The sequence below is a fragment of the Nelumbo lutea genome, chromosome 1, assembly GCF_056320005.1.
Source record: "Nelumbo lutea isolate HS-2025 chromosome 1, American lotus-T2T, whole genome shotgun sequence".
NCBI classification, from domain to species: domain Eukaryota; kingdom Viridiplantae; phylum Streptophyta; class Magnoliopsida; order Proteales; family Nelumbonaceae; genus Nelumbo; species Nelumbo lutea.
The window spans coordinates 107735033-107807121 of record NC_142684.1 but is presented as its reverse complement, the minus strand read 5'-3'; the positions used below and the strand labels follow the sequence as shown (position 1 = coordinate 107807121).

General features: G+C 38.9%; 1 protein-coding gene and 2 long non-coding RNA genes across 6 annotated transcripts; 1 reads left to right on the top strand and 2 right to left on the bottom strand.

Moving 5' to 3' along the window:
* Positions 1-5534: 5534 nt before the first annotated feature.
* LOC148876671 (uncharacterized) lies at positions 5535-14907 on the bottom strand. 4 transcript variants are annotated; one of them, XR_016104212.1, is made up of 6 exons: positions 14184-14907; positions 9678-9785; positions 9449-9539; positions 9063-9141; positions 7192-7285; positions 5535-6955 (listed from the first exon to the last, which is right to left on the bottom strand). It is a non-coding gene; the product is annotated as an uncharacterized LOC148876671 (long non-coding RNA). The 4 variants fall into 4 exon arrangements; XR_016104213.1 differs by having other exon boundaries at positions 5535-6960; positions 14184-14902; XR_016104214.1 differs by having other exon boundaries at positions 5535-6885; positions 14184-14902.
* Positions 14908-29197: 14290 nt separating this feature from the next.
* Positions 29198-31406, top strand: LOC148876670 (RING-H2 finger protein ATL52-like). The gene has a single exon (XM_088960684.1). It carries the CDS (start codon positions 29638-29640, stop codon positions 30865-30867), a length of 1230 nt encoding a protein of 409 aa, XP_088816810.1. The 5' UTR covers positions 29198-29637; the 3' UTR covers positions 30868-31406.
* A 1541-nt stretch (positions 31407-32947) lies between these two features.
* Positions 32948-37068, bottom strand: LOC148876669 (uncharacterized). The gene is made up of 3 exons (XR_016104148.1): positions 36429-37068; positions 34140-34270; positions 32948-33190 (listed from the first exon to the last, which is right to left on the bottom strand). It is a non-coding gene; the product is annotated as an uncharacterized LOC148876669 (long non-coding RNA).
* Between the last annotated feature and the right edge of the window lie 35021 nt (positions 37069-72089).

The following is a 72089-nucleotide window of genomic DNA, read 5'->3' as shown; positions in this document are numbered from 1 at the left end:
GTAAGAAAATTAATGTTGTCCCAGAAAAATAATGATACTTCTCAAAGGCACAGATTATTCCGTACCAGATGTACTGTCAAGGGAAAATTATTTAATTTAATTATTGATAGTGGCAGTCAGGAAAATACTATTTGCAGGGATGTCATCCAACAATTACAGTTGGTTCCTGAAAAACACCCCAACCCATACACAATTGGGTGGATCAAGGAAGGAGGCGGCGTACGAGTAGAAGAATGCTGCAAGGTACCTTTTTCTATTGGTAAGTACCATGATGAAGTATATTGTGATATTGTAGATATGGATGCTTGCCATATTTTGTTAAGGAGGCCTTGGCAGTTTGATACAAATGCAAGGCACATGGGTAGGAAGAATACCTACCAACTTGAAAAAGAAAGTGCATGTTATACTTTGTTACCCATAGCTGAAAAACATATTACAACTGCTCCAAAAAACCATGAGAAGAATTTCCTTACCATCACCCATCATCATGCTGAATTTGTTAAAGAATGTAAGGATACTCATGAAATACATTTGCTAGTAGTCAAAAGAGAAGATGTTAATGATGAAAATAAAATTCCAGCAGAAGTACAGGGACTACTGGATGAATTCAATGATGTAGTTCTAGAGGAGTTACCAAATGAACTCCCTCCCATGAGAGATATATAACACCATATTGATTTTGTTCCAAGTGCTAGTTTACTTAACCTCCCACATTATAGGATGAGTCATAAGGAGAATGAAATCTTACGGGAAAAGGTAAAAGAATTATTGAAAAATGGACGCATTCAAATCAGCACGTGCAGTACCTACCTTATTAACACCTAAAAATGATGACAGTTGGAGAATGTGTGTCGACAACAGGGCCATTAACAAGATCACCATTGGGTACAAATTTCCTATTCCCAGGTTGGACAACATGCTGGACCAGCTTAATGGAGTTGTGGTTTTCTCAAAGATTGATCTCTAGAGTGGTTATCATCAGATCAGGATCTGTCCCAAAGATGAATGGAAGATAACCTTCAAGACTAGGGATGACTTGTTCGAGTGGTTAGTCATGCCCTTTGGACTAACGAATGCACCCAACACTTTCATGAGACTGATGAACCAGGTATTGCGCCCCTGAAGACATGGGAACACTATTTAATTGCAAAAGAATTTGTTCTCTATATTGACCACCAGGCCCTAAAATATCTTAGTGGGCAAAAGCACTTAAGAAGTGATTTACATGCTAGATGGTTTGCTTTCCTAGACAAGTTCCAATATAAAATTGTGTATAAGACAGGACAACAAAATAAAGTGGTTGATGTACTTAGTAGGCATGTAGCTCTCATCAAGACCCTCAGTGTTGAGATTGTGGGTTTTGAGTGCCTAAAAGACTTATATGCCCAGGATGAAGACTTCCAAAAGGTATGGGAGAAATGTGTGAATAAGCAGCCAGTAGAAGACTTCTTTATTTATGATGGGTTCCTTATGAAAGGAAAATAACTATATATCCCTTGCACCTCCCTCCGCGAAAAGATCATCAGGGATTTGCATGAAGGGGGATTAGCAGGACACTTGGGAAGGGATAAAATAGTAGAAGCAGTTAAGGGGCGATATTATTGGCCGAAATTAAGAAAGGATGTGTCTACCATTGTAAGCAGATGTTATGTTTGTCAGACAACTAAGGGACAAACCCAAAACATAGGTCTCTACATGCCCCTACCCGTCCCTATCGCTATTTGGGAAGACCTGTTCATAGATTTTGTGCTAGGCTTGCCAAATACCCAAAGAAACATGGACTCCATCTTCGTGGTGGTTGATAGATTTTCAAAAATGGCTCACTTCCTTCCATGCAAGAAAACAGCAGATGCATCCGCAACATCCAAATTGTTTTTCAAGGAGATTGTCCATTTGCATGGGGTACCCAAGACCATCACATCAGATCGTGACACACGGTTACTCAGTCACTTTTGGATGACCCTGTGGAGGATGTTTAATTCATCACTTAACTTCAACAGCACAGCCCATCCACAGACAGATGGACAGACAGAAGTGGTAAACCGGACCTTAGGGAATTTAATTCGAAGCATATGTTGGGAGAGGCCAAAACAGTGGAACTTCGCCATAGCCCAAGCCGAGTTCACCTATAACAATGCAGTGCACAGTTCTACAGGCAAATCCCCATTCTCTATCGTATACATGAAGGTCCCTAGCCATGCACTGGATTTGGTGAAGCTACCCAAAGTACCTAGCGCTAGTATCACAGCAGAGCAAATGGCAGAACAAATCCAGTCCGTCCAAGAGGCCGTGAAGCAGAAGATAGAGCAATCCAACGCCAAGTACAAGATGGCCGCAGACAAGCACCGTCGACCTCAAGCGTTTGATGTAGGTGATGAGGTTATGGTCTTCTTAAGGAAGGAAAGGTTTCCCGTAGGTACCTACAACAAGTTGAAGCCTCGAAAGTATAGTCCATACAAGATCGTGAAGAAGATTAATGATAATGCCTATATCGTGGACCTACCAGATCATATGGGTATACCCAAGACCTTTAACGTTGCTGACCTTTACCGGTACCTGCTAGAGATAACACTTGCCTACCCTAGTCACGACTCGGGGGCGAGTTCTCTCCAAGTGGGGGAGAATGATGGAGGCCCATCCCAAGGCCCATCTCACCCCTAGGGGCGGCAGCTCCTAGGATAAGGACAAGAGTCCAAGATAAGTCAAGAAATGATGGTCTTCTTAAGGAATGAAAGGTTTCCTGTAGGTACCTATAACAAGTTGAAGCCTCGGAAGTATTGTCCATACAAGATCGTGAAGAAGATTAATGATAATGTCTATATAGTGGACCTACCAGATCATATGGGTATATCCAAGACCTTCAACGTTGCCGACCTTCACCGGTACCTGCTAGAGATATCACTTGCCTACCCTAGTCACGACTCGGGGTCGAGTTCTCTCCAAGTGGGGGAGAATGATGGAGGCCCATCCCAAGGCCCATCTCACCCCTAGGGGCGGCAGCTCCTAGGATAAGGACAAGAGTCCAAGATAAGTCAAGAAAGGATAATTCAAGACTTAATCCAAAACTCCAAGACTTATCAAGAATCCAAGATTATTAAGACTCTTTCAAGATTAGCAAGAATTCAAGACTCCAACCAAGATCCAACAAAGACTCCAAGAAGCATAAAAAAATCCAAGACTCCCAGATTCATGCATAAGGAGAGCCAGGGAGATCAGACGGTGGAAGATCAAGCCCAAGAGGATCAAGATCAAGATCAAGATTCATGTTCTTTCCTAGTTCTTTTACAATTTCTAAATGTATTATAAATACTGCTATTTTTCCAGAATTAATCATCAATTCATACTTCATATTTTTAGAATTTCTTCAAGTTCTCTTCTTCCTATTTTTGCCACATTTTCCCTCTCCTAAAGAATTCGGTGTTCTTCGCTAGAAGCTAGCGATCACCCGGTGCTTGCATAGCCAGTCCAGTTTCTCATTGCTTCCACGCTGCATCATGTGTTGTGGCCATACGAACTGCCTCTCCCTCTCTTCTTCTTCTTCTTCTTCACTTTTATTTCTTGCTCAACAAAAGCATAAATCTAGTCGGTCAGACCATAAGGTATATTCAAATTTATTTGAAAAACTCAATATAAATTTAAGTCAATTTATGAAAGCTTAGAATATATTTAAGTCTTTTATGCATTTATAAACATGGATTGGATATTATATTTAATCCAAAGGCGTAATCCATTAGGTTATGGGCCATCATTTACATTTTTATCTCTTTTCAACGTGGGATTCTTCACTTACATATCCTAATAATCTCTCCCTTGTGTGTGATTTTTCCACATTAGGCATCCCGTGAATTCCAATGAATCTAGGATAAGAGCTTATTTTTATCTCTAGAATGCAATTTAATTGTCATGTAGTCATGTTTGACTTTCCAGTCATGGTAGTTGTTAATAAATACATGAAAATAATGATTATAATATGGAAAATATTCATATATATTTCAAAATAAAAAGTAATACAATAAGGCCAACTACTTAATCATGTTTTTTTTTTTATATATACAAAAATTTGAGGAGTTATTCTCAATGAGCGGTTGAATGTTGTGGTCTCTATGTATTTGCAAGTTTCACTTACAGAAGATCCAGACTCTTCGGGGGTCGATTTGGTGTAAAATGAATGAGATTTTGGACCTTCCTGAGGGAGTGGAGGTATAACCTTTTTTCTTTTTTGTTTTTTATTTGAAAGTCATATGAAATGATGCACAAACAAATGATCCATACCAGCTCTTCTTTATTTTTTGGTAGTTAAATGGTCCATACTCTTCAATCCTACATATGGAGCGGTTTTTGCATCAATCTATTCATTAGTTTTTTATTTTTCTCGGTCCAAAGGGCTATATTAGGGTTGGGTTAGCCTCAATTCAGTCCAAAAATTCATTCTATTCCCTGTATTAACTCCCATCCTCTCTCATTAAATCATTATTTATTATATATTAAATAAACAAGATTTGTGGACTTTTTTTATTAAAACACCTTTATTTGTGAATTTGGTTCTTCTCTAATTGTACAGGCAAAAATATAATTTAAACTATTACTTTTCATTTCATTCAATTCTCTTTCAGTGTTTCGGTTCTCTGTTTTATTTTGGTGTTTTTAGAAATTTATGCCAACTGTGCAAGTGTTTCATGAGTGTTCTCACCCAATGTACAATTATCTTTGGCAGCTAGTTTGGTCTTTTTTACTAAACAAATATCATTATCTTTTCATGTTTCAGACATGATCAATTTATTTCAATTTCTTTCACTGCTTGTATTCTCTGGATTTCAACTGCAAACATTACCTATCAAAATTTGCCTTTTAAGTTACAAAGAAAGTACTTTGTATCTGTGCGTAGCCCTGGATTAATAAATGTATGTGTGTATGTATTCAATCTATCTTTATGCATATACGTATACATGTCAACAATTTTAAATTTAAGGTAAATTTGACTTAAAAAACTTAAGGTTCAAAAACATGATAATAATGTCTTTTTACAAATAAATAATACTAAAATTAAATAGACGCCAGCACTTGAGTTTAGCAAACAAGAACATTAATTTGGCAAAAGTAAATAACTCGGGCCAATACACAAGAACTGGGATCTCCCTGTAACTACAAATTTACGTCTTTTATTCTCATTCGAAAAACTGTCAATTTATAACTGTTCAAAAATTATCCATAAATTATAAATAGTTGACCTGAACAGATATAAATCTATGTACATATTTTCTAGTATATATCGTGATAATATTTTATTTATTATTTTAATAAGATGAGGATAGCGTATCAATGACTTGTAGTATAGCGCGTAAGGATAAATGGTGCCTGTCATAAATATTTCTTCGTTTTACTTTTGTGCGTAGATAGCAAAAAGTTGACTTAGCAAGGTTTTGTTGGAGTCCGCGTTCTGTGCACCCATGGGAGCATTGGACGCGTGAACCCACCGATAAGGAATTATTACGTGGCATTTTGAATTTTAGTTTTAGTTAATGGGCTTTCTACCGTTAGTAATTGGAATCTGGTTGAACCGAATACAAAAGGACAAAAATACATTAAATCCATTCAAATTCCCTCTTCCTCCTCTCCTCCGTCGAGCCCTAACTCAGAAACATCCCACATCCTACCGCTGCTTCCCCAGTTCGCTCATTCTCCCAAGTACAAACCCATCCTTTCTCTCTGCAGAGAAAGGACTCAGTTGTTTTATACACCGATTTGATGTTCTGTACTGGGGCTGCAAGGTTGAGCTGCGTAAGCGGCACTCCTTTTGGTCGGCTCATGGTGCCGGAGGTGTGGAGAAAAAGGGTTACGTTGGACGGCTCGTTGAGTGAGTCAAAAACGATCCAAAACTCTTCCCTACCGCACAGTGCCAAGCTAGGCCGTACAACGCATCGAATTCCTGCAAAATCGATCATCCACCACTGCTAACGCTAAGCTAATTAAAGGAAGGCTCCACTTGAGCTTTAAGTTCCTTCATTTATTCTCTTTCGTCGTCCGAGATCTTAAATCCCTAAAGTTGGGATGGTTCTCCGGCGATCCCGTGAAACTGTATTAGTTCGATCATAACATCTCCGGGGATGGTCAAACAACATGTGGAATTGTGGACAGTCAACTAAAGAGGAATAAAGACAATTTTCTTCTGGGGCTTCGTTCAAGAGTTTAAAATCGTTAATTGGACCACCAGATGGGTTCCTTCTTCAGAGCGAGAGCTATGGGAGTGGGGTTGTGTCACGGGCTGTTCGAGGGGGCATCCATCAGAGCCCTGGTCAGTCGGAACTCTCGCTCTTGCATGGCCGCCAGTGTGGGGTTGGCTTATTGAAATTTACTGCAACATGGTCCAGAATCAGGAAGCAGTTACTGAATCAGCAGAACAAATATTGAAATGAAATGAATCCCCAGTGTGGGGTCATCTCGATCATTGGACGAAAGATGAGATAGGTGGAGAGAAGAAATGGCTGATATCTAAATGGAACAGTCATGCACCAAATCCTTTGGCTGTTAATGCCAGCTACTAGCAGGTCTAGAGATTGTAACATGTGGGCTTGCTGATTTCCTGTGAAATTGGACCCAAGAGTCTAGGGCCCATTTACTGATGTATGAAGTTATGATAGTATAAGGATAAGTATTGAGTCCATTTACTGATGTATGAAGTTATGATAGTACAAGGATAAGTATGAGTCCAGCATCACTTGTCAGACTGACCATATTCAGACGACTGAGATTCTGGCATTGAACAAATGGATACCACACTCTCACAGCCCCACCTCAGGATTAAGCTTGAAGAGATAATGCTTATTCAGTTATGTACTTATGTCAGGATTCAATTTCAAGGACAAGAAAAGACTCCAAAAATATGCACTGCCACAGATCAGATAAGAGTAAGACCGACTTCTATGAGGCAATTTCAAGGAAACAAGAGATTGAGGACCTGCGCTGACTCAACACGCAAGGATGACAATCAATAACAGTAAGATATAAAAGGATTCGATTATGATACTGGAAAAACTTGTAACCAATGAACTGGTATCATAAAAATGGTAACAATCAAATAGTATTCATCAAAATTCATGGGGTGTTGATTGGTCAAACCCCTTCGATATCATGTCTTTTCCAGCAGCATAGATTTCCCCAATATAGAAAGGAAACAAGAAATTGAGGACAAACCTGATAGTCAATATCCATCTTTCCCATCTTTGGTTGCATACGTTCACGTTGCTTCTGCTTCAACTTCTTACTGTCCTCTTTTTTCAATAAAAGCCTATAAAAAATACCATAAAACTAGGAAACAGATTAGCATACTAAAATGAAAATACAAGATATTTCCATCAGCAAGGCTAAGCTGAAAAATATCAAATTCCAATTTTCTCAAAATCAAAAGGAAATCTTAAAATTTAAAAATTTAAACCCTTCCTATGCACCATATCCAGTCTAATAATTCAAAAATAGCACGAAACCAACTTTTTTCACGGAGGATGAAATAAATTCTCCTATTTTTGGTAGAAATAAATTCTTCTATTCTTCACAATCAAAACCTTGGAATTAAAATTCATTGTTTTTAAATATTTAAGCTAAAGTTATAGTGCAGCAAAGAAATCTAAAATAACAAGCCCATTGAGTTTTTTTCTTTTTTTTGGAGTAGCATAAAGCACAAGATAACAAGACACTAAATTAGGGAGGCAGGATAATTGGTTTCAGGATGAATAGGCAGCTCAGGTGGGAATCAAGATCAACTAATATACCAGGTGATATCTAGCAAGAGAATTAGCAACTAGCATACCAGGCAGTTGTTGTATTTCTTTCTTTTTCATTGTTGAAGCAGCTTTCACCGATTAAAAAAATGTTACTAAGCTTTTGTATTTTGTTTTTCTCGTCTTTGTATGATAGTCAGCTATGAAGTGTATGTTGGTGCTACCCACCACTAGTTGGGGGTGTTTCTTGTATTCCTTTGCTATAATCATAACTAGCAAATACCATCTTGCTATTGAGAAAAGAAATTAATTTAGAAACTAAAAATAACCTACATTCACATCATAAACATATAAACTAGTTGTACTCTCTAACATAAATAACATAAATACTAATTGGGGAAGGATCTAGTATTTTTGCATTATAACTAAAAACCTTTTTAATAATACCATACATCTTTTGACATTTAAAAGACAGAGAAGAGGAGGGAGGCTTGCTATCAATGGTTTTCGAATTCGATTTTATAACTTACAACCAAAACAACTTGGCCCATAAAATTAAAAGCATGATCTTCCTAAATCAAAATAAATGGCCCACAAAAACAAGCACTTCATCTCTCTCTCTCTCTCTCTCTCTTTTGTTTTTTTTTTAAGATATCTCCTTTTGATGACTTCAAATGAGGTTAAAACTCATACACTTGCCATAAGTGTTAAATCATCAAATGCCAGCTAGTGTCACCAAAAGCACCGACTCAAGCAGTCAAGGTAAAATCATTTTCCCATGTTCACTACTTCCTTTTTCTCCAGATTTCTGAATATAACTTTATAAAATTGCTGGAAAGAATATTATGTACAAAGTGATAAATTAAATATACTTAACATTCCTAATATCAGAAAGCAACACATTAACTGCCTTCCCCATTCTCAGTTACCCAAATCCTCCATTGTAGTTCTCAAAGACAAGTGCCGTTTGCTAAAAACATTTTCCCATGTTTGCAGGCCGCTAATAACAATTGCATTGCATCAAAGTAATCCTAAACCATTCCAAAACCCTTCAACATCTCCGAGCCTCTAAAAGACAAAAGAGTACAAACTTAGCTACAGGTCTGTGCTATATTGGTACTTAGAACCATAAAACAAAATTTCCAGTTTAGAAGGAAACCAACTAAGATTTCTATCACTATAATGTACTTAGCAATTTCCCTTTTTATTCTTTTTGGCCTTTTAGAAAATAATATGGATGTAAATAAGATTGAATTAAATTCAATATAACACGAGTTGAAATAACCTAAAGAAGTAAAAACAAGAGTGCTTGCAAATTAGACTGTATGTTAATAATTTGCAACATACTTGTCTTATTTTTTTCAATTCTTGTTGCAGTAATGAAATCAGGAAGTTGGAAAGGCTGCTTTTCAATACCACGCTTTCCCTGCAGGGCAAATAACAAATACATGAAATAGCTTAAAACAACTTAAAAGATATCATTTCTAGCATTAATGCAAAATGTGTCTACAAACAAGAATTTTAAAGCCCTTTTAACAGCCCAGGTTATCTGCAGTGTCAAAAAGGAAAAGATTCAGTCCAAGAATTATTCACAACAAAGACAACACTCGTGCAGAATTGCATAGGAAAACCATAGTTCCCCAGCCAGTCAATTCTTCTACTGCACGTGGAACAAGCTATCTAACCAAGGCATTTTATTTTGTATGCACAAGTAGCATCACACCCCCACCCACCCTAGAAAATATTTAAAAAAAGAAACCATTCAGGGGTCTCCCTCTGCAAAGACCACCAAGTCCTGGCTCCATGATTGTTACAGCCGCTCCCCTGCAAGAACCACATATATATATATAAGAGAAGTGAAACCATATCGACTTTATCTTCCCTCACCCTCTTCCACAACCCCTTATATTGTATTCCTATCAAGATGCGTGCAAATCTTGCTTGCAACAATGCAAAACTCACCTGTAAGAATTTCCTCTTTTGGCACCAATGCCTTGGCACAGGAACGGTATTCCAGTATGATTTCAAATGCACAAGCAACGTTGGATCTGCAGCTGTTGCATCCCATACCTAAATAAAAGCAGTCCATCAATGATGAATTAAAAGGTTGATAGTACCAATATGAAATGCAAGAGAATATGCAACAGATGCTAAAGAACTTCAAGAAGGGATTTGATATGAAATTGTTTTAGTGCATTAAAAGGTAATACCATGGTCTTTTGCCAATTGAGAACAACTTTGAGAGGTTATTTTAGCAGAGGTTCCTCTGTATCCATTTTTTGGCTCTTCAATCTAACTGGTGCATCCCCAAAACAGTGATGAGCTGCTAATTGGGTGAAATACTAATGGATTAAACAAGAAGGCAATAATAGCACAGGGCTCCAGACCCTCAATAATTATGTTGGCATATGGACTGAACATATTGCATGGATCTTTAACAATAAATAACCCAATAGGATGAAGTGTTAAGGGAATAGGGACAAAATTTCAGGGTTGGCCATCAGTACAGAAGGCCATCAGGACCACTCTTCATGCTTTATACTCTTTGTGAAAAGATGACTCTTGTCACTGTAACCGATAAGGATATGGGGTTCTACATTTCATTATATGGCCGTTCACTGCATATAGCAGGTAGGTACACCTTTAGGCTTAAGTTTTGGCTCATTTTGGGTTGAACTTCAAGCAGTGTTTCAGGGGGGAGATGGAATTCAGTAACTCTGTCGGCTGTAGGTTTAAGGGAGGAAAGAGGAAAAGAACCCAGCTTTGAAGGATCACAGTTCACATCTGAGTTACATGAACATCTTCCAGAACATCCTGGCCACTTAACACGGAATTTGGTTTATTTGATTGTTCTGGCCAACAAGTAGATACACCCTTTAATTGAGATAGGAATGCTCTCATTGAGTAACCTGTGTGAGAATCCTAAATTGCTATAGTAGTGTTCATCATATTCATGAGGATGAGCTTGAAAAATCAGACAACAGAAGAAGAAACTTTGAGCTTTTCCCACTAATTTGAAGCCAATCGATGATGATGAATATGGTGTATTATGTATTGGATCAAAACAAAAACAAATGAAGAATCAATCAACTACTTTTTTCTACAGTTGAGTCAATGATGAGTGATAAACATGATAAATATATGGGGGCTACCTTTCCCAAAATATATAACAACATTAGTTAGATTCATATCAACAACATTATCATATGTGCACAGAAACCTGTCATACCATTCCCAAAAGTAGGCAATGGGGACTACCTTTCCCAAAATATATAATAGCTGTTATCAAACGACCCCTTACCACACTCAAATATCTCATGAAGAGGGCTATGATGGCAATTTCCTTTGGTCTTATCTGGATACTGTTTGATGCAGATGCTTTCTAATTTGGGTTTTTTCATTGGGGGAAACCTTGGGAATCCACTCTCTGATGCTGCTATTAAAGGCCTAAGTTCATCTTTTTTGGAGCCATTTGATTCTTTTTATTTGATTTTCCATTTTTTCTTTCCATCTATGCCATTATAGTTTACTTTTTTTCCTTCTTCATCTGTTGCTAAATCCAATTAAACAGTGTTATCTCTTTCAACTCCTTTATTCCTTTCATTGACTTCTTAGCATTGTGATCCTAAAAAATTGCTTATTTTCCATGATGTGTCTAGGTTTGTACTTGGTATCAATTATAATATATTCTGCAGTATATATTATTAATCTTGATATCCACCATTACATGCTTCAGGTTGCAGTTGTGGAGGTTAGCAGCTATCAAATGGAAATTCCCCATAAGCATTTCTGCCCTTCAGTAAGTAGGTTAGGGTGTTTGACTGTGATGGTTAGAGAATCTACTCTTCTATCCACCTTCATAATATTAAGGGCCCCATTCAGGTTGCTGTGGTTTTAAACCTCAAACCAGATCATCTAGAGAGGCACAAGACAATGAGGAATTATGCAATGACCAACCTGATTCAATCTGATCCAACCCAACCTGATTATGAAAGAGTATGCTATAATTCCAAGAAATACTGAGGTTTCAATTCTTCCTGTGTAAGTTGCTCATCAAAAATAAAATTTGTGGAATATACATTGCTGTAAGAAGAGGATGTAGTAGTTCAGTGATAAGAAGGGATAAGTTAAATTGAAATGTTATGTAGTATGATTGAGTATTTTTGGCATATGCAAACTGAAAGGCGATTCCAAGAAGGTGTGTACAGTAATTAGATGTCCATAGGAACTGGACATATTTGAGTTGTTCTGTTCTCATGCTGGGATTATTTTCCATCAGGAATAGAAAAATAGAAAATTGTGCACAAAATTAGAATAGAAGCTACTTTGCCTGTAAAAAAAACTAACGGCTATTTGATGTGGATGCATCCCACATGGGCAATGCTATCCCTCCCCATTTATTTAATGTGTGTTTTGTGAATTTAGAATTTTTCACGGGATTTTGTCCTGCTTTTCTGAGTTTCTCTGTCTCTTGTGCTAGAAGGCAAAAATTCCTATTTGGAGGTTTGGAATATAGGTATTATAGGTATTCCATGCCGTTATACTTCCCCATTGCAAGGTTTATCCAGATTTGCAGACGTGAAGTATGCAATGGGATGCAGTGATGTAGCTTGTAAAGATGAGAATTTTGACTTTAGGAAAGATGAAGGCAGCAAAGAATGCAGATGCTACAGTGGTGATTGTGGGTCTAGATTTGTCAGTTGAAGCAGAGGGTTTGGATCAAGTTGATTTGCTTCTTCCTGGTTATCAAACTCAGTTGATTAATCAAGTTGCTGAAGTTTCTAAAGGACCCGTTATTCTTGTGGTCATGTCTGCCGGAGGTGTTGATATTTCTTTTGCCAAGAGCAACCAAATATTAAAGCAATTCTCTGGGCTGAGTATCCTGGTGAGGAAGGTGGTTCAGCCATTGCAGATGTTATATTTGGAAAATATAACCCAGGCAATTAAATCATCAAATCATTTGGTTTAGTAAAAATTCGGTTTTAATGAAATTAATTTATGCTTACAGGTGGCAAATTACCAGTTACATGGTATGAAGCAAACTATGTGGACAAGCTGCCAATGACATCAATGCCATTTAGGCCAGTTGATAGTTTGGGCTGTCCTAGAAGAACATACAAGTTCTTCAATGGCTCTACAGTCTTTCCCTTTGGATATGGCTTGAGTTATACTCAGTTTACTTATAACATTGCTTCATCTAAAAGGTCTCTGGACATTTAACTTGAACAAGTATCAGCATTGTCGTTCTCTATTTTATGAGGATGATGCATATAAGCCTCTATGCCCAGCAGTCTTGGAATTTGATATCAAGATTGAAGTGCAGAACAGTGGAAGTAGAGATGGAAATGATGTACTGATCGTGTATTCCAAACCTCCAAATGGTGTAGTTGGTGCTCCTTCTAAGCAGGTGATTGGATTTGAGAGGGTGTTTGTGCCCAAAGGAGAGAGCAAGAAAGTGAAGTTTGCTTTTAATGCTTGCAAAAGTTTGATGCTGGTGGATAGTAACAGTGTTGTTCATAGATCAGGACTCTCTTAGGATCTGGGGAGTCAAATACTCTTTCCTGTACCCCTGTCCCTGTTGCTACCCATATGTGGTCATCAGAGGTTTTATGACTATTGGAGCATGCATACAATAAATAAATAAATTATTCCCCGTATATAAACCATGTACAAGCTCAAAAAGAAATAATGCATGGGCAGCAGCCAGTGAGAATCAAAACAACCATTGATAATTAGATAAAATGAACAATAAAAGATTAAAAAATTAATCAATTAAACCCACAAAACAACAAGGAACTTCCATTATCAAAATGCCTTTTGCACATGTCTATTTTGGAGGTTCAAATGTTAGAAGTATCAACAACATGAGAAGGGTGAAGCTGTTGCAACATTTTAAATCTTCAAGAGTCCAACTTTTAATCGACTGCCGCTAAAAACAATATATTTCTAGCGGAAAAGAAAGAACTTAGTGGCAACTACTTGAATGTTCGTGCAGGAAACTTGGGAATAAGGCCACTCAAATTATTGTAAGACAAGTCCCTGTGGTATGGCCAAACCCAGAAACCTTCTTCAGATACAAATGCCACTTATAGAATTTAACTAATTATCAATAGAACAAAAAAAAAACAGTTTATACAAAGAAAAACATGCAAAAAAACATAAGCATTTTTTCCAACCATTTTTATTTTAAAAAATGCAATATATATCAAATTCGTTCTGATTTTAAAATAGAACCTATTTTTTGATCAGATCCAATTCAAAAATCTGATAGAAAGATATATGAATCCGACAAAATAGGATCAAATTGAATTCAAATTCGAAAGAGCAGATCTCAGAGTTCAATGACGTTACTTATCGAAGAGAGTGAAAGCCTCATTGAACTCAGAGATCTGCTCTTTGGTGAGCTGCTCGACCATTTATTTTTTCAAACAATGAAAAAACCTAAAAAACAGAGAAAGGGATTTTTACCTGAATCAGATGCCGCCGATGTGTGACTGAGATAGAGAGCGAGAGATTGAGATGTGCGACTGTGTATGAGATAGATTGAGATAGAGAGCGTGAATCGACTGAGATAGAGAACTCAAGAGAGAGAGAGCATGAGAAAGAGAGAGCACGAGAGAGAGAGAGAGAGAGAGAGATGAGATAGAGAGCGTGAATCGACTGAGATAGAGAACTCAAGAGAGAGAGAGCATGAGAAAGAGAGAGCACGAGAGAGAGAGAGAGAGAGAGAGATTGAGATAGAGAGCGAACGAGAGCGAGAGAATGACTGAGATAGAGATCTCGGGAGGGAGAGAGAGAGAGGGAGAGAGAGAGAGAGAGAGAGAGAGAGAGAGAGACTACTGGAAGAGGAGAGAAACAGAGAGGGCGGGAAAGAAATGCGTGGGGGAGGAAAAGGTCACCCCGCGCCTTTTTCTCTTTTCTAGCGGCAGTCGGTGGGTCTTTAATGGCACTTTTATTCGACTGCCGCTAAAAACAATATATTTCTAGCGGCAGTCAACCTACTGTCACCTTAAAAACTGCCTCTAGAGGTCATATTTTTTGTAATGATGCCGTGATGGATGGACCATACCCTCTTACTCCTCTGTTTCGCAGTTCCAATTCCATTCCTCGTTGCTACGTCCTCAATGAACGAGAGAGAGAGAGAGAATTGGCATCAGAAATATTTGAAGTTTGGACATTTGACTGTCACGACGGAGGATTAAGGAGCCGGCTCTTTGCATATAAACCATTGATTATAAAATTATGCACTGCAAAACATGGCGATATGGCCGGTTCAACCAGCCGAACGATCAGTAACGGAAAAATTTTCGGTTAATTCGCGGTTACATGGATATGGATGAGATAACGTGTCCGTCTATCATTCGAGGGTGCACTCGTCCAGTGCACAGAACGCGGCCTCGTTTTGATGACCCATTTCGTTTCTTAATTTGCTTTGTAGAAACGCGGATACAATTAAATTGTATTTAACCCCCCAGATGAAAGTTTTTAAAATTACAAACAAGGTTTTTTTTTTTCCAAAATTTTAGATATTTTATTAATAAAATTATCATTTTTATACTTGTATTTGTCTTGATAGAAGCAATGTCTAAAACCTATGTACGTGTCTCTCAGCAGGCAGTGTCATACCCTTCTAATTGTTATACTTAATTATTTGTACCTCATTTTCTTCATAATGTAATTTCTGCTGATAAGTATTCTGAAAGTTAATTAAAGGATTTATTCAAATCAATTATTCTGTGAATCACCGGCGTTTAAACTACTACAGAGAACCCAATGACAGAGACCCCGCACCTATTCTTTTTCAACGTCGGCAACGAAGGCATGAGATTTCAAATAAACAAATAAATTAAAGGCGGTGTCTATGATGTATCTATTGCACCATGCAGAAAAAGGATGAAAATGATTGAACCTGTGAAACGTGAGCTAATAAACTATAAGTAGATTTTAGTGTAATTGGTTAATATTTGGATTTAAATTGCAGCGAATATTAATAAATACATCGTGTTTGAACTCATATATACGTACATATAATTAAGTGGTGGGAAAACATCTAAGAGTTCTGATTTGGTCACCTACCCATAAATCATATTGACGATCAAGTTCACTCATTTTTAAGCCTGTTTTCTCTTGCATATTTGGGCCCATTCATCGTTTGGTAGATTATGAAATTTGAGAATTTTGTTTTGGATCATTTATTAATACATCCCCATAATTGTGTGGTAGATCGATCTGAAAATCAAACAATGGTTCATTTTAAAAGTTTTATAGGGGTAATTTCAGAATAAAACAGCATAGGCCCATGCCCTTGAACATTTTAAAATTTCAATATAATGTGGTCAAATTACAATTTTCTGATAGTAATATAAACGATTCTTGATAAAAGATTGAGTAAATTGATTGCAAATTATAAGAGTTCTAGTAAAACATAAACTATAAGATAGGATTTAATAAATATATAAAACTATAGAAATATTTTAGTAAATGACCCTTTTGTTTTTGTAATAAACAAAAATTATAGGGTGGCACGTGGCTAACAACAATAGATTCTTTTGAAAATCGAAAGAAAAGATTATTTGGCTGATCTTTTAGTTAGGTTAAGGATTTAAATTTGCCACGTGGTTAGGTCTTTCCTTCCAGACCAATAACCTTAAGATTGGCTTGAGTGAGTTATAACGTCATTGTCATGTAAACATTATTGTATTTACAAGCAACTGTGAGTCGTAATTAATGTTTTCAATAATATAATACAATCTTTTTGTACTGTTGGCAAAAGAACTTAAAGTGTATTTACAAGAGAGTATTTTGGCTGGAGCTCTGATAACCTGTCACTCAAATTCTCGTCCAGATCACATCTCGTGTCTCAGGCTTGTTTGAGGGATGATAAAGATAGTCTGCTAAGCCAAGTCATATTTCCATTTTCATTTTCCCAGCTCGGGCTGCATATGGATCGGATTCTCCATTCCGTTTCAATGAAATTAAGATCTGATTTTTCTTTAAATCGGATTTAAATATCTGTTTAGTTAAAGTTGGATCAACTTGGATTTCAAAATATCATGCATTTAGTAATTAGATAGAATTTGGATGTTGATGGACTTCATTCATTAAAATCCTATTATATTATCTGGTGTAGCGTGATCCGGTCACTCCTAAATTGCGCTCACGTGGCTCCTAGGAGGTACCTGAGATGAGAAAGAAGAAGAATCTTCTGGAAGTTTACCCGGCAGAGATACTCCAATGCTTAAGTTAGTACTATGAAGGAGAAGCAAGAAGGAGACGAAGGCTAAGAGTGCAAATAGTGCGTTCTCACTATTTTTTAGAGATTAGGGATCTCAAGAAGAAATTTCTCTTCTGCCCTGAGAGTTTTTATAGGGACACTCACATTAGGTCGGGCATAACCGCCACTGGGCTCCTGCCACAGCCGTTACCTGCCAGGGCTGCATAGGTGGCCGTTGTGGCGTACGCCTCGCCCAAGTGAGTGACACGTTTCCAAGGTGGCAGGCACACCTTTATATGTTGAGAGACATGGATGCAGACTGTCAAAAGGACTGGGACTGTGCTGTCAGTAGAGGATATGGCGTAGTTTGACCGGTACGGTCTGTCAGTCGGAAGCTTCATGAAGAGTGCTAGTGCGGCTCGTTCGCGAGCTAGTTTGTGGTGAGCTTGGAACACTCCAGGATTACCCTTAGTGGAATTGGTCCTCAGAATGACTTGTTTGCTAGGGAGCTCGGGCGAGCTAATAACTTTAGCTCGCTACAGTTGCCTTGGAGTATCTCTTCAAAGATAGCACGGGGAGCTCGGTGTTCGCGTCACAGCGGACTCCTCCCATCGTGAGCTATAACGTAGCGGACTGCTTCATGGGCCCGTCACTTGGTCGCACCGGGCTTCAACGCTGGGCTGTCGCTCATGCCAAGTCAGCGTCTACGTGTCACCGTTTCATAGGTTGGGTCAAATCATCCTTCATCAATTGCCCCCTACTCCTCAAGCTAAGAGTACTGCCTTAGCATGGGGAGTTTATGAAGTGCGATGGACTGATTTAACCGAAATTCAAACTTGATTGACTGCCCTCATTAAATGCATTTACGGGAATCAAGAGATTTTTTGACTTTCCTAACTTTTCGGATTCCGAAAACGTGCTGAGGTGGCTTTTAACTCCGAACGTCGTGCGGCTGTGACTACCTTAATTATGGAAGACGTGCCGCCAATCGCCTTTGATTTTCAGAAAGCGTGCGGTCAGGGTGCCCACGGGCCATTGGATCTGCTTTGATCCGGGCCGTCAATTTGAAAGGGTGGAGACTATAAATAGGGGCCCCCCTCGGGCCTCATTTTCTCCCATGCCATCTTGCTGTCTTTGGATTCTGAGGTCGCGCACTTCACCTAGTCTACCCGAATTCCTCAGTTTGCTTCGTTCCGTCTCCTTTGGTGAGTCCCAATTGCTGTCAGCCATGTCTGGGTACCCATACCACACCTATCACAGGGGCGATAGCCAGGATGATGATGCTCCCTCAAGCTCGGGGGGAGCCTGGGAGCAGATCCCGGAGGCTCGGGAGGCCTCCAGCGACATAGCATCTACTTCAAGGGGGAGGGAGCCTGATACCTTTGGCCCTTCCTTGATGGCAACGGAGAGACTCAGGTCTCTGATCTGCTACTTTCACCTCCCTGGGGACCTGGTTTACAGCCTCCCTACTGGCAACTTCCCTTGGGAGCATGATCCCAATGACATAGTAATCTTTTAGGAATATCTCGAGGTTGGCTTGCGTCTCCCCCTGCACCCCTTGATAGCGGAGGTGTTAAATCACTTTAACATCACCATTGACCAGCTTCATCCCAATGCCATTCGAAACATGGTTGGGATTATATCCTTGTTTTACGAGTACTGCCTTCCTTTGGACCTTGATATTTTTGTCTCTATCCTTTGTATAAAGAACGCTGCTCCTGGGGTTCCTCCGGAGAGGTGCTTTTATTACCTTTCTCCCCGTCACGGCTATAAGCTCTTATACGAGCTGCCAAATAAGATTCTCGCCTGGAAGCGGGATTACTTTGTGGTCCGTAACCCTGAGGGGTGGCCCTTCCCAACTGCTTGGAGGGGGGCCATCCAGGACCCCAGGGCCGAGCTGGACCCTGAAATTCAAAAAATGATGCTGTCCTGGGCGTCGGTAGGCTTCCTTTGCTCGGACTACTTGGCCGAGGAGAAGCTCGCACAGGCCGGCTTGAGCCCGGCTAGGTTGCCTTTTTAAGTCACGTAGTGCCTTGTAACAATATCGTGTACACATGTATTTTGTTTCTTATCGGACTAATATCTTGTGGTTTTTTGGCAGCCATCATGTTTAGTGCCGATTCGCACTGCCTTCTCTCGAATAGCCAGAGGCGCCATGCGAAGAGGATGCGCCCCGACCAGACCCCCCTTCAGGAAGTACTGAGTTCGAGTCTGCCGAGCTGGTTTTACCCTCTCCTCCGCCCGAGACTTCGCGCCCCCACCTAAGGGGACTAGTGGGATTAACCTCGGGGGGGACGAGCTCTCTCAGCTGTGAGAGGCTCCCTGTAATCCCCTCCAGTCACGCCCTTACCCTCGGTTCTCAGTAGGGAAATGGGAAGGGGTAAATGATTATCTTGTGGCTCGCCAGAGGAGCCGGAAGGTGCTTACTAAAGATGAGGTCGCTCAGTGGGGGAATATGGAGCTTGGGGACCTCTTCGCGTTTGCCTCTGCCCATTGCATGGTGATAAGTGACCCCTTTCCCTTTTCCTCTCCGCTGTCCTCTGATCTTCTCTTCCGTCGGCAAGTGAATTCCGCCATCCATGCCATGGCTCTCCAGACGCACATCCATCGCGTCGACGCCCTCGACCAGCAGGCTGCTAACAAGAAGCTCTAGGGCGAGCTTGACCGGATCCGAGGCAAGCTCCATCACACCCGCAAGGGGAGCGAGTCTTAGGAGCTGCTCGTCCACGACCAAGAGGCTCAAATCGCCCGGCTTTCTGAAGAGAGCATGCGTTACAGGGAGGAATCGTCGAGGATGGCGGTGGAGAGGGAGCTCCTCAGGCAGTAGGTGCTAGACTTGGAGTCCACTCTTCTAAATTAGACCCGAAACTTTGATCAAATGGTGGAGGCTGAGCGAGAGAAAGCAGTCTGGGATTTTAAAGACTCCCAGGAATTCCACGACCTCCAGGTGGACTATGGTTCGAGTTCGTACCGCTCTGGGTTTAAGCTTTTCCGGTGGCTGGTTCAGAAGAAGTTCTCCGAACTCAACCTCGATGGCATTACTATGAAGGGTCTGTCTCTTGAGACGGCAGACCAAGCGGATGAAGAGGAGCCTGACTCCCCAGAGGATGAGGAGGCGGATCCTTGAGGTGGTGTTTCTCTGGACTTTTGGTGGCTTCCGGGTGCCATAAACCCAGTCTTTCACAAGTCTTTGGTTGGGCGGTTGTGCCCCGTGATAGTTAGACTTTCCCGAGCTGTTTAGCTCGGTTTTTGCACTGTTATTTTTCTTCTTCTTTTTTTCTTTTTTCTTTTTTTTTTTAAGTGATAATGAAAGTTCTTTCTTTCTTCTTCCAAGTATGATGGGCTCTTTGTATCTTTGCTAAGGCAATCTCGATACCTAAGCTATTAGAACTATTTACCTGAAGTAAGGCATCTCCATGGTGCACGACAAGTCAATTACCATGTGTACCCGAACTATTTGTCCGTCGATTGTTCTTTAGTTTGATCGTTGTACTAGGACAAGCTACATTTGGTGGGGTTTAAGTCGAGCTGCTTACACTCCTCACCTTGACAATCTAACATGGAGATGACTGGGTCTGATTGCGCCGAGATCGTGTCAGCTCGACATTCTTTGCCCTAGGCTCTGGGGGTGACTTATAGTCTACTTTTGAGGTTTGCCTGTGCCTCAAAGGTGACCGGGTCTTATTGCGCCGAGATTGTGTTAGCTCGGCATTTTTGCCCTTAGGCTTTGGGAGTGGCTCGTGGCCTACTTGGTTGTTATAGGTAGTATTGTCTTAAGTTGACAATATTCCATGCCCGAGGTACTTGTTTCCCTTCGAGGGTCTCGAGCTCGTATATTCCTTCATCGAGCACTCGTTTCACTCAGTAGGGACCTTCCCAGTTGGACCCGAGCTTGCCAACGCTAGGCTCAGGTACCATAACTTTAAGAAGGACTAGGTCGCCAATGCGGAGGTTCCGCCTCTTGACCCTAGCGTTATAGTACCGAGCTACTCTTTGTTGGTAGGTTGCAGTCCTGATGTACGCGAGTCCCTTACTTCGTTGAGTAGATCGAGGTTGGTATGTAGCTCATCTTCGTTCGTTTGATCACTATATGCTTCTAGCGGCAGCGTAGGTACTTCGATCTCTGCAGGGATTACTGCTTCGGTGCCGTAGGTGAGATTGAAGGGTGTTTCTCCCGTGGTGGTCTTCTCTGTGGTCCGGTATGCCCATAGAACACTAGGTAGTTCATCTGCCCACAATCCTTTAGCTCAGTCCAACCGTGCCTTTAATCCACGGAGGATGACTCTGTTCATGACTTCTGCCTAGCCGTTTGCTTGAGGGTGTGCAACTAAAGTAAAGTTCTATCGGATTCCCATGTCTTGGCACCAGCCTTGAAATTTGATGTCTTCGAACTATTTGCCATTGTTGGAAATCAATACTCGAGGTAATCCAAAGCGGCACATGATGTTTTTCCAAAAGAAGTTTTGAACATTTCGGGCTGTGATCGTTACGAGGTTCGACTTCTACCCACTTGGTAAAGTAGTCCACTACTACTACTAAGAACTTCCTTCCACCCATTGCTGGTGGGAATGGCCCAAGTATATCGATGCCCCACTGTGCAAAGGGCCATGGCTGGTGAGATACTTGAGGTCGGCAGTGGGTTGGTGGTGAATATTGGCATGTCTCTAACATTTGTCACATTTTTTGACGAGTTCAATGGCATCTGCCTTCATTGTTGGCCAATAATACCCTTGTCGAAGTGCCTTTTGGACGAGGGCCTGCCACCCAAGTGTCCGCTGCACAGACCCTCATGAGTGTCGCAGAGTACGAGCTCGGCTTCGGTATGTCACAAGCAACGCATCTGCCTTCATTGGTTGCCTGGCGCTACACCCTTCTAGCTGCATTGTGATCTGCAGGGAGGGTTCCGTGTAGCAAGAAGCTTGCGAGTAGTTCAATCTAGCTTGGCTCTGCTTGGACGACGGGAGCGACCTCCTCTGCCCCCCTGAGAATGCTAGGCCGAGGCAGGTCCTATATGTACACGGTTCTCATGGTGATGTCATTGGTGCTGGCTAACCTGGATAGGGCTTTGGCCTCAACGTTCTCCGACCTAGGGATTTGTCTGATGAAGTGTGATTGGAAGTTGAGCAGGGCCTCTTTGACTTTGGCTAAGTAGGCGACCATAGTAGGCTCGCGAGCTTCGTACTCGCCAGTGACCTGGTTGACCACGAGCTGGGAGTCGCTGCAGATAACGATGTGTTTGGCTTTGACTTCTTTGGCTAAGGCTAGTTCGGCTATCAACGCCTCGTATTCTGCTTCATTGTTAGATGCCGCGAACTCGAAGCATAGCGCATACTCTAGTTTCATGCCACTTGGGCCGTGTAGAACTATTCCGGCTCTGCTACCCTGTTGGTTCGAAGAGCCGTCTACATGAAGGATCCAGGGCTCCTCATCCCAGCTCACCCTTGGCCTAGCTAGGAGAGATGCCACACTAGTTGCTACCTCACGGGGCTCGGACTGAACTGACCTGGGAGCCTCGGGCTCACCCGAACCGGGGACCTCATGCTCAACCAGTCTAGGAACTTCGGAGCTACATGTGCACTCAGTGATGAAATTTGCTAAGGCTTGAGCCTTAATGGCAGTTCGCAACTTGTACTAGAGGTCATACTCGCTGAGCTCAACCGACCAGAGACCTCGGGCTTAAGTAAAACTTGCCTTAGAGGTTTGTCGATGAGGACAATAATATTGTGAGCTTGGAAGTACGAGCGGAGCTTCTTTGGATATGAAGCGGCTCAGGGTGGCTATACGACCATTCAACCTCTGAGCCTCCTTCAACTTCCGGGGTGGTCTCATATCTAATATGGCCTTAATCTTGTCCGAGTTGGCCTCAATGCCGCGCCGGTTAACGATGCATCCTAGGAACTTACCCAAGGTCACACCGAATACACACTTGTTTGGGTTCAATCTCATATTAAACTTACATAGAATTTCAAAAACAGAATGCAAATCTTGTATTAATTCATGCGAGAGTTGGGTTTTGATGACCATGTCGTCTACGTAACATTCTACTTTTCTGCCAATTAACGGCACAAACAATTTATTTACAAGCCTTTGAAAGGTTGCCCCTGCGTTTTTCAACCCGAAGGGCATAACCTTGTAACAGTACAAATCGAACTCCGTGATGAAGGCAATCTTTTCTTCGTCCGTCGGGTCCATCTTGATTTGGTTATAGCCCGAATAGGCATCCAAGAAACTTAGCAACTCATGCCTTGAGGTCGCATCCACCAAGCGGTCAATTCTGGGGAGTGGGAAACAGTCTTTTGGGCAAGCCCGGTTCAGGTCGGTATAGTCGACACACATGCGCCACTTGCCATTAGCCTTCTTTACCAGGACGGGGTTGGCTACCTAGCTCGGGTAATGGACTTCTCTTATGAAGTCAGCTGCGAGGAACTTCTCGACCTCCTTGTTGATCGCTTTCCACCGCTCTGGGGCTTGGTTGTGTTTCTTCTGTCTAACGGGCCTAACTATAGGATCAATATTCAGTTTGTTAGTTATGAGGTCAGGGTCTATACCCTGCATCTCTGCCGCAGACCATGCAAAAATATCTAAATTTTGAAGTAAGAAACTTACTAGTTCAGATCGTAGAGGTTCTTGGACGGAAGCGCCGATCTGAAGCGTCCGAGCTGGGTCTGCTGCTGAGGTCGGAACTGTGATTGTTTCTTCTATGGGTGCGGCTCATTCTTCGCCTTGCTCCATAGGCCGCTCCAGTTCGAGGTCGTCGGTCACCTTGGCCTTTCCCTTCAGGGCGGCGACATAGCACTTGCAGGACTCGAGTTGGTCGCCCCGCGCTACCCCCACATCGAAGTCTGTAGGGAACTTCATTGCCAAATGGTAAGTGGAGACCACCGCCCATAGGATATGGGTGATTGGCCGGCCTATTATGGCATTGTATGGGGAGGGGGTCATGACCATTAGGAAGTCATGGTCGAGTCTAACTATGCAAGGCCATGTGCCGACTTCCACAGGTACTATTATTTTCCCAAGGGGCCAGACTCCTTTTCCGTTGATGCCCACCAAAGGAGTGTCTGTCGGTTTCAAGTCACTTGTCTGCAACTGAAGTTGGTCGAACGCAACTTTGAAGAGGATATTAGCCGAGCTGCCCGAGTCGACGAGTACGCGTCTGACCTCAAAGTCGTTGATCCTCAACTTTATCACAAGTGTGTCATCGTGCGGGTAGTGGACCCCCCGCGCATCATCTTCTGTGAAGAAAATTGGCTCTCCTGTCCCCGACCGCTTCGGAGGGTTCCGTTCTTCCTGGGAGGCTTCGCGAACTGACGTTCGAGCTACTGCTGAAGTGCAACCCGCGACAATCGAACCTCCCACTATAATGTGGATGGTGCCCCGGACCGGCCTCTCTTCCGGAGGCTGCCTCTGTGACTGCTCGGTCGGCCTATTGCTAGACTCGGGAGCATCATTACCATGCTCCCCTTGCCGACCTGTTTTATTTTTATTACTACTATTATGCACAAAATTTCTTAAATACCCGTGACGGATGAGCTCTTCAATCTTGTCGCGGAGGTTTTTACAACTTTCAGTGCTAAGACCGTGATCTCTGTGAAAACTACAATACAAATTCTTATTTCTCTCATTGGGGTTCCCCTTCAAACGAGGTGGCCACTTCACATACGGAGTGTCCTTGGTCGCCATCAGGATTTTGGCCTACTTCGTGTTCAATGGGGTGTAATCAGTTCGGTCCGCTGCTGGAGCTCGGAATAACTGTCCCGGCTTTGCCCCCTGAGATACATCTTTTTTCTTTTAGCTATCCCCTTGACTGGAAGGCTCTCCTTCCCTTTTCCTCTTTTCGGGTGCTCCTTCGCCCTTTTGGTTGATCTCTTCCTCGGTGGCTATGAACCTGTCCGCGAGCTTAAGGAACTTGGTTATGGTCGTTGGTTGATTGACGACCATGTGCCATTTAAATTCCTTATGCGTCATGCCTTTCTTGGCTGCTGTGAGGCGCACGATGGGGCCTAGGCGCGGTATCTACATACAAGCGTTGTTGAACCGCTTGATGTAGCCCCGGATGGACTCTCCCTCTCTTTGTACTATGTTGAGGAGACTCTCTTCAGTTCTCGGACACCGCTTGTTGGTGACGAAATGGGACGTGAAGGCTTGTGCGAACTGCGCCCAACTTCTTATCGACCTAGGTGCCAAGTTCCGGTACCATGTGCGGGCTGCTCCTCTAAAAGTGGTAAAGAAGGCCACACACATGCACGACTCGTTAGCTCTCGCCAGGTGCATCTGCGATTGGAAGGCATCTACGTGATCATTTGGGTCGAATGACCCGTCGCACTTGTCAAGAGGGGGGAGCTTGAAATCTTTAGGCATTGGGACTGCCAAGAGCTCGGGAGATAGGGGGGATTGAATTGAGAGAATGGGAGCCTTGACCTCATCCGAGCTTGCTTCTCCTTTGCCTCCAAGCTCAAACAGGTCGCGGGCTTGGCATTAGTACTGCTCGCCTTTGTGTTGTCTGGTATGGTGTGTGTAGGAAGTAATTCGGGTCGCTGGTGATGACCGCAGACAGAAGGGTCCTACTTAGAGCCAGTGGCTAGAATCTCGAACCGATTCTCCAAGAATGGGGCCTCAGGGTTGGAGGGCTGAGATGATGTGGGCTTGGCGAGCTAGGGTCCTCCTGACCTGACCTCCCGTGGTGAGTCCGAAGTGGCCGGCTTTTCTTGTCTGCTGCGAGTGGAGGCCTGGCTCCTTGGAGGTTCCGAGGGGCCTTTCCTTGGTGAGGAAGGTGCTCTTGACGATGGGACCTAGCCTGCTGAGAGGCTAGGTGCCGAGGAGGGAGTTGCGATTGCTGAAGCTAAGGTTGCGGTAGTTGGGGAAATTGCTGCTGATATTGGTACTAAGAAACCTGGTGTAGCACGTGCTATTGGTAGATTTGGAACTGTTGAAACTGTTGCATTTGAGCCTGCATGGCTTGCATGCACTGCACCAAGTCTTACAGCTGGTTCGGGCTGGCCACTGGGGGCACAACTGAGGGTTCAGTGAAGGTTGTTCCGACTGCGGTAGGGAGTGAAGCAACGACGGGTGCCGCTGGAAGAGGCACGTCCAAACTGGGGATCCCGCCCATTGAGAGGGGGACGGTGAACTGTCCAATACATACAGTAGGAAGCTAGAGTTGCTCCCTGTAGTTATCCATCTCCGTGCTTTGTCCGATGTTGCTAGAGAAAGCCATGAGTGTTGAGTTTCTGGAGGGTAAAGAAACGTGAAAGTTTGGAGAAAGACTTTTCGAAGCGTTTCCCACAGATAGTGCCAAATGATGTAGCGTGATCCGGTCACTCCTAGATGGCGCTCGCGTGGCTCCTGGAAGATACCTGAGATGAGAAAGAAGAAGAATCTCCGGGGAGTTTACCCGGCGGAGATACTCCGATGCTTAAGTTAGTACTATGAAGGAGAAGCAAGAAGGAGACGAAGGCTAAGAGTGCAGATAGCGCGTTCTCACTATTTTTTAGAGATTAGGGATCTCAAGAAGAAGTTTCTCTTCTGCCCTGAGGGCTTTTATAGGGACACTTACATTAGGTCGGGCATAACCGCCACTGGGCTCCTGCCACAGTCGTTACCTTCTAGGGCTGCGCAGGTGGCCGTTGTGGTGTACGCCTCGCCCGGGTGAGTGACACGTTTCCAAAGTGGCAAGCACGCCTTTGCTTGCTGAGAGATGTGGATGCAGACTGTCAAAAGGACTGGGACTGTGCCTTCAGTAGAGGATATGGCATAGTTTGACCGGTACGGTCTGTCAGTCGGAAGCTTCCTGAAGAGTGCTAGTGCGGCTCATTCGTGAGCTATTTTGTGGCGAGATTGGAATACTCCAGGATTACCCTTAGTGGAATTGGTCCTCGGAATGACTTGTCTGCTAGGGAGATCGGGCAAGCTAATAACTTTAGCTCGTGAGCTACAGTTGCCTCGGAGTATCTCTTCAAAGATAGCACAGGGAGCCCGGAGTTTGCGTCGTGGCGGACTCCTCCCCTTGTGAGCTGTAACGTAGCGGACTGCTTCGTGGGCCCATCATTTGGTCACACCGGGCTTCAACGCTGGGTTGTCGCTCATGCCAAATCAATGTCTATGTGTCACCGTTTCATAGGTTGGATCAAATCATCCTTCATCATTATCTTTTAGAATTTGGGATTTAGATAAACCCTTTATTTATTTATAATATATATTTTTTGTTTTATATTTTTTTATAAATTAATGTTATTTTTTTATAGATTTACTTATATTTTAATCAAATCAAATGTACCAATACAAATTCAATCACTTCATTTGCAGCCCTACATCAACCCTCTCCATTTTGTGCCATTAGGATATGGTGAGATCTCATATCTTTTGGCACATTATCATATACTACTACACGTTTTTCATTTAGAATTTGTGATATTTAATTATTATTCCACCCTACCTTAATTTGCACTGAAATGCAAATTATGAAATTATAATTAGTGGAACCAATTATTGATCTGACCCACCAAACCTATCCTGGTTTTGAAATTTTCATTGTTTGGGTTTAGCCCATTATCAACCCCCAGTCAATAAACGAAATCTGATTGGACCAGTTGCGTGTAGCTATATAATAATAATAATAATAATAATAATAATAATAATAATAATAATAATAATAATAATAATAATAATAATAATAATAATAATAATAATAATAATAATTTGTTGAATGAACTCGAATTAAAGTATGAGATTGGCATTTCAAAGTAAATTACTGAAGAAATGATGATCTGGTTGAATTATTCGTAACCCACTAATATCAGGACCAGCCTATACCAAGTACGTAAAAAAAAAAAAAAAAAAAACAAAATAAAGAAAAGAAAAAACTAGCACTTAAACATCAAAGTTGACTAGTTATTTTCATCTGATCGCATGGATGCCCGTTTTTAATTTCTTGGTTTTATTTTAAGTAATTGTGTATTACAGAGGTGATACGGATGATGCCAACTACAAAACTTCTTTAATAAAAACGTCTTCTTCATTAACAACACAACAAGGAACAATTGATGAATATATAATTCTCCAAACTCCTAGAATCCCCACCATACGAAGCCAAAAAGCTGTGTATGGATGGGGAGTCTTCTGTGTGGTTATAATGAGACATTTGTAATATTTTTGTTTATTGATGATATTTTATTTTTCGCTTATAAAAAAAAAAGTCTTAGAGTGCCCTAGAAATACAAAGCTTAGGTGGCATTTGATAACATTTTTTTTGTTCACAAAAATTTGGAGGCATTTTAAATGGTATTGTGTTGTATTGTGTCTAACCTTTCATTAGAGGATAAAATGCCTGAATTGGTTAGATATAGTCCCCCATTAGTGTCATTTATTTAATAATAATAAATAATATTATTATTTAAATAAAATAATGTTTTGCAATAATAATAATAATTAACAATAATATTGACTTAATAATCTTTTTAATATTATTTTTATAATTTTTAATATTATCGAACTATCTAATTTTAGGATAAAATAGTAAATTTTATAATTTTAGATGTTTGAAAATTGCTCCAATTCAAATGATTTTATTTTTTTAAAGCCACTAAAACGAAAAAAATCAGTTCTACTTTTTTTTCAGATTTTAGACCAAATAATTACTTATTGGCCTTGGCCTTTCAAAGATCAGAATTCAGAATTATCAAGTGCCACATTAGTCTCAACCAAAAGGTCCAGAAATGAGACAGAGTTCAATGAAATTATCAATGAAACTTGGTGGAAAGTGGAAACAAAGACAATTGTTAGATGGATTAAAACCGTGTAATTTATATTATAAACTATTGTCATTGTCCAAAAATTGATAGGCAGAAATGATGGTTTATTAACACCATGAGAATCCTTACCAAAAAAAGACCATGAGAACATCTAGCAAATGGGGATTGAAGTTTGAAGCCCTCAATTCAAAAAGAAAAAAAAATAATAGTAATAATAATAATAATAATAATAATAATAATAATAATAATAATAATAATAATAATAATAATAATAACTAAAAAAGTAGAGTAAAAAATAAAATTATAATAAGCTAGGTACAACCATCCAATTTGAGGACCTCTCTATATCTCTATATAAAATTATTAAAATATAAAGGTTGTTTTTGATAGCATATATTCTGTTCCTGTGGAGCAGAAGTCAGCGAATTTGAGTAAAAGAAACAGAAAAAAATGAAAGATGGTACCAAATAGCTCCATATATGTGATATGTCATTGATGGACGATCAACAACCTTCTTTATTCTTTATTCTATTTTTGACTTGTAATTCACGATTACTATGCAGCACTCCTGATATACACAACATTTGTACAAACTGAAATTCTGTGAGGAAAAAGTAGATAAAGTTTAGTTTAGAGCCCGCACCACAATTCATTGACTTCACTCCAATTCCAAAGTCCAAACAAAACAAACTTCTCATCAACCTCTGCTTTATTAGTCCACTCCCACCGGCCCACCCTCCACCGGTTGTAACCCAGATTAAATCCAAAACAAACAATAAACCCACAACAAAAGGCAAACATCTCTCTCTCTCTCTCTCTCCGTCCCAAACTTGATCAATTCAAACATAGACTCCATCGCAGAAAGGTGGATTCAACCAACCTTTCTCCTGTTCCATTTCTGTCTTTCTTGGAGCTCTAGGTGATCATCCTCTTCTTCTTCTTCTTCTTTGTGTCTCTCATGGCGCTTCTTTACAGACAGTTGTTGTCAAAAGAGTTGGACGATCCAGAGTATTGTTCACCTGGATGTAACTCGACGGATAATTGTCCATCCTTCTGTTATGGCCTTTGTCCTTCTTACTGCCCATCTAATTTAATTTCTTTGCCTCCTCCCCCTGTCGAAGGATCTTCTCATGCGGCATCCCACATCTCACCCTTTTTGATCATCCTGATCACCGTACTGACCAGTGCCTTCCTTCTCCTTAGCTACTACGCCATCATTGTCAAATACTGTTCAAACTGGAACACCCGTTTCAGGAGATCACCTCCACCTCGATCCGACGATATCCGCCAAGATTTTCTTGATGAGAATCATGGCCCCGTCTTGGATCACCCTATTTGGTACATCACCACTGTTGGTCTCCAGGACTCCATCATCAATTCCATCACCGTCTGCAAGTATAAGAGAGGAGATGGCCTCACCGAAGGCACCGAGTGTTCGGTTTGTCTCAACGAGTTCGCAGACGACGAGACTCTGCGTCTCCTACCCAAGTGCAGCCACGCTTTTCACCTCCCCTGTATCGACACTTGGTTGAGATCCCATAAAAATTGCCCCTTGTGTCGTGCACCTATTGTAGCTAGCACCTCTGGCCCACAGACGACGACTCCGCCGCCGCCAAATTCCAACAATCTTCCCGCTGGGGATGAAATCCTGGTGGAGAATTCTCAGAGCGATCCCGGGCTGGGAAGCAATCAAACCAGAGAACGTGGGGTCTGCGACCTGATGGGCGTTGGAACTGAGAATGAAGAAATCCCAGTCGAGGAGGATGGAAGGAGCGATTCCGGGATACCAAAGGATGGAGTCCCTTCACCCCTTCCGAGTTCTGGATTCCGGGTTCCCTGTGATTTGCGCGACAGTCGTCGGGAAGTGGAGGATGAGATGCAGCCAGTTAGGCGGTCTGTTTCTATGGATTCATCTCAGGCTGCGATCATCAGTTTCTCCATAGCTAATTCTCTCCAATTACAATCGGAAGGGAGTTCATCTACTCAACTAGTCCAAGTAAATAAATCCGATCCCGATATTGTTATAAAGCATGTCAGTGAAAGTCCGAGCGTCCTCAGCGAAATGGGTAGTTCTTCCATTGGGCGATCTCTGCTGAAGGGGCCTGTTTCCATGAAAAGATCATTCTCGAGTGGTGGGAAGTTCTTATCCAGATATGGCCGGAGCCGGAACTCGATTCTTCCTTTGTGAGGTCTTTAAATTCTTTTCATATCATCGACTGCCAATCCACATACAATTGTAATTTGTAAATGAGAGAGAAGCTCAAAATAAAATCTGGCCTGGAAAAAGAATTTTGGCGCTTCGGATGCAATTTCAAGGTTCATAATGAGAACTAAGAAATTTGTAAATGGGGTTTTTGTTTCCGTCCTACAGACGAAGTTAGGATATGGTTTTCTGTGATGCATTATTTTATACGCGGAACACAGTGGGAGTTCTGTGGAGAAACCTTTTCTGTATGTAAGTAATTTTTCCGGAAATGTTTCTTCCTGGTCCTGGATAGGCTAGTCTCTGTGGTCTATTTTGTTTGATCGGTTTTGTTGGAAGTGTTTGAGTTTCTTAGAAGATAAACTGATCTGTTTGGAACTCTGTAATTTCCCATCCTATAAGCCTCTTTCCTTCTCTGTTATTAGCGAACATTGTTATAGCTTTAAGCTGTTGCTTGTTTAATTGTTTCCTTTCTTGGTATGGATGGGGATGGATGGATATAACATTATTTCTCTTCTGTTTTACTGTTTGGGTATTTGCTTATACATTTATTTATTTAAATTGATTTTAATTGAAAAACGGATATGACCCTCGATAGAGTTGAATGGTAAAACAGAATTCATGCAACTGTCCCCAAATAGTTGGCTTAACAGCTTGATATGTGGAGGTGGAGTTATGCTAGTGTTGTCACAGAGTTGCATGCATCGAAATGGTTTTCACTTGGGCAAAAAAAGTTTGTTGCTTCAATTGTTGAATGTGCTGTTTTCTCTTTCTTTAATTAAAATGCTGCATGTTGAACAGAATAACGTTGCAAACTCTCAAAATGCACCATCAGCCATAATGAGATCAAACTTTGTTCTCCCTTTTTCTTTTCTTGTTGATCAAAATTGCAAATACTGAGCAAATTTTGCTTTGATCAAGATCTTGTTCAAAGCTAGGGGCCATTGCCTGGGAAATCCCTTTATAATGGTAAAACAAGTGTGAGAACGCTATATGTGTAATCTCGAGTCTTAGAGCAGCCACTCTGTGAAAAAACCCGTAGGTTTGGATTGTATACAATCTACCCCTCCCAATAACCAAACCCCAAATGACCAGGACCTTTATAGCCGGGTAATGGCCCTTTAATCAAGGCTTATTCAATGATCTTGTTATCATGTTAGTCCTTATAGCAAAATAAAAACCAAATCAAACAGAGTATTCTCTAGTCTTCTAAGTGCTTGAACATAAAACTTTAGTTATGATCTGCCCCACTCATTGATGAGGGGTGATTTAGTCTTTCAATGATATCACAACTCATGGCACTACAAAATTGTTCATTGGCATCTTGGCACCACATAAGCGGACTTTGGAACCTGGCATCTGTCTCAACCTCCTCGGCTCCACCTCGACAGGATGACCTACGAATAGTTCAGGAGATGCCAAGTTGACGTAAAGAAACGATATGCCTCCACCGATCTAGCCCAAATCCGGTTAGCGATTTGCCCAATGTGACGAGCGACTTACTTCGTGAGGAGGTTGTTGTCTCCAATTTCCTCGAGATCACGATGACAAATTGCTGGAACTTATCTCAGTCCCGCCCGTTTTGGATGAAACTAGATTAGCATTACCAACTCACACAGAATCCTATATAAAGGTGTCCCCCTCCTAAAAACGTTATGTGCGATTTAACTCTCAAAGTTTATATTAGCTTTCTCACTTCTTAAGCTAGTTTTCTAACTTAAACAACAGGAGTATAACAACCTGGACACTCTGACATTGTTCTTTGCAACTCGACCAGGCAACCTCATCAACTCGACGTCTGAGCTGTCTGAAGAGAATTACTAAATCGCACAACATCAATGATTATCTACATGATGTGCATGGGAGCTAAAACAAAGAAATACGGGTTTATTGTAGTAAATGGATTACTAGCGGAGGGGCCCCTGCATTGCAGGGGCTTGGAGAAATGAAATTATTGTATAGAAATAAAGAAGTTGAGAAGTTATTTTTTTAGTGAAAGTATCTTAGAAAAAAAGTTACTTAAAATAAATTAAAATTTATATCCAATTTATTTTGCTAACACCAATTCCCTGAATGCATCTCTACTTAAATTGATCCAGCAACATGCAGCATGCAACAGAGGAAAACACCAAACTTCAGCTTTCCATTACTCTCATCTTCTTGGTTAAAGTTCTAAATTCAAATGAAGGGGCCTTCTTTTGGAACTAGGATAATACAAAGGTGAGAAGCATTGGTGAAATTGAAGCACCATTAGTTAAAAAACAAGAACAGCTACAACGATCAACAGCACAACCAAGCAGATCAAAGCCTGGAACCATGTCAGAATTAGATTAAAAATCCCAGGTGATTAAAAGACAACCCCAATGTCCAGGGTATCCAAATACTTCAAATTTTCGGTGAAGGGATCCACATTTTTATATTATTATTTATGTTTTTTAATGAGATTAACTTATATGAAATTGGTAAAAACTAATTTTCAAACAAATAATTCTTACAATTTCAATAGTTTCTAATAATTCACCCATAACTAAAAATAATTTATTGTTAGTTATTACAAATAATATAATGATAATTGTTGTTGTAAATTTTACAGAATTTTGAAAATTTTTAAAATAATTCATGAATAACAAAATTACTATAATACTGAAATTTCCATAATTATCAAATTACAAAAGCAACAAAAAATATTTTAAAAATTACTCTTATTATTTTTTTATTTATCAATATTTTTATCATTGCAATAAATTAATGATAAGTGTGGTAAATTGAAATAATTATCACAAATTTTTGTTAATTTAATAATTTTCACAAATAATGGTTACGAATAATTCACAACATAAAATTATATATGATTATGGATAAATTCCTTAGAGACAAAGGGCTTTTAAATAACCAGAACAGAAGCAGAATATATGCAATATGGGTTAAATAATAAAGGAGTAGAAATTAGGGTAAACTCAATTGGAGACTAAGAGATATCTCTTCTAATCAACGAAACTAAGAGATATCTGTTTCACTTTCATTTTTATTTTTATTTTTCGGTTGATTACAATTCACTGCATTCTATATTAGTCCTGATGCTAGATAGCACTTATATAAGAATGCAGTGAATTGTAATCAACCAAAAAATAAAAATAAAAATGAAAGTGAAACAGCACCCTGATATAGACACCTCGGATAGCTAGTAATGACAATCAGGGGGAAAATGAAGAGGAGGGGAGAGCTAGAACAAACATAAACAACAGAGTAAAGCTTACCAACATGGTTGAGCATTGTTAATCTGTTGCACACTTGCAGGCCAATTTCTCTCGACCGGTATTAACCATGTTGATTCATACTATAAGTCTAGCTGCCCATGCATTGCAGATCAGACATTTAAAATTCCTACCTAATTCATAGGAAAAGATTTACTCATGAATGTTCTGCTTAGCTTTAAATTCGAAACACTCGTAACACCAGTAAAAAAAGAAACAAAAATAATCTCAAGAATATCGGTGACATTGACAAATGACAATTACCTACTTAAGAGTCACGGGATCTATCATTCTCATTGTCGGAGATTTTCACAAAAAAGAAAAGAAAAGAAAAGAATCAAATAAAATTTGATCCTTAAAAGCACCGCTTAATCACAGGTTTCAAAGTAAAAACTTCAATTGAGAGATCTAATATCAAAATGATTCAATTACACCAATAGATCGTAGAAAATTCTAAGAAATTGCTTGTGATTGATCGTACAAAATTCACTGGCATAACCTTGATGGTGACAACTTCCACAAGTGCTTCCTTGGATTTTTCTTGCCCTAGGTAGAACCTATTTTCTCTCTTCCCAAAGTGACCATAGGATGGGCATCCTTCTCTTTTAGGACTGAATCAGAAGTGCTAATCTTTCATAGGGTTGCCAACCATAAAGAGAAGCATACTCTAGGTAGAACAAAAGAAAGGCAGTTTTTTTTCCAAGGAATACATGCTAATCAGGGTTAGAAATCAAAGTCCGGGCCTATGGGGAAAACATTTAGTGGTAAGAGACCTAATGATTGGGTTTGGGGCAACCAATTTCTAGTATCAAGGGTAGATGGAGAATAAAAACATCCCTAGGACTGCTGATAAGAGAGACAAATTCCTCTATCTTGGAATTCATAGGAAGATGTTTAAATGTAAATGCCAGTCCAAACCATTGTCATCAAGAAATAGGAAGCCAAAAAGTACAGCATCCTTATGCAAGGTGAACTGAAATATGCATGGGAAAGAGGAGCTCAAACTGTAGTTGCAAAAATGGTGTGAGTTGATGTTACTGTCCCACCTGTTTGTGTTCATCCTGAATTTCTTGCAGATAATGGATGTCCAAAGGTTTGATTGCTCATCGCACATAGATATCCAATCCTAATAAGGTCTCTTTTTCTCCTCCATCCCATAAAAAATTTTCAGTAAAGTTCAATATGGTCCCTCAAAATATTATGATTCGGAGATTTGCCCGAGCATAAGTCTTCCTCATTTAGTGTTTAGAGATGTACTTCCTCTTCCACATTGCTAACCATTTCTGACATTTTCCAATCACTTGATATCAATAAGGCAAAAATCGTGGGTTTGCACCCAAGGTCCCAAAAATCTAATTGGATATTTCTCCACCCTACACTACAAATTGTTTTTTTTTTTTTTTTTTTTTTTTAATTCTTTGCCTAGACCCTATATTTGCAACTACAGTTTCTACTACTTTTTCAAGAAACCATGAATATAAAAAGTCACCCCTTCCCTGTTTTTCTTTTCTTTCCATAACTTCAGAAAGGATGAAATAATCAACAGTAATAGCTAATTTTTTTATAAGTATCAATTGTAATAACTAATAACCCCTCTAGAACTACAATTGTCTTATGATGTATCTTCTTTTTTGATATGGATGTACCAGTTAGGTGAAATCTCTTCATCGTTGGACTATAATTCTTTATTTTTTATTTTCAACTATTTTCTCAAAATTCTAAAATTTAATGCCCAAACCAGTGATTCAAATCTAGTGGCAGTAGGAAGGCTGGCGACATGGAAAACTTATATTTCTAAATAATGTGTAGAACTTTCCTGGGGCCATTAATACCCATGACAAGTTTGGTCCCTTCTTGAGATTATTATCTTTGAATGTTGGCAACAAACATCTCATAACTACAGAGAGTAAATAATGTGTGCCCTTCAAGTATTAAGAACCACCAATCAACCATAACACAAGCAGTGCTAACAAAGTAGTTGAAAGTTCCCAAAAGTTTTTTGGAGCCAATGTATTAATCTCTGCTGGGGGAAATTAATGGATTCCCTAAACAAATCTACAACTTTCCTCAGAACTTCAATATAGCATACCTTGCACATCCATAAACAAACAAACAATTTTTACAGAAAAAATACAAATAACAAGTGTTCTCAGGAACCAAACACTAGAATTAAAACGATGCTGACATGAAGTGAAGTAAAATTAAAATGAAATGTTGCATGATGCCATTTGGATGCAACTGAAGATGCTAAAACATAAACAAATAGATGAGATTATCCAAACTTGAAATTACCCTGTCATTGTCAATGATGTCTCACCATATTCTTCTGATTGCCATGTTCTGCCTCATCTATAGGTCCTTATATTCTGCAACTCACTTTCAAGACTGGTGTAATATAAAAAGAAGGTTAAATTCATCATTAATTATCCTCTCCTATTCCGTGACCATAACAACTTCAAGACAACTAAATACCAATGAAAAAATACAATTACTGAATCATCAAAAGGAGACCATGTCTCTGAACATAATGCTACCATGGTTGAAAAGCAAAATGTTTCACAAATACTGGAATGATGATTAATTTAGCATACACATTATTCAGAAGTAAATCAGTAACGCCCCAACCAATATATTGAAAACCAAAAGATTCAATTCCCAGATTAATCAAAAACCCTAAACAGAGCAATAAAAACAGCCAATAAATTCTATAAAATGAATCTTAAATAAGCAAACTTTCTCCAACACAGAGAACCCCAAACAGTCTAATGGAATTGTCACAGATCTGAAGCCCAATATTTAGCTCCCCTCCCAAGAATCCATGGCAAGAGAGATGAGATTAGAGAGAAGACAGACGAGAGAGAGAGAGAGAGAGAGAGAGAGGAGAAAGAGACGAGAGAGAAAGAAACGCTACAGGAGAAAGAGAAAGAGAGGCGGGTAGCGGGAAGACAGAGAGTGAGGAGAAATGCCACATGGACACGTGCCGTGTCACTTGGACACAACTTTCATGCAAAGAGATGCTCTAAATACCCTGTTTGCATGAAACGCCAAGGGGCACTCTCGGACTTGCTCTGTTTTACATGTAACTTTCACTCGAACGCATATCGTATTGTGGACAAAGACTTTGTTTTACACGTATAAAACAAAATTGGCCAATTAAACACAAAAACACCAAAATAGTACATATAAAATGACACGTGGCGAAAGGGGAGAACATCCCAATCGTATTATATATATAGCAAGTATGGTATGTTTGGGGAGGCCACCTTCAAGAATGCATGCATGCATGTCTATCAACCTCCACTCCTTGATGATATATTTATGATCTATCACCTAAAAGTCCATTCAGAGTCGCATGTTTAACACCATCGGCAGAGGACAATTAGTTGCAAGACTTGATCGATAGTGAAGCATGATCAGTTCTAGAATGTAGAGAGAAAATATCCCAACCAAATTTCCCTTAATTGATTTCAATTGTACCTTGTATGAAAGTATTTGCACATAATTAGCAGTGCCTCTACTAGCTATATTATATTTTTTACTTTGTGAGCTTGACTTGAATAAAATCAATTTATTGAGCCACGAATTCGATCGAGCCTTGTCTAACGGTAACCAAATTTTGTTACCCAGCACCCTCAACATTGAGATGCGATAACATCAATATTGATCATGGTCACTGCCAAATGATCAAGATTCCAATAATGAGGGGCAGAGCCAGGGGGACCCAAGCCCAAGGGAGCCATGGCCCCCTTACGCTGTGTTTGGTTTAAAGGAAAGAGTAGGGAAAGGAAGGGAAATGTAGGGAAGCTTTAACAAACCTTGTATAGGTTTTCCTATGTTTCCCTTCCTTTCCCTACCTTTTCCTTCAAACTAAACATAGCCCTTATGGTTTAGAAAATCTCCATTGTAATATAGCTTTTCATGTAAATTTTCCCCTCCCCCTACTCTCCATCTCAATAGTTGGCCCCCCTATGGGACCATCCATACTTCATTTATATTTTGGTCCCCCTTATAACAATTTCTTAGCTCTGCCCCTACCCATAGTCAAAATCCAGAACCTGGAAAGATTTTTGTCTAGGTGTTAAGAACAAGATAGAGTACTCGACAACTAATTCGAAATATTCAACATGTCTAAACTCTAAATGGAACATTTCAAAGAATCTTGTAGTTGTGCTATCTACTGACTTATGATAGAACTTGAGGATTGGCAATTCGTTTCCTTAAAAGATTTCTTTCTCAAGCTTCGTGAAGTGGTGAAGATCATGCATTTTCACAAGGAATAGTGTTCTTTACAAAGAGTACGGATATTGTTGGAAAGTTTATAGATATACTCAAACTCAACTCCTTTCCCAAGCAATGTGGGACAAGGAGTCTTCCTATGCATTTAAAGGAAGGAAGAGAAAAAAAGACAAAACCTAAAGAACACATGGGAAGGAGGAGATGTTCTTGAAATTTTGAATCTCCCTTTAACAATCCCCCACAAGATTCAAAATTATAAGAAGATTGAACAATCTAAGCATCGTAGTGAGAAAAATATTCACGGTGATGTATTTTGGACTTCAATCAACATTTAGGTATGATAAGCTATGTTACAGAGTACGAGTGGAGTCAGACTCCTTCAACTTTTCCTCTTTGTTTTAACTAGCTAACCTGCCAACCAACTCAACTCACTAGTTCTTTAGTGGTGAGTTGGAACATTTCGGCCTTGTTCCCCTCTTGGAATCATAAGTGTCTTAAAGAGTCAGACCTTAAAACTCTCTTAGAAGCGGTTACACTTCACACTCACTTAGGTTAATTATTTAGTGTGCACTACACACACTATTCTTAACTGATTAAGAGCCTTACACTCAATCTCCTCAAACTACAATGACCACTATCTTACTTTAGCATCTGAAATGGGACACAAAATGATAGTGTTTTCCCAAGTCATTTAACAACTCATTTTTACCCATTCAATATAATTCCAGGGATCTCCTTTCACATAGGTTGGGTGCCCTTCACTAATGATTTATATAATGGGCTTTAACCCCATTCCTACCAATGCCTCATAAACCATTTTAGAAATCCATGGTTTGGTCAATGAATCTACAAGGTTATTTTTAAATATCACAAAATCCAAAGTCATTGTACCTTTGATGAGGTATTATCTTACCAGGTTATGCCTTGGGTAGATATGCCTCCTTTTACCGTTGTAAATTTTGTTCTTGTCTATGGCTATTGTTGCTTAGCTATCACAATAGGGAGGTATAAATGGAATCGGTCGTGGCCAATGCAATGAATTTGGCCTCCATTATTAAGCTTGTACTATAAGACCGTTTTACTGATTTACATAACACTGCTCCACCACCTAAGGTAAAAATATAACTAACGGTGGAAGTACTATCCTTTGAATCTGAAATCCAATTCACATCAATAAAGCCTTCTAAAATATAAGAAAAATCTAAGTAGTGTAAATTAAAATTTATAGTTCCTTTTAAATATTTTAATAATCTCACTAGAGCTTCCCAATGTTCATTTTCGGGATTATGAATATGTTGACTTAATTTTCCAACAACTATTGCTATGTTTGATCTTGTCCAATTCATTAAGTAAGACATATCCAATTATACTTTCATACTCCTTTTGTGAAATAGGCTACATGTTTCCTTAAGTGAATACTATAGTCAATAGGGGTTTTAATAAATTTGCAATCATAGTGTCCAAATTTTCTAAGAATACTTTCTACATAGTGTGATTGGGAGAGAACAATTTTTTTTTGTTGTTTATGAATTTTAATCCCCAAGATTACATCAGCCTCACCCAAGTCTTTGGTATCAAATTTGGATATTCAAAACTATTTTTTTTTTCTTTTACTACCTCTAGACTTGTTCCCATTATTAGCATATCATTAATAATATAAACAAATCATGACTCTTTTATCATTTACAAATTTGCTATAGATGCATCAGAATCATTTTTATCATATCCATTTGTTACTAATACATTATTAAATTTTTTATGCCATTGTTTGGGAGCTTGTTTTAAGCCATACAGAAACTTAATTATCCTATATACTTTATTTTATTCTCCTAGCATTATGAAGCCTTCAGGTGGCTTAATATATATTTTTTGCTCTAATTCTCCATTTAAGAACGTTGTTTTTACATCCATTTGATGAACTATCTGTTTGTAAATGGATGCGATAGTAAACAAGATTTTAATTGTAGTTAACCTTGCAACTAGGGAATAAGTGTTAAAGAAATCTACATATTTTTTTATCTAAACCCTCTAGCAACTAATTTGGATTTAAATTTATTTATTGTACTATTTGGTTTCAAATTTTTCTTAAATATTCATTTACAATCTAGTGGCTTAGTTCCAAGAGGGAGATCTATAAGTTTCCAAGTATGATTAGTGACTAAAGAGTTTATTTCACTTTTTATGACTTCTTTCCAAAATACTACATCAGGTTAGGTAACGACTTCTTGATAGGTTACTGTGTCATTGTCCACTAAAAATGTCAACATTCTATCACCAAAGTTTGTTTCTTTCTTTTGTCTTTTACTTCTCCTTAAGTTTAGTTCTTGATTCCTAGAATCAGTATTTTCTTGACTAAGTAAAGTACTGATTCCTTGAGCATTCAATTGTTGCTCTTGGTTTCTATTATGGATTTGGGAAGGTTCCCTATTTATTGTTTCTTTTCTCCATGGAAAAATCTGCTCAAAGAATTCTACATCTCAGGACTCAATCATTGTGTTGTTCTCTACAACATTATCAATTTTTTAATTACAAGGAACCAATAAGTTGCTCTATTTTGTGCATATCCAATGAACACACAATCACAAGTTTTCGGTCCCAATTTTTTTTCTTTTGGATTCAAGTATTCCAACATTTGCTAAGCAACCCCAAATTTTTAAGTAGTTTAAACTAAATTTCCTGTTATACCACAATTCAAAAGGTATTTGTCCTTTCTTCTTGAGTGGTATTCTATTATATAAGTGACAAGTCATTAGGATTGCTTTCCCTTACAAGTTCATAGGTACACCTGAATTAATAAGCATAGCATTCATCATTTTCGTTAATGTTCTGTTAAGTCTTTCTACAACTCCGTTAGATTCAAGTTGATAAGGAGTTGTGGTTTCATGTATGATTTCATTTTATTCAAAAAAGAATTCCTTATGATTTTTCCATCATATTCAGTCCCTTTATCTGTTCTAAGTTTTTTAATTTTCTTTCTTAATTGATTTTCTACTTCAATCTTGTAAGTTATAAAAGCTTGTTCAGCCTCATCTTTTGATTTAAGTAAAACTACTATTGCATATCTAGAAAAGTCATATGTAAATGTTATATAATATCTTTTTCCTCTTCTAACTTCATGAAACTTAAGGTCTCTTAAATCACTATGTATAAGTTGTAGTAATTCAGTTTCTCTTTGTACACTTTTATGATATTTTTTAGTGAATTTTGCTTCTACACATACTTGGCATTTTTCATTTGTAAAATCAATAGGAATATTCAAAACTCCTAATTTACGTAATCGTTTTAAATAAAGAGCACTAAGATGTCCTAATCTGACATGCCAAATATCAAACGATTCAATAATATAAGCAAAAGAAGAAGCATTCTTATTCATAATAATATCAGAAATGCTCAAGACAAATAACCCACCAACATTGTATCATTTTTCAATAAATACATTATTTTTAGTCAATACAGTCTTGTTTGCTTTAAATGTAAGCTTTAGTCTTACTTTGTTGAAAAGTGCTCCCGATACCAAATTTCATCTAATCTCTGGCACATGCAACACATCATTCAACATTAAGATTTTTCCTGAAGTCAGTTTCAGGAACACATTTCCTTTGCCGACAATATTCGGAGTTTGTCAGTTTCCCATTAAGACTTGATCTCCCTCAGATTGAGTTGTGTACTCATAGGAGCTGCGGTCTCCACATATGTGCTTAGCAGCATCAGTGTCCAATACCCACTCCTTCGGTTTGTCAATCAAGTTAGCCTCAGTTACCATGACACCTTTGGTTTCCCAGAGTTACTGACAGTCTTTCTTGTAATTCCTGGGTTTGCTACATACAAAGCACTTTCCTTTCTTTTCTTGCTTCTTTAACTTCTGATCATTTTTCACATTCAGATTCTTTTTGAATTTTGCAGTTGTTTCTTCTACCAGATTGGTTTTGGAAATATGATTTTTCTCATCCTCATCTTTCTTTCTTTTCTTTTCTTCTATTTTAATTCAGACCACTACTTGGTCCAAAGTAGTGTCATTCCTCTTATGCTTCATACTTGTTTTGAAATCATTCTATGTATGTGAAAATTTCTCTATGAGAGAATTGACAATAAATTCATCTGGCAATATCATGCCTTCCTTTGCTAGTTCCCCCACAAGTACCCGAAACTCATCTATTTGGGTAGACACATCCATGTCTTCTTTCATGATAAAATGCAAGAAATTGGTAGTCACATATTTTTATTCCCAGCATTTTTCAAAGCATACTTGTTGTCCAATGCATTTTAAATTTCATAAACAAAGTTATAGGAAGAGTAGACATTGTATAATTTATTGGACAAGCAATTAAGGATATGGTTTTTGCAGAGATGGTCAGCCATAATTAGTGTTCTACAACAACAGAACGGGTTGGTTCCTCCATGTTTAGTGGGTTCGATTTAGTCAAAGTAAAGACTACCCTAATTGTTCTAAGGCAAACAGAAGGCGTTGTCTCCAACGTTTGTAGTTGGTTTCATTGAAATGTTCAATCTTAGAGAAATCAGGAACTATTGACAATATATGGTTCCTCATGATGGGGTTAGCAGGGATATGTTCCATAAATGCGGTATTCGACACTTGATAGAGAGAGCAAACTGTGTTGTGTGCATTGATGTGTCTTTCTTTCTAAGTCGACCAACACTCCTTTTATAGAGTGTTCTTAGTCACCCGAATGGACACAGAAGTGTCCTTTCAAACCCATTCCGACCTGGCCTGGCTTGGCGGGTATGTGAAAAGCACCCCCAACCCCCCTCATATGCATGTAAACATCTATAGTGCTTTTCTCCTATGGGTCCTTACATATACAGAGAGCAAGTTTATAAATATACTCAAACTCAACTCCCTTCCCAAGCAATGTGGATGAGACAAGAAATCTTCCCATCCATTTAAAGGAGGAAAGAGAAAAAAATAAAACCCAAGGGACACAAGAGAGGGAGGAAAGATTCTTGAAATTTTGAATCTCTCTCCAACAAATATAAATATATACTTTGTAAAACCAAAACCATGTATATTGTATCGTAAGCCTTGTATTTGTAACTGAAGAAGTTGATAGTTCATAGCATATTTTAAAGGCTGGATCAGAAATGGAACCCTTTTGGTCACCGGATTGTAGGTCAAATGGTCTAACCACCCAATCTGATGCCAGGTCAAATGGTTTTGAGTATCAAACAGTACCCGGATCCATGATTGGTTCTTGGGTCAACCGGTCCGATCGTCCGGTCCCATTTTCAAAACCATGCTTTGTAGTATAATGTATTGGGCAATAAAAATACCCGTTGTTACAAGGGTTAAATTTATATGGGGAAACCAAATCAAGCTCCGATTAAATTTGGAAGTTGGAACTGGCTCTAATTACGAAAATAAAGTTTAGTCGTCTCTCTCTAGATCTTAGACGAAAGAAATCAGTAGGGAGTTTTGAAAATCATGGACTAATGAGTGGGCCATCCCTTCCATGGGGATGGAATTAAGTTAGGGGATAAGGGAAAAATCAATGTCAAATTGTGTTATAGGGAGGAAATTTGGTATTTTACTTGTTAAACAAGCAAGGTTAATGGAAAACAAAGCAGGCCAAGTGGCCAATTGCCTAGCTGATGTGAAGAGTGAAGGTTAATGGAAAACAAAGCAGGCCAGGTGGCCAATTGCCTAGCTGATGTGAAGAGTGAAGATCAATCCAAGCAGAAGCAGTTTACTTGTAGGCTATCCTAATCTCCTCCCTCTATGAAAGCCCTATAAATGTCTTTCTTTAGCTTTTGTTCTTTTGTTATTGGGACCAAGTCTAACCAAATAAGCACTGACAATGCCAATGACCTAAGCAATTGAGATTTGAGAAGCATGCCAACGAAAGCAGTTGGCCCTTGACTGACGATCCTTTGGTCGAATTTGGCTGCAACTGCAAATCAGCAACTGGCTTTCTACTACTTGTAGCAGGTGGACAGCTAATATGCATTACAAGGCTTTGTGCTATTTGTCATCCATGAAACATTTACCGAGAAAGGGAATTATATTTTAAATTATGACAACTTTATTCAGGTTTGAAATTATCCCAAAAGGAAACTGTGTCATCTTCCATTCACCAACGCTCGCAGCTCGCTTGCTTTTAATGTACGTAGGTAAATGTATACAGTCATTGGAAGATCACGATCAGAAAGGAAAAGAAAAGCCTTGTGGAGATGATTTTCATGACCAATCAAGAACATACAATTTGCCGAGTACTATCTTCTTTTGTTCAAAAGTCAAAAGTTACAGCTGAAGTTTTTCTAGTCAGTTTCTCGTAGCCCGAGTGAAAATGGGCCAACCTACAAATGAGCCAAGGTAGGGATTAAGTTGGGTTTTGAGCCCAGATTCGTGCATCAGATGAGAGATTTTATAGGGAAGGGAGGACTGACTGGGAGTGGGAGTCTATAAACAATCTCTGTACTTCTTATCACTCATCGGGGGAGACGATGACGAAGTCGTACCCAGTGGAATGGCCTGCCATTGGCAGCATGCGGTGCGAGTGCGACGTCAATCCACGTTGGAAACTGCCATTTTATGCCTACACAGTACTTATCCAAACATAGTTACTACACAAAAGAAGAGATGGGTTTCTGTAATGCCGTTGCGGCCATGCATTTTAGTAAATTAACACGAAAGCAGCCTGAGCCTGAGGTTTTCATAGCTACTAGAGGAGATCCCAAAATTTTCAGTGTATGGAAGAGGGGAAACACAAACACGAATGATTGGCGGATCCTAACTCTATTCCATTAACTTGCATGGTATTGGTATCTGCTCCAATCTCAATCTCAAGTTTAGAAAGAAAATATGTTCGACCTAGAAGCTCAATCTGAATTAATTAATCATAATGGCCTAATGGGGCAACAACAATCCAACATTAGACCACTTGCTCAAATATCAAAAGCTTAAATTATTAGGTAAAATCTCGGAATAAGTTTTCATTCTTTAGCAGCTCCTCCCTAGCTAGTAGATATGATGTCATAGGGGATCACATTATTCAAATTCAGTGAGCAAAGCATCTTAGTACACACACCGTATTAATATGAAGCCCAATGTGAATGTGAATGTGAATGTGAGGGGAGTGGTGGTAGTCCATTACAGACAAAGCCCAAAGGGATTTCTGGACTGCAATCTCTCTCAGAAATCTAATTTACAGCTTCCTCTTACTTAGTTTATTAGTAGTCTTTTCTATAAATGGCATCCTGTCCATGAATTTAACATCAATCCATGGGCAGTATTCAATCCACCCCTAATCTACTTGTAGCTCCATCTAGACGGGACTGAACGGTAAGAACCCCAAACCCAAAAGGGCTTGATGCACCCCCTACCTTAATTGGTTTTCAAAATGATCTACTTCTTTAAGCCAACATTATGTTTAAAGTCATGCTGGCTGTTAATTTTAACCAGAGCAGGGTTATTCAGGGTAATGTAAAACCACGGAAGAGAAATTGAATAAAAAAATTGTAATTTTCTGTCCTTGTAAGAAGTCCCCTCTGAACTGGAATGAAGTTAGAGAGGTTCAGAAACATACTAGTTCGATTGTGATTATAGTAAATCTCCCTCATTTTTTATGATAAAAGGGATAACCCCTTAAGCTCAGTTTGGAAGGAGTACACGTGCAAATATATAGAGTATAAAACCTTATATTTTGTATTATTTTATATTTATTTGCACTGTATATATTTATATTTATACTCTTTCCAAACGAAACCTTAGAAATTATGGTAGCAGTAATATTTGAAAAGAGCGGCACCCCTTTTCCTTGGTTACTTTAATATATAGGGGTAGCATTTGTCCTTTTATAACGGATGTGTCCCTTTAATCAAGATTGGGACGTACCCTAATCTAGTATGTAAGGGGATTAGGACCCATGGTTGGTTGCATCTTAGTTAAGACTAAGTTAAAAAAGTGGTTTTAATAAAAATGCTGGTAATTATTATTGAGTTTGTCTTCTGCAAATACTGTAAATATTTTTTGACATTAGGAACATTGTGAAAGGCTGAAAGGGAAGGAGATTATTCACCATTTCGAGTTTTAAGTTTTTTTCTTTTTTGTTCTTGAAATACTATGGCCTTTTTGTGAAATAAAAATGTTCTTTTGAATGGTCAAAATGAGAAAGAGAAGTGGCCATTCATAATTTAAAAACTTAGAAAACTTAGGGGGTGTTCTATAACATAAATTGTTTTCTTGTTGGTTCCAAAAATAAATCAAAACAAAAACACAAATCTCATTTGTGAATTTATGGTTTTAAAAGCATATTTTCATCTAGTTATTTAATACCATGTTCCATAAATCATACAAATTCTATATTATATAATTGTTTTTATTTTAAAAATCATTATTTTGATGGTTTGAAAAACATGTATTGTTTTTTAAACAAAACCAATATATTTTTGTCTTTTAAAACAAAAATAATATTAAAAAACAAACAAAAACAAAAACATTCATACTATACAACATCCATTAATTGATTGTTGCATGATTGATATGTCATTATTTAAAAAAAAAAAAGAACTTTCTGTACATATGGCCAAAATTGTTAAATTAATGTCAGTAGAAAATGGAGTTTTGGCTTAAATAACACGAAAGGAAAAAGACCGAAAAAGTATGGACAGGCCCATTACAGATTTTTGAATTCCACTACAGATCTATAAACATTCAAAATGTCAAATATCCCTATTTTATATATCAATACCCACCCATAAATTATCATCAATTCCCAGTTGGAATCTACTCCAACTATAATTTGGGCCTAAAAATTCTGACCCTGGGCCGAACCGTCATTATTCCAAAAAAGACACTATTTCTTGGATCACTAACCACATAATGATCATATTCGTTGGAAAAAGAATATTAGAAAGTTAAGTAAATTTCTTTGAAAAATGTTATGCTAGGCTTCTAGTTATTTGGTGGGTTTGGGAACATATTTGCTTAAGCCGACGGACAGGCAGTGACAATGGGTTTATTGTGCATTACATGAAATCCTTTTAATCCTGCTACTCTCCATGTGGACGAACATGGCTCTCCATTATATATCTACGCAAAAGCTGCTATATTATTGTTGGAACAATTATGGGTTCTTGGCAACCCAACACATTGACTTAATATATCAAAATTCGAAAATATTCAAATATACATGGTGGCTCTCAATCATCGATATACATGGGAATCGGCGCCAATAGCAACAGTGGAGGAGTAAAGTGGGCCGTGCATGGCACGGCAGCCTGTGCAAAGTGCAGGCCGTACCGTGTTGGCCCACGGGCTGTGCCGCCTTCTTTGACGAAAATTTTGAGGGTCAGTTCAGTACGGCCCACAATTTAGGCATGCGTGGACTGGTGTCGTGCCGCGGGTCGGTTGACCCATGGGCCAAGCCTTGGCTTAAGTTGGGCCATGGACTGGGCCAAAACTATTTTTCCCTATTTATTTAAAAAATTCAAAAAAAAACTTAAAATTTTAATTTTATATGAATTTTGATGAATATAATTGCTTATATATACAATAATTAAATAAATTAGTATAATAAAATTAAAACAATTTATTTATTTTATTAATATATTATATACTATATATTATTATATAATTATAATTTATATAATATATTATGTTATATATATATAAATATATAAAATATTATGTATATATAATATATATAAATAGTATATATGGGCCATGTCGGCACATGGGCCGCGGGTGGCATGGCTTGCTTGATCATGCTGTGCGGTGCCGGCCCATTGACTTCAAACCCCAGGCCCTGCATGACATGGACCATCGTGCTAGGCCTGGCACGACCTGTGGGCTGTTGTGCCGTGTCGTGCCATGCCGAGTCACAGGTGGCCCGGCCCGATTTACACCTCTAATCACACATATTTGTCACAAGGAAACTCTTACTCTCACCGGGACAGTACTCAAAAAGGTTTATTAGTATTGTTTGCCACGAGGAGGGATGATGTGGAGAATTCAGACGGTCCAGCTAACAAGATTTTTTTTAGATTTGACATGGAATGTGTGCTGGGAACATCTCCCGAAAACGTCCCACAACTTATCCCACAAAATTGCCCCCCACATCATCATTTTTGGTATTATCATCCAGAGATGTTCCCAATACACGATGGGTAAGTGTCGTGGGATGTTGTGAGAGGCTGATTTGATCTCGCTCACGGTTCGGTTTTTTAATCGAACTGGTATTATCAATTTTTGGAAAACTGATGACCGGAACTAATTGGTTAATCAGTTGATTGGTTCGGTTAATTGTCGGTTCGGTTTATCTTTTTTTCAGCTTTTTTATTTTTAGGGATTATAGCTGAAAAGGGCAACTTTTGGGCCCTAATATCAATAAAAATAATATTTTTAATAAAATTTTAAAAATAGGTTAACATTTTAAAAATAATATCAATTAAGGACAAAAATACTGTTCATCTTCTTCCTTGCAATCCATTCATCGACACCATTGCCTCTGACAACTCTGACAACGCCTCTGCTTACCTCCGCATATCTCCGCCTCTGCCGCCGCCACCTGGCCAAGCAACCACTAAACTTAACATTTTCCAGGAAGTTAGTATTCGAATTTCACTGCTATGCATTCTCTGACGGCAAGGCGTGGGAGACGGGCAACCCAAACCAAGTTTGTGCAACTGTTGTGAATAACAGGATGAGAAAAAGGAGGTTTTTTGTTGGACCGAGGTTGGCCACTTTTTATCAGTGAGTTTGGTGTGGATCAGAGAGAAACCAACATAAATGACAATAGGTTCTTGAATTGCTTTCTTGGTGTTGCAGCCAAATTCGATTGGGATTGGGCACTGTGGACACTGGTTGGGAGTTACTATCTGAGTTGGGACTAGAATAACACCCGTAATTCAACCTTCATTCAACATATCTCTGCACTCCAATCTCCCTTCCAAGGTATATGTATGTTTGATCTGTTTTGTTTACATTTAACCTTTTAATTTGAATATTGTAAAATTAATGTCAGTCCAGGTCTTGTTCAGAGGAGAGGCCACACAAAGTAATATTCCACCCATCAACTGGCCTTTGTGTGCTAAGGAAATCTTTGATCGAGCCTTAAAGCTAGGTTCTTATATTGAATCTGAAGCTTGGAGCTACACACCCAAGAAAACTTTATCGCTCAAGGACACAAACTTTTGTTTACAAGCTGATGAATTGGGAGAGGCAGCCAAGCTTGGGATCATCTGTAGTGACTCGAGTTCAAAATGGGATGTGATATCGGACTCGAAGATGCACATTTCATCTAAGCTTGCAAATGTTAGCACTGTGTGCATCGACGTCAACTCTAACACTAATACCATCTAAGCTGGTCGAACCGGCAACATTGCCAGAGGCGGAGGCAGAGGTGGCTAGAGGCGGTGCTGATGAAAAGATTGTAAGAGGAAGAAAATGAACGTTACTTTTACCCTTAATTGATATTATTTTTAAAAAGTTAACATATTTTTGAAATTTTATTAAAAGTATTACTTTATTGATATTAGGGCCCAAAAGTTGCCCTTATCAGCTATAATCCCTTAATTTTATAATATATATTATAAAAATATATAATAAAAATTTATAAATATATATAATATTATATTTTAAACAATAAATAATAAATCATATATTATAAAAATATATTTTATGTATAGTGCATATCTATTAATTTATAATATATAAAAAAATATTAAATATATAATATATATAATATACATAAATATATTATAAAATATATAAAAATATATGTATACCGCTCGATTCGATTAACCGTCGGTTTATTATATTGGTTAATCGAAACCGAACTAGTACATTCGGTTTCTTTAAAACACCGAACCGACCAGTTTGGTTAACGGATTTTTCAATTCGGTTTTTCGGTTTTTTGCTCACCCATACTCCCCATGTAAATCCTATATTTAGGCCATGTTTGGGAGTGCTTAAGTTAAAAATAAGTGCTTATTCGAATAAGCACTTATTTGCATTTGGCACCCACCTTTTTCAAGTGTTTATTTTCTAAATAAGCACTTATTTTATATTGGGCGTTTGGTAGTCTTTTTTTCTAATAAGCATTTGTGACTATTTTGTCATTCATTTTCTTTTAAATTTTTAAAATATACCTTTTGAAAGCACTTTTAATAAATTATTTTTATAAAAACACTTTTATGAAAGTACTTTTATAAAAACACTTCTGAAAAGCATTTTTACAAAAGAACTTTCATAAAAGTACTTTTGTAAAAGTACTTTTATGAAAGCATTTTTGTGAAAGTACTTTTATGAAATCACTTGTATAAAAGTACTTCTGTAAAAGTATTTTTTTTAAACTGCTTTCATAAAAGTGCTTTTGTAAGGGTACTTTCTTAAAAGTGTTTTTGTAAAAGTACTTTTATAAAAGTGCTTTTGTAAAAATGCTTTCATAAAAGTACTTTCTTTAAAGTGCTTTCGTAAAAATACTTTTAAAAAAGTGTTTTTGTTAATGAAAAAATACAATAAGTACTAAAAATATATTAACTTAGTCAATAAATAGTATAATCTCAAATAATAGTAGCTTAATCTCCAATAATTATTGAAAGTTTTCTGTTAGATAACGAAACAAAATAAATTTATACATAATCATTGAAAATACGTTTATTACAAAAAACAATGAACAATTGTTGAAATATAATAAATATTAATTTTAGTATATATAATTATATAATAAATACAGATTAAGTGTTTCAAATTATTATTAATAAATATTAATTTTTTTGAAAGTTATTTTCTGGAATTATTACTTAATATAAGTGAAATTAGTTATTTACAAAATTTTGTAAAAATATTAAATTATTATTAATTTCAATATTATGTTTTAATTACTTTATAATTTTCAGAATTTTTTAAAACTTATTACATAATTTATTTATTTTAACTATTTAAAATCTAGTTATGTTCAATATTTTTTATTTAAAATATTTAGTTATTTAAATACATAAGTAATATGTAAAATATTTAAATTTTAAAATATTAATTATGTATTTAATTTAATTATCCATAAAATCATAATTTATTCTATTATTACATAATTTCATATTTAATTTTTTGATATATTAAATCATTGTTAATTTCAATATTATATTATAATTATTTTTCTACTTTGAAGAATTTTTTTAAATTTGTTACATAACTTCGTTATTTTAACTACTTAAAATCTAGTTATGATAAATGTTTAGTTATTTAAATATTTAAATAATATATACAATATTTAAAATTTTTTGTTTTTTGAATTTTATTTATTTAAAGCTATTACATATTTTTAAATATTTAAAAAACATTTAAATTGATAATATAAAACAACATAATTTAAATTGTTAGTACATACTTTTGTGATATATTTTGTAAAAATAAAAAATATTTTTTTTGTTTTTAATAAATATTTTAAATTTATTATATGATTTTCTTAGAATATTTAAATAACTCTTAAATTTTTAATCCAAATTTTCTTTAGATAGATATAGATAAAAAGTAGGGGAGAGGATAAATAGGAGTTAGATATAACTTAGGAGAGAAATCTACCCTATAGTTAAAATTTTACTAAAACACCACTTATAATTTGCAAAGGATTTAATCAATCTTTCATTAGATGACAGTGGAAAATGACAGTTTTAAACCAAATGTTCATTTAAATAAATGTAATCAAAAGAAAAAATTTAAAAATACCATTTTTTCCCTTTATAAGGCACGGTCAACTGCTTTATTGGCTATATTTGGTTACTTTTGTTTTCTGTACAAAAAAAAGTGTTAAGGGTATTTTTGGAATAAAAAATCACAGGCATAATGGCAAAACAAATACTCCTTAACGAAAGGTTGATTAAGTAAATAAGTTGCAAAATATATGAGATGTTTTAGTAAAATGAAAACTATAAGGTAGGTTTAAGTAAATATGTAAAACTATAAGATGTGTTCTAATAAAGGACCCTAATAAAATCACATGAGAGTATACAATTGTTTTATATTTTCAACTTTTTAAATAATTAATAATTATTCATATTTTATATACTACTTTTAATAATTTTTTTATGATACAAAAATAACAATAATTAATTTCAGTTAGGTTTATTCATTAAACTGATGAAACTGACCAACCCGATCAACTCGACCTTAGCTGGTCGATTTCTAGTATTTTAGGTCAGCTTTGGTCAAAAAATTTCCCAATTCGACCAAGTTGGATCAATTTCACTTTGGCTATTTGTAAACCAACCAAAATCGAATGACCTAACCATGGATATATATTAATATTTTATATTTTAAATATAACTTTTAATATAGAAAAGTGGGAAATTTCTCATATTTCTTAGTCTAAAATGTTTTATATCATAAATCTAATTTTTAAATTTAGTTTTTAATAATTGAACTATAATTTTTAAAATTAAATTAAAATTTTAATTTAAATCTTTTGAACTGACTGACCAAACCAAAAAATTGACCCAAACCGATACAACTTGAGTGGGTCAGTTTTCACAAAAGGTTAATCGGTTTCAGCTGACAAACTCCCCAACCTGACTAGGTCAATTTGGTTGGCCAAATAGCCCACGACCAAATCGAACCAACTCATGAACACTCATAATTTCAGCTAAATTAATAGTCCCATTTATGATAAATAACAATAATTTAATATCCAATAATTATTGAAAAATTATAGCAAAAATACACAATTATTGAAAATATATTGATAATGAAAATATACAATAATTACAAAAATACAATAAGTATTAAAAATATATTAACTTAATCAATAAATAGTATAATCTCAAATAACAGTTTAACCTCTAATTAATCAATAAATTATAACAAAAATACAATAAGTACAATAAACTAAATTTAAAAATTTCACTAATAGTAGTTTACTCTCCAATAATTATTCAAAGTTTTCTATTAAATAACAAAACAAAATAAATTTATGCATAATCATTGAAAATAAAATTATCACAAAAACAATAAATAAATACTGAAATAGAATAAATATTAATTTTAGTATAAAAAATATATAATAAATATAGATTAAGAGTTTAAAATCATTATTAATAAATATTAATTTTTTGAAAGTTATTTTCTCGAATTATTACTTGATATAAGTGAAATTAGTTATTTAAAATATTTTGTAAAAATATTAAATTATTATTAATTTTAATCTTATGTTATAATTATTTTTCTACTTTTCAAAAATTTTTTAAATTTCCTACATAATTTCTTTATTTTAACTATTTAAAATATATTTATGTTAAATATTTTGTTATTTAAAATACCCAATTATTTAAATACTTAAATAATATGTAAAATATTTAAATTTTAAAATATTAGTTATTCATGGAATTTAATTATCCATAAAATCATAATTTATACTATTATTACATAATTTCATTTTTAATTTTGTAATATATTAAATTATTATTAAATTCAATATTATGTTATAATTATTTTCTGCTTTAAAGAAAGTTTTTAAATTTATTACATAATTTTGTTATTTTAACAATTTAAAATCTAGTTATGATAAATATTTAGTTATTTAAATATTTAAATAATCTAGAAAATATTTAAAGGTTTTTGTTATTTGAATTTTATTTATTTAAAGCTATTACTTATTATTAAATGTTAGAAAAACATTTAAATCAATTATCTAGAAAAGCATAATTTAAATTGCTAGTATATAATTTCGTTATATATTTTGTAAAAATATAAAATTATTTATTAGATCATTTCGTTATTTTAACTATTTAAAATATAGTTATGATAAATATTTAGTTATTTAAATATTTAAATAATCTATAAAATATTTATTTTTTGTTATTTGAATTTTATTTATTTATAGCTATTGTATATTATTAAATATTTGAAAAGCATTTAAATTGATAATCCAAAAAAACATAATTTAAATTGTTAGTACATAATTTCATGATATATTTAGGAGAAAAGATTATTTAGGTTATTGGGAAAGTGCATCTCATTGGTTGTTTAAAAATGACATGGAATAAAAAAACAAAAAAGGAGAAAAAAATAGAAAAAATTACATGGAATATCAGAGTTATATATATATATATATATATATATATATATATATATATATATAACTCTGATATTCTCTTCCTTCTTAATTTGGACTCAGATGAAAGAATCACCCTTATAAAGTAAGCTTAACCTTCATTCATTTCTAGTATGCTCATTTTTGCTTAACTAGCAATGGAAATAGAAATGCATATTTCCATTTTACTTCAAATAAATTTCTTGGTTGCTTCCATCACAAATTTCTTTTTCTGGGATGCAACAACAATAAATAATCCTAAGTGAACAATATTCGTGTATAAGCAATGCTAACTTTCTACTGTGACCTTATAGAACAGTATAAGCAATGCTAAATAATCCTAAAGGGTTAATTTCTTAAACTATCCTTATGGTTTAGCTAATTGAATATAGTATACCCCTACTATTTGACTATTGTCTAATGCTATTAAACCTATTGTTTTTGACAATTGATTAGCTCTACCCTTATGATTAGCATCTGTTAATATTATGTCACACGTGACATATAATTTTTTTAAAACTCAATTTTACCCTTCATCCCTCTTCTTCTTCTTCTTTTTCTTCCTTTCAATAGTGGCAAACTGAGCTAATATTCCTTCTACGTTGATATTTGATCAAAAACTTGAAGTTCCTTGCAGCCGGAAGTGGAAGAAAATGACGGTGGTAATGGTGAGCTTTGTCAGCACCTCTGCTCCTCCATTACTCCATCATAATTGTTGTCTATATCTTCCTCACTACTCCACTTGGACAAACCAATTCAAGGTATCCAGTACATCTCTCTCTTTGTTCTCTCTCCCCTATTCATTTATCTCCCTATCTGCCTTTCTTGTTCTCTCTTTTCCCTCTCCCTCTTTATTCCCCTTTCCCTCTCTCTCTTCTTCCCGCTCTTCTTCTTCTTCTTCCCCCATCGATACCACATCATCGTCGTTGTGACTTCTAGCAATGGTCATAGTCTCTCTCTCTCTTTCTCTCTCTCTCTCTCTCTCTCTCTCTCTCTCTCTCTCTCTTCTTTCCACTCTCCTTCCTCTCGAAACTAGAGAGACCTGTTCTTTTGTTAGACAAAAATGAAAGTTGGACATGTGCTTTTTTTGGACCTGTGTGACTAGAGGAGATTCTCTAGTTGAATCTTTTATCTTGGAGGAAGTGGCGATGCTCAGATTCATTCTTTTGGGGATGTCGTTGCTCTTGGAGATGATCGAAGTTGTCGGTCCGATCTCTGCATCATTGAAGTTGTTGGTTCATTCTTGTAATACTTCGCTCCTTCTATCGATGTTGAGAATCTCAGGCATAAAAGGGGCGAAGACAGTGTCCTCTTCCTTGGCGATGGTGTTCGAGACTCGATGGAGGGCTACCCCATACCTGTACTAGTTTCAAAGCTGATGTAGCGCAGTTTAGCCGCTCCCTGCTGGAGGTGATCTGGCTTCCAGGCGGACAACGGGCTAAGTTGATTTGCAAGAGAATGATCAGAGAACCCAGGGTTGCTAGTCCGACAAGGTCACTCCGATGCTTAAGTTAGTAGACTATTGCGAGCTAGAAAGCTTTAGAGTGCAGAGAGCTAGAGAGTAGAATAATCACGCATACCTTGAACCTCCGAGGGTGGAACCTTTATATAGTCGAGTCCTCATGGGTTTCGCGGATCGGTTCTGGGATCTTCGTCACAATAGGATCCGTTTATGCATTAATTGGAAGATAACGTTGCCAACCGATAAGTTTCATCAATTCCGCCCGTCAGTTGGGGAGATAATGCTAGCTATTACGCAGCGTGATCCCGTGAGGCTTGGGATCCGTTGGAGGGGTTTTTGGGATCATAACGTAGTGGCATGTTGGTATCCCCAAGCTGATGTCTTTAAGTCCCGAACTGAGTTGAGTGGCGAAGTGCCTTGGCATCGAGGTGTTCTTGTTGCGATCTGGTACTAAAGCGACCTCGTCCCAAGGTGGCCTTGTCCCAAGGTCACTTTAGCCCGGGGTAGTTGGGTACCTGAGCTCGATCTGCTGTGGACTAGTCATGATAAGCTGAGTTGTCATCCCTTGGTCAGGTCATGTTCACGTGTCCTCTCTTTACTAGGTCGGGCCAAATCACCCTTCATTAATTACCCCCCACTCCCCAAGCCACGGGTCCCAACTCGGTGCGGGGAGTTCATGATGAGACAAGTGGATTTGGCCTGAGGTTCAGGCGACTTGTCGGACGAATCATTGGTCGGACCTGTTCGGCTATCCGGCTCCACCAGGAATAACCCAGGTTGCGTCTGGTTTACGCGCGGACGTCACGCGATCTACAAACTCTGCAGACGCCAAAGAACGCACTAAACTGATTTCAGCCTCGGGGGTCATGCAACCAGTTTTCCTAGGTGCCGTTAGATTGCTTTGATCTCGATCGTTGATTTTCGGACATACTGGCTATAAATAGGGGGACGAGACTCATTTGCTTTGCCACAAATTCGCAAATCTTTGTTCTGAGGTCATGCTCAAGCTTCTTAGCTCGGTTTCTCCAGTCCGGGGTCTTCTTTAAGTTCGGTCTTTCTTTGGTGAGTCTTTCCTTGCTCTCCTTTTCTGATTGTCTTTTCTTCGCTATGTCTAGTTTGAACTTTGATAGTCTTTCAGATGAGAGCGGTGAATCCATTGGGGCCGAGGTGGGTACCTCAGCTCAAGTCGTAGATCGCCTTACCGAAGAAGCTACTTCAGGTCAAGCGGTCTGCGGTCCTACTGAGGTGGAATTACCTCGGGAGGCGCAAGAGGCCTCCGGTGGTCTGGCGTCCACCTCACACCGAGGTCGATAGCCAGATAACTTTGGTCCATTGACGATGATAGCAGACAGGCTCCAGGCCTTAGTAGCTCGGTATAGGCTTCCGAGTGATCTTGTCTATAGTCTTCCGATAGGTAACTTTCCCTAGGAGCACGATCACAACGAGATCGTGATCTTCAAGGAGCAGCTCGCAGTTGGTTTTCGTCTTCCACTTCACCCCTTAATCATCGAAGTCATTAAACTTTTCAACATTACCATAGATCAATTGCACCCGAACTCCATCCGCAACATAGTAGGAACCATCTCGCTCTTCCACGACTATAACATGCCCCTTGATCTTGACATTTTTTCTTCAATCCTTTCAATAAAGAAGAATTCCTCCTGTGTTCTACCCATGCACAGGCAGACTTACTACTTGTCCCCACGTCCGGGCTACAGACTCTTACATGAACTCCCAAACAGGGTCCCGACCTAGAAAAGGGGCTACTTTTTGGTCCATAACATTGAGGGGTGGCCTTTCCTGACCCACTGGAGGGCGGCCATCCAAGATCCTAGTGTCAGGCTAGACTTGAAGACAAGGGAAGTGCTCCAGTCCTGGGTGTAGCTCAGTCTCAAGTTCGCGGACTATGTGACCGAATACAAGCTCATGCAAGCTGGTCTGAGACCTGGTAGATCGTTAGTTTTGTGCTACCTTTGTTTTATTTTGATGTTGTTTCTGATGTTTTGCTTTTGTTATAGCAACCATGAAGCTCCCTACGAACGAAATTCTTGGCCAAATGAAGGGGAAGAAGAAGCGAGCTGTCAAAAGACCTCGTGTTGAGTCTCTGCAGGCTACTATCCTTGAGCCTGAGCAGCCCTCCACTGTGCAACCTCCAGTGATCGATCTGGTCGAGGAGTAACCAGGAAGGGTCTCCCCGCCCCATGCGCCCGAGGATGCAACATCTTCGGAGCCCGCCCCTACAACTGCTACTTCGGGCAGTGAGAGGGCAATTCGGAGCATCCTAACTCTGAAGTACAACCTTCTCAAGAGCAAGAGTGCGGTATACACCAAGGAGGTCGCCAACTGGGCCGAGCTGTCGGTCGCTTAGCTTGGAGCTCGAGCGATTACTCATTGTATGGTGGTAAGTTGTCTTTACTTCTTCAATTCTGTACTTGAGAACTTTTCTTGTACTAACTGCTATTCTTCTCTTGGTAGGTGAACTCCGTTGTGCACGCTCTGACGTACCAGTCCGAACTGCACTTGAAGCGAGCTATTGCAGCTGAGTCCTCATCTCGCGAGGCTGACACCGAGTTAAACTTGGCCCCTAGCGAGAATAACCAGCTGAAGAAGGATGCACGGACTCAGAAAGAACTGATCACACTGTTGATGACTGAGAAGGAGGAGCTCGTGAGGCAAAAGGTTGCGTTACAACAGGAGGTAGAGAATCTTGAGGCCCTCGTGAAGGAGCGGACTAAGATACTCCTTCAGGCAGTGGAGGAGGCCAAGACTAAGGCCGTCGAGGAGTATAAGACCTCGGAGGAGTTCCACGAAGAGCTGATCGAGGCGAGGACGGAAGGCTACTGTAAGGGCTTCAAGCTTAGCAGGTGGCTGACCCGACGTGAATTTCCGTAGCTCGATCTAAGTGTCATCACCACCTCAAGAGTCATAGATGAAATGATTGTCGAAACTACCGAGGACCCGAACACCGAAGTGGAGAGTGACGGTGAGCTGCTCGGCGACATTGAAGAGGCCGGTGCTGACGAAAGGGTTGACCCTCCTGCTGAAGCCTCGGGCAAGGGCGAAGAGCACCCTGACGAGTAGATCTTCCAATTTGTATACCCCAGGCCTACAAACTCGGTCTATAGTAGAAATCTTTTTTTTTTTTTGTAGCGAACTCCTCATATTAATGAAATACACTTGTCTTTTTGTCAAAAATGTTCCAAGTGCAAATAACTCCCTAACTAGCGAACTAACCAAATAGGAATAGGTTACCCCGAACCGTCGAGCTATCGAGCTAGACTACCAGTAGGGGTAACTTCGCATGATGTATGCCGAGGTGCATGAACATTGTAGGGCATATACCCGACCTGTCTGCGCACAGGCTACTTAGTAATGTTAGTTGTCCCTTAGCTGGGGTTCAACTTTTTCATTATATGCCGAAGTGGGGTAGACATCGTAGGGTTTATACTCGAGCTGTCTATGCCTTAGGCATGAGGAGATAAGTTGCCTATGCCGAAGAGGCAATTAGGTATTGTCTGCCCATGCCGAGGAGGCAATTGGGACTTGTATGCCCATGCTGAGGAGGCGACTGGGACTTATATGCCCATGCCGAGGAGGCGACTGGACTTATCAGAGTGTCGAGGTCTTTTATCAGCTCGGCACTTTAGTCCTTGGACTTCTGGGAGTGACTTGTAGTCCTCTCTCTAGTTCAGCGAACACAGATAGTATCATCTTAGGTTGTCGATGTTCCACGCTCGAGGTACTTGTTTCCCTTCCAAGGTCTTGAGCTCGTACATACCTTCCCCGAGTACTAGACTTACTCGGCACGGACCTTTCCAGTTCGGTCCGAGCTTATCGACACCGGGATCAAGTACCATAACTTTCCTAAGAACCAGGTCACCGACATGGAATTGCCATTTCTTGACCCAGGCGTTATAGTACCGAGCCACCCTTTGCTGGTAGGCTGCAGTCCGAATGTATGCCAGGTCCCGTACTTCTTCCACCAGGTCGAGGTTGGTACGGAGCTCGTCATTGTTCGTTTCCTCATTGTAATCCTCCAAGCGTAGTGTTGGCACCTCGATCTCTGTTGGGATCACCGCTTCCATGCTGTAAGTGATGTTGAAGGGGGTCTCACCCGTGGCAGTCTTAATGGTGGTTCGGTAGGCCCATAACACACTAGGCAGCTCATCTACCCACAGTCCTTTAGCTCGGGATAAGCGAGCCTTCAGTCAACAGAGTATGACTCTGTTCGTGACCTCTGCTTGCTCGTTTGCCTGAGGGTGTGCCATCGAGCTGAAGTTTTGTTGTATCCCCATCTCAACACACCAATTCTGGAACTTGATATCCTCGAACTACTTTCCATTGTCGGAGATAAGTACCCGAGGTAGCCCGAAGCGACATAATATATTCCTCCAAAAGAAATTTTGTATGTTGCGGGCTGTGATCGTTGTTAGGGTTCCACCTCTACCCACTTCGTGAAGTAATCCACTACTACCACTAGAAATCTCCTCTGTCCTGTCGCTGGTGAGAATAGGCTAAGATTGTCGATTCCCCACCGTGGGAAGGGCCATGGGCTGGTGAGATATTTGAGGTTGGTAGCAGGTCAGTGGTGGATGTTGGCATGCCTTTGACACTTATCGCACTTCTTGACGAGCTCGAGTGCGTCTACCTTCATTGTGGGCCAATAGTACCCCTATCGCATCGCTTTTTAGGCGAGAGCACTGCCCCCCTAGTGTTCACCACACATGCCTTCATAAGTGTCACGGAGAACGAGCTCGGCCTCTGAGGGTTGCAAGCAGCACAAGTAGGGGAGCACGAAAGATCTCTGGTATAGCTGTCCGTCTATAAAGACGTACTTCACTGACTGGCGCTCTACCATTCGGGCTGCATTGCAATCTGTAGGGAGGGTCCCGTGAAGCAGATAGCTCGCGAGTGAGTCAATCTAGCTCGGCTCTGCTTGTACTACAAGAGCGACCTCTCCTGGCCCCCCGAGAATTCTAGGCCGAGGCAAGTCCTCTATGTACACAATCCTCATTGTGTTACTGCTTGTGCTGGCTAACCAGGACAAGGCGTCGGCCTCAGCGTTCTCAGATATTGGGATCTGCCTGATGAAATAATATAAGAAGCCACGTAGAACTTCTCTGACCTTGGCTAAATAAGTAGTCATGGTGGGGTCGCGGGATTCATACTCGTCGTTAATCTGGTTGACCACGAGCTGGGAGTCGCTGTAGATGATGAGATGTTTGGCATTTACTTCTTTTGCTAAAGTAAGCCCGGCTATTAACATCTCATACTCTGCTTTGTTCTTGGATGCTGCAAATCCTAACCGGAGTGCATATTCTAGTTTCACCCCGCTTGGTTTGTACAGAATTATTCCTGCTCCGCTCCCTTGTTGATTAGACGAGCTGTCGACATGGAAGATCTAGGGCTCCTCGTCCCAGGTCAGACTTGCTCGAACCGGGATTGGTGTCGCATTGGTTAAAGCTTCCTCCGCGTGCCTGAGCTCGGAAGTTCGAGGGTTGCAATGCTAAACGTGCATTTTGCCACAAAATTGGCTAAGGTTTTGGCCTTAATTGCCATCCGAGGTTCGTACCAGATGTCATACTCGCTGAGTTCGATAGCCCATTTCGTCAGTCTGCCAGACACCTCAGGCTTGAGTAGGATTTGCCTCAGAGGTTTGTTGGTGAGAACAACAATGGTGTGGGATTAGAAGTAGGGACAAAGCTTCCGAGCTGCTGTGACTAGCGCGTACGTCAGCTTCTCGATCTCTGGATACCTTGTTTAAGCATCCTACAAATCCTTGCTGACATAGTAGATGGGTCGTTGGACCTGATCTACCTCTTTTATTTGTACCGAGCCGACAACCTCGTCGCTCGTGGAGAGGTACAACTGTAAAACATCTCCCTCCTTGATTCGGGTCAGAACCGGGATGCTAATTTAGGTATTCTTTTTAGCTCGTCGAAGCTGAGATGACATTCTACGGTCCATTCAAAGTCCTTTCTTTTCCTTATGGCCTTAAAGAAAGGCAGGCAGCGATATGCTGACTTGAACATGAAGCGGCTCAAAGCGGCTATCCCGCCATTCAGTCTCTGAACCTCCTTTAGTTTGTGAAGTGGTCTTATATCTAAGATGGCCCTTATTTTCTCGGGGTTGGCTTCGATTCCGCGTCGGTTGATTATGTAGCCCAGGAATTTACCCGAGGTGACACCGAAGACACACTTGTTGGGATTTAGTTTCATGTTATACTTACGCAAGATTTCAAAAACACTTTGCAGATCATTCAATAAAAATTTTGAAAACTGGGTCTTTATGACCATATCATCTACATAACACTCAACCTTGTTGCCGATTAACGACTCAAAAATTCTATTTACAAGTCTTTGAAAGGTCGCCCTGGCATTTTATAGTCCAAAGGGCATAACCTTATAATAATACAGGCCGAGCTCAGTTATGAAGGCCATTTTTTCTTCATCGGTAGGGTCCATCTTAATCTGGTTGTATCCTAAGTATGCGTCTAGAAAGCTCAGCAACTCATGCCCTGAGGTCGCGTCCATTAGGCGATCGATCTTAGGCAGTGGGAAACAATCCTTTGGATAGGCTCGATTAAAGTCGGTATAATCGACGCACTTGCGCCATTTACCATTGGCATTTTTTTCCAAAACTGGGTTAGCTACCCAGCTCGGGTAATGGACCTCCTTGATGAAATCAGCCGCTAAGAGTTTCCCGACCTCCTTGTCGACTATCCTCCAGCGCTTCGGGGTGAGGTTGCATTTTTTCTATCTAATGGGCCTGACTAAAGGATCAATATTTAACTTGTGAGTTAGGATTTTGGAATCTATGCCAGTTATTTTTTCCGCGGACCATGCAAATACATCTAAATTTTTAAATAAAAAACTTACCAGCTGAGAACGGAGCGGTTCCTCGATTGAAGCACCAACCTGGAGAGTCTTAGCTGGATCTTCTATTGAGATTGGGATGTGAACCATCTCTTCTGTTGGTGTAGCTCACTCCTCAGGATACTCCACAAGTCGCTCGAGCTCGATATCAGCCGCTAGCTTGGCTCTCCCCTTGAGGGTGGCAATGTAGCATTTGCGAGACTTGAGCTGGTCGCCTCGCACAACCCCTACTCCATAGTCCATAGGGAACTTCATCGCCAAGTAGTAGGTGGACACTACTGCATGTAGGGCATGTGTAATGGGCTGACCTACTATGGCGTTGTACGGGGATAGAGTCATGACCACTAGGAAAGTGTGCTCGAACCTTACAATGTTAGGCCACGTGCCAACCTCTACAGGTATTGAGACTCGCCCTAGCGGTCTAACCTCTTCACCGCTGAATCTTACCAAGGGTGTATTTGTCAGCTTGAGATCGCTTTCTTGGAGCTGGAGCTTATCGTTGGCGTCCTTGAGCAGAATATCGGCCGAACTGCCCGAATCCACTAGGATGCGCTTGACTTCAAAGTTGTTTATCCTTAGCTTTATTACCAGTGCATCATCGTGGGGGTACTAGATCCCGCGCGCATCATCTTCTATGAAGTAAATGGGATCTTCGAGCCTGGGTCGCTTTGGTGGGTTCTGCTCCTCATGTTCCAGTTCGCGAATTGAGGCTTTACCCGTTGCTGAGGTGCAGCCCGTGATGATGGACCCGCCAGTAATCATATTGATTACTCCGTGGATCGGTCTTTCTTCTAGTAACTGTCTTTGCAGTTGCTCACTGTGCCTGTTGCTGGATTTGGGAGCATTTCTCCTTTGCTCCTCCTGCCAGTCTGTTTGGCGGTTAGCCTGATCTCTGTCTTCTTTCTGTATGAAATTTTTTAGATATCCGCGATGGATGAGCTCTTCAATCTCATCGCGGAGATTTCTACAATTTTCGGTGCTATGACCGTGGTCTTTATGAAAATGATAATATACATTCCTGTTTCTGGTGGCTGGATCCCCCCTCAACCGAGGTGGCCACTTCACGTAGGAGGAGTCTTTAGTCGCCATAAGAATTTCTCCTCGCTTCGCGTTGAGGGGTGTATAGCTCATCCTTTCAACCGACGGAGTTCTAGAACGCCGACCTGACTTATGAGATCGTGAAGGAGATCGGCTCCCGGATTTGTTTCCTCCCCTGGTCGGGAACTTGCTCTTTCTTCATTTGCTGCCACTGTTACTCGCGTTGTCACCTTCTCTTTTCCTCTTTTCCACTGGATTTTCATTCTTCTGGTTCATCTCTTATTCGGTCTCGATGAACTGATCGGCAAGCTTGAGGAATTCGGTGATGTCATTGGGCTTGCTGGCCACTACATGCCACTTGAATTCCCTGTGGGTAATACCTTTCTTCGCTGTCGTGAGCCTCACAGTTGGATCTAGATCGGGGATCTATAAGCAGGTGTCGTTGAAGCATTTAATGTAGCTTCTGATAGACTCCCCTTCTCTTTGGACTACATTAAGGCTTTCTTGGGACCTCGGGCACTTCTTGCTGGTGGTGAAGTGCAAGGTGAACATTTCTACGAACTGTGCCCAACTTTTGATTGTCCCTGGCGCGAGGTTCCTGTACCATGTGTGAGCTACGCCTTTGAACGTTGTGGAGAAGGCCACGCACATGCAGGACTCATCAGCCCCAACTAGGTGCATCTGGGACTAGAAGGAGTCCACATGATCGTTTGGATCAAAAGATCCATCGTACTTGTCCAGCAGAGGCATTTTGAAGTCCTCTGGCATCGGGGTCGCCAAGAGCTCGGAGGACAGAGGGGATGACACAGAGAGAAGAGAAGCGGTCTTTACTTGCCCTGGCTGACTGGGCCCGACGAGCTGGCTATGAGCTGTAGTTCGACGTGCCTTGTGACGCCTTCATTGTTGCTTCTTGATCGACTCTACATTGGTGCTGTTGACCTTTGTGTTGTTAGGTACCGTTCTAGTGCAGAGTGGCTCTAGATGCTGAGGCTGACTCCCATGAACGAAAGGGCTTCGCCTCGAGTTTGTGGATAGAACCCCGAACCAGTTCCTTGCAACCAAACCTTCATGATGCGAGGGCCAAGGTAAAATGGCTCTGGCGGGCTGAGTATCTCCTGACCTGTTCGCAATGTTGCCCTGTGAAGCAAGCGGGGTGACTTGTTTGTCTCTCCTGCCACGGGACGAGACCTAACTCCCAAGAGGAAGTGGAACTTGGGAGGTCTTGCCTCAGTGGGGAGAGCGAGTGTTCTGCCGACGAGATTGATTTTGTACCTCTAGGTGCCGGGGTGGAACCGGTTGCTGATTTTGCTGTAGAGGAGGCAATTGCTGCTGATATTGTTGCTGGTAGAAATGATGGAGGACTTGTTGTTGATAGTGTTGGTACTGTTGGACTTGAATGGCACGAATGCAATGTACCAGGTCGTCAAGCTGGGATTGCCCGACTCCAGGGGGAACCACAGATGGTTCAGGGAAGGTCGCGCTAACTACTGGAGTGAGCGGTGCGTTTACCTGAGTCATCGCTTGGGGCATGGTCAGCATTGGGACCCCAGCTGCAATAAGCGGTATGGTGAACTGACCGATTTAGACAGACGGGAACTAAGGCTACCCCTCGGAGACGTTCATTTCGTTGTTTTGTCCGGCGTTGCTGGAGGATGCCATGGATATTCTGTGATTGATGGTGGAAAAAGGCTTTTGTAGTGTTTCCCACAGACGGTACCAAATGATGTAACGCGATTTAGCTGCTCTCTGCTAGAGGTGATTTGGCTTCCAAGCGAACGATGGACTAAGTTGATCTACAAGAGAAGGATTAGAGAACCCGGGGTTGCTAGCCCGACGAGGTCGCTCCGATGCTAAAGTTAGTAGACTATTGCGAGCTAGAAAGCTTTAGAGTGCAGAGAGCTAGAGAGCAGAATAATCACTCATACCTTGAACCTCCGGGGGTGGAGCCTTTATATAGTCGAGTCCTTGTGGGTTTCGCAGATCGGTTTTAGGATCTTCGTCACAATAGGATCCGTTTCCACGTTAGTTGGAAGATAACACTGTCAACCGATAAGGTTCATAAGTTCTATCCGAATTGTTTGGGGAGATAATGCTAGCTATTACGCAGCGTGATCCCATGAGGCTTGGGATCCGTTGGAGGGGTTTTCGGGATCACCACGTAGTGGCATGTTGGTATCCCCAAGCTGATGTCTTTAAGTCCCGAACTGGGGTGAGTGTCGAAGTTCCTTGGCATCGAGGTGTTCTTGTTGTGATCTGGTACCGAAGCGGCCTCGTCCCAAGGTGGCCTTGTCCCTGGTCACTTTAGCCGGGGTCATTGGGTACCCGAGCTCGATCTGCTGCGGACTGGTCATGATAAGCTGAGTTGTCATCTCTTGGTCAGGTCGAATCCACGTGTCCCCTTTTTACTAGGTCGGGCCAAATCACCATTCATCAAAAACTAACACAACACTGACTTTTCTCTTTCTCTCTCTCTCCATCTTCTTCCCTTTCATTCTCTCTCCCTCTCTCCCTCTCCTTCCTCTTTGTTCTCTCTCCCTCTCTTCCCTATTTCATCATCGTTGTTGTTACAATGAGTTGCAATTGCGGACCCCTCCACCTCCTCTCTCTTTCTCTCTCTTTCCCTCTCCTTCTTCTTCCCCTTTGTTCTCTCTATCCCCGGTGTACCCTAGAGTCCTGTATAGTTCTTCTTCATCAATTAAAATCACTACCACTGTTGCAACTTCCAGCAGCAACATCTTCTTCCTCCACCCCTTCCTCTCTTTGTTCTCCCACTCCACCTCCCTTGTATGCAATTCCATCTTAGATGCACTGAAATGAAGTTTGGACACTCCATCCAAATTTGCGACCAGGCTGATGATGAAGAAAGTGAGAAAAGAAACCAAATATGCATCTTTTCAAAGCTCCTCTATAGTTGCCCACCTCATCTTAGATCAAGGAACCTAGATCTGGACATGGGTAGGGGTGAATTTGAGCCAAGCTGAGCTGAATATTTGGCTATTCGAGCTAGGCTCATTGAAACTGTATTAGGCTTGAGCTCGAGCTCGGCTCGGTTCAAATCTTGCAAGCTCGCAAGCCAATTTATTTTTGAAAAAATAATATATATATATATATATATATATATTATATACATACAAAAAATAAGAATAATAAAAATTATTTACTATTATACATAAAAAATAAAAACATTATATATAAAATAGTATTATATAAAATAAAAATCATTTATTATATATCTTTATATGTATATGTATGTATGTATATAATAAAAAATATTTATTTATTATAATAGGCTCGCGATCCTCATGAGTCGAGCTTCACTGAACTCGAGCTTGGCTCAATTAGCAAATGAGCCTATATATCAGGCTCAAGCTTGGCTCAAAGCTCAGTTTAAATCGAACTGAGCCAAGCCAAACTTTTCACGAGCCAAGCTTGAATAGCTCGTGAGAAGCTCGGCTTTTGGCCACCCCTAGACATGGGCGGCAAAGACCAACTAAGTTAGATGAAGAACTGATTGAACTTCTAATTTGACCTCAGGGCAAAATTGATATTTCAACCCTTCCGTCAATATTTTAACGTCAATATTTTAACGATAATAGTAATTTTCTGAAACAGTAAAAGTGGCATTAAACAATAGTACTCAAACAGTCTAGTCAATTAACTAAACGATAAAGAGAATTTAAGAAATTTACCCTAATCTAAATCACCCAAGCTTTTAACTTTATTACCCTCACCCTCCCCATTATAATACGAATCCCATCATGAGAGAGAGATCAGGCCAATTGTATCTGGGAGTCTTATTGACCAAAGATCACGCATCAAAATATTTTTGTTTTCGATTAACTTTACACTTGTGGCCTTTGTGCCTTGTTTCCATCACCCAAGTGTATAATAATTTTAAATACTGTTACATTTTAAAATCACTAGTAAATCCCACCGGAAGCATTAAGCCATGTACTAAATCAAATGGTTGAGGCTAAATAAGTTCCTATGCGTGCATTTCTCTGATCCATCTTGAGCTGATGAATAACGAACGGATGAGCTCCCGACTGGAGAAGCTAAAAGCATCTATTCTGCTAGACACGTCCGACGGCTTGTGTCTTGTGATTCAACTTGTAACCTAGCTAGGAGCCAAGGAGTTTCAACTCTCAAATGGGAGAACTGGGGGCCGGGGTATACGATTATGAACATGCAGTCCCAACTCTCAATCACCCGGATTAGAAGGGTTTGGGTCCAATTAAAGAGTTTACATCTCTCTATATTATTCTCCCTCAATTTTTTTTTCTCTCGGTCAAAATCTCCTTCCTCAATCTCTATTGTTCTCCAATTGGTGTAAATTTCATAGTCAAGAGTATCTTGTGAATTTTATCAAACTGGTTTAATAATTTTGAACCTTACCAAATTGGTCTCATGTTTTTTTATATGATCTGATTAATACCATACAACTGTGTAAGAAAATAAGAAAAATAAAAAAAAGAGGGAGGGAGAGAGAGATAAAATGAGGGAGAATGATAGAAATTAAGGAAGAATGAGAGAGATAGAGGGAGAATGAAAGGTAGAGAGAGAGAATGAGAGAAATTGATATAGATAACATAAATACAAAACAAAAAACCATTTTTAATTATTTTCAAATCACATAGTTGTTGAGCAGATAAAGATGAATGAGAGAGAGAGAGAGAGAGAGAGAGAGAGAGAGAGAGACTAAAAACTTTTATTTTTTCTAATCACTTAACATTAAAGGGCAATTTTAGTATAAGCTTTTTATTGTGTACAATATGGATTAAGAGTCTCATGTTTGCAATAGTCACATAACCCTTTGATGACATGGCAAGGGTTTTTATAACTTGAAATGTAGAGCCGTTTGTTAGAGTTTTGTTGGTTTATGGACCAACTTGTAACCAAATTTTAAATGTACAGCCGGCTCCGACTATAATTTTCCCTAATTTAAAACTAATCCAAAAACAATGCTATTTCTTATCTAGATGGTAGGTCAATAATCCAACTTAAAAAAAAAAAACGCGTAATGTCATAATTGAATAATAAATATTTAAGTTTGTTTTTAATCATATTGTTACTTTTTTTAATTTTCAATTTCTATCTTAAGTATGATTTTTCTAAAATTCAAATAAATAATATGAAAAAAAATTTCTCACATACAATATATGTAGTTGATTACTAAGGGTGCATGCATGGTTCTTTATTTTTATAATATACATTACCATGACAGCACCAACAACCAATACTACCAGGATTTAGAAGGTGGCGATACTCATCCGCATCACAATCAGTCTGAAATTTTTATGAAAGAATTTTCCTGGCCAGCTAATTAAATTGGCGTTTCCCACCTCATTAGTCCACGTGGCGGGCTTAACCCACTCCCAACGCCTCATTAGTACACGTGGTACGTAGAAGGCATCAAAATATATACATATTTTGATTTAATTTCTTTTTCGCTTTATAATCGAAGCTTTTGGTTGTCATCCATTATAGAATTTATATATATATAAAAGACAAAGATTGACCACATTTTCAATCAAAGAATCATTGTAGTTTGTAGTTGGTCTCTTATATGCGAAGCTCTCATCTTTATAATATAATTAATTAATTAATTAATTAGGATATATGATTGAATTTACAGGAATTAATGAAGACTCAAAAGGGTTTGCTTAAAGTTGCTCTGAATAAGCTGGTGTATGGCAGCCCAGACTTGTACTTCACATCGCATAGTATAGGTTCCTTTATAGCTCCACTTTTTAACTTTTTCTTTTCAAAGAACAAAATCTATCTCATCTTTTAATAGTACGTTTCTAACTTTTAAAAAGAAGAAGGTACTGTTTAGAAATTCAGGTTCAACAATGTTTCCTTCTTTTAATTTGTTACTTGTACAACAAAATCATCATCATCTCCACCATCCATCCAACATCCAATATTGACCAGTGACCACTCCATCGAGTTCATATCTATCCTTAATTTAAAATGGCCGGGCCGGGTTATGGGTTATGATTCAACCTATAACCCGAATGCTGATGATGGATCAAAATCCTCTTCATTCTTCAATCCGTAGACGTTAAAGCATCGAATTATGGATCTAGTTTTCCGTTTGCCGTCTCCCTTGAGCAATTTTCTTTTATTTAATATATTATATACATCGATCTCTTTAGTTTATATATAGGTTTTCATAGCAATTGAAAAAAGAAGTAAATAGTGGGAGTAGTGGACCATGTGGTATTATGGCCAGTGGCCCCATGACTGCCCTAATATTTTCGATGGTGACACGTCCATGAGGACAACTTATGTTCCCAGTTTGGTCGTTTGTGATGGAAAGCAAAAGCACGATAAAGGTGCAACTATAGATTCTCTTTCTCTTGTTACCTATAATATTTATAGAGTTCCCAGCTAGTTTCCTGTTTACTAATTACATCTTACACACACAAAAAGTATACCAAGTTTATTTATCATATGTAAATTTAAAGGGAGTGAGATCTGGCCACATGGTAATTACAAAGTGGGCGTAATACCCCTTAAGCCACTTGCATGTGGAATTTAGTAGACATATTTTGAAAGAAAAAAGACTTCTCACGATTTCGACTTGACCCTACGTTTGGTTTAATTCAAGGAAAAGGTAAGGAAAGAAAACATTACCTTTTCCTTCCTTTCCTTACTTTTTCCTTCAAACCAAACAAACATAGCCTTGGTTATAGATGAAGTAATGCTTTCTTTTAGGACTGCAAAACGGTACCATATTGTCCAATTATTCCAATTTGATCCTATCAAAGGTGATTTGAATTTGATCACAAATATGGATCTATCATCTGATAAAATACAAATCGACTCGATTTAAATATATGCATTGAAGTCAATTTTTAATTATCTATAAAAAGTCATTTTTAGTTCATTTTCTTAATAACATATATAATATTTTGGTTGTTTTTAGTTTAATTTTGGGTCATTTTCTAGAACACCTCCTATAGTTTCATGGATTTACTTAAATCTACCCTGCAGTTTTCATTTTATAAAACACCCCCTATAATTTTCAATTTAGGCTCAGTTCGGAAAGAGTACAACTACAAATATGTACAGCACAAATACATATAAAATAATACAAAATATAAGGTTTTGCACTCTACATATTTGTATTTGTACTACTTCCAAATGGAGCTTTATTTACTTAATCGACCTTTCAATTAGAAGTAATTTTTTTGCCATATAAAAATAGTAACATTATCACCTAAACTGAGTGGAAAATGTTCAAGGGAATGGATCTGTGCTGGCTTCTTCCAAAAGTACCCATAACACTTCTTTCTACAAAAAAAATGACCAAATAGAGCCAAATAAAGCAGTTACTTGTGTCTTATTAGGGGCAAAAATGATATTTTTATTTTCTTTTACTCAAATTTATTCAATTGGTCATTAGGGTCAAACCAATCATTTTATACTGCCATCTAATGGAAGGTCAATTAAGTAAATCAATTGCAAACTATAAGGGGTGTTTTAGTAAAATGTAAACTATGTGGTAGGTTTTAGTAAATCCATGAAACTATGGTGTTTTAGTAAATGTCCACTTAATTCAATTATACCCTTTAATATTTGATTACAATTTGAATTCAATTCAAATGTGATGGATAAGATTCAATATGAATTCAAATATAAATGAATCAAATTTGATATTTGATTTTGATTTGTTTGCAGCCCTAGTTTCTTTGACTGCATTTATATAAAAAAAAAAAAGATCTATTCAAATCTCTTCAAAATTAAATACATAAGAGTTAGTTTTCCCTTTACCCCCCTACCTTTTGCTTTATTTGTTTGAGTGCTTCCTAAATCCCAACCAAGAATAGTGAAGGTAAGAGTAGGAGCGAACAAGTAAGTCTTGGTTCCAAATTCTTAGAATTGATCCCCACTTAGGCACCTAGGCTGGCTCCAAGGTTTGGGAGTTTACTCTACTCGAACAACCTAGAAAACCAGTCTTGATTGGCCTTGGTTGAATGCGTATGAAGTTGTATTTTATTTGCATTGGGATTGCATTAACTAAATTGCAGAGAGTGTGAAATTGGATTATGAATTAATAATGATTATGTGATATTATTTAGGTTTTTTATAGATTATGTTTTAGTTTCTTTGAGATTGAATAATTATATGGATCTGAAATGTGGGATGTTTATGATAGATCATTGTCGAAGGTCAAAGCTTTAAAAGGGAAACAAATAAAGAAAAGCATACTAATAATATTCTTTTTCAATGAAGAGGTCCCATGGATAGACCCTAGAATCGATCTTGGAATCAACAAGGCTAGAACTGAAGTTGA

What these genes read in the sequence shown, in the direction of transcription:
- LOC148876670 (XM_088960684.1), top strand. Translation starts at nt 29,638, where the DNA reads ATGGCGCTTCTTTACAGACAGTTGTTGTCAAAAGAGTTGGACGATCCA.